At 33.8% G+C, this 72,089-nt stretch overlaps 3 protein-coding genes and 2 long non-coding RNA genes across 6 annotated transcripts; 1 reads left to right on the forward strand and 4 right to left on the reverse strand.

Moving 5' to 3' along the window:
- Nucleotides 1-6,529: 6,529 nt before the first annotated feature.
- On the reverse strand, nt 6,530-12,676 carry LOC133777869 (uncharacterized). Its single transcript, XR_009868894.1, has 3 exons — nt 12,326-12,676; nt 7,436-7,559; nt 6,530-6,606 (listed from the first exon to the last, which is right to left on the reverse strand). It is a non-coding gene; the product is annotated as an uncharacterized LOC133777869 (long non-coding RNA).
- A 7,632-nt stretch (nt 12,677-20,308) lies between these two features.
- On the reverse strand, nt 20,309-21,790 carry LOC133778392 (uncharacterized). The gene has a single exon (XM_062218296.1). It carries the CDS (start codon nt 21,788-21,790, stop codon nt 20,309-20,311), a length of 1,482 nt encoding a protein of 493 aa, XP_062074280.1.
- A 325-nt stretch (nt 21,791-22,115) lies between these two features.
- On the reverse strand, nt 22,116-23,645 carry LOC133778398 (uncharacterized). Its single transcript, XM_062218308.1, has 2 exons — nt 22,657-23,645; nt 22,116-22,467 (listed from the first exon to the last, which is right to left on the reverse strand). The coding sequence occupies exons 1-2, from the start codon at nt 23,643-23,645 to the stop codon at nt 22,116-22,118; spliced, it is 1,341 nt and encodes a 446-aa protein (XP_062074292.1).
- A 9,680-nt stretch (nt 23,646-33,325) lies between these two features.
- Nucleotides 33,326-38,538, reverse strand: LOC133807798 (BTB/POZ domain-containing protein At3g49900). Of its 2 annotated transcripts, XM_062245830.1 has the most exons (5): nt 38,178-38,538; nt 37,950-38,019; nt 36,709-37,057; nt 36,530-36,594; nt 33,326-34,323 (listed from the first exon to the last, which is right to left on the reverse strand). In XM_062245830.1, exons 1-5 carry the CDS (start codon nt 38,315-38,317, stop codon nt 33,511-33,513), a joined length of 1,437 nt encoding a protein of 478 aa, XP_062101814.1. In that variant the 5' UTR covers nt 38,318-38,538; the 3' UTR covers nt 33,326-33,510. The 2 variants fall into 2 exon arrangements, with proteins under 2 accessions (XP_062101814.1, XP_062101813.1); XM_062245829.1 differs by having other exon boundaries at nt 36,530-37,057; nt 38,178-38,532.
- Nucleotides 38,539-40,716: 2,178 nt separating this feature from the next.
- Nucleotides 40,717-41,829, forward strand: LOC133777873 (uncharacterized). Its single transcript, XR_009868896.1, has 3 exons — nt 40,717-40,782; nt 41,341-41,459; nt 41,550-41,829. It is a non-coding gene; the product is annotated as an uncharacterized LOC133777873 (long non-coding RNA).
- The last annotated feature ends 30,260 nt before the right edge of the window (nt 41,830-72,089 follow it).

Below are 72,089 nucleotides of genomic sequence, written 5' to 3' on the forward strand. Positions count from 1 at the left end.
CAAAATAGTCAAAACTCCCAGAATCTCCTCCTAATCTCAATAACTCTCAATATATCTTTAAATAAACACTCTCATTATCCAATATCCCAATAATTGACCCCGTTATGATAAAACCGCTAACTTGCAATCTAAGACCGTCTCATGTCGAATAGCTCGAATATATCCACATAATAATGGGATCTCATCCATAAATCACAACATGCACCAAAATATACAAATATGCCCTCAAACGAGCCAAATTACCAAAATGCCCTAATAATCAAATGTGGACCCACATGCATACATTTAACATCATATTATAATATAATTCACATTTACATGCATATAATCATTTAATGGCGCAATAAAACAATTATGGCCCTCCCAGCCTACTAATCCAGCCATTAAACTGCATTAGGGATTTTGGGGCATTACAACTATCCCCTCCTTACAGAAATTTCGTCCTCGAAATTTACCTGAACAACTCGAGATACTGACTCTGCATATCTAACTCTAGCTCCCAGGTCGCTTCCTCGACCTTGTTGTTCCTCCACAATACCTTAGCCAAAGGTATTGCCTTATTCCTAAGGACCTTGTCATTTCTGTCAAGTATCTGGACTGGATGCTCTTTAAAGGAGACATCTGCCTCAAGCTCCAAATCTTCATAGCTCAAAATATGAGCCACATCAGATACATACCTCTGAAGAGCTGAAACATGAAACACGTTATGCACGGCTAACAATGCCGAAGGTAAGGCCAACCTTTAAGCCACCTAACCAATCCTCTCCAGGATCTCAAATGGACCTACAAATCTAGGGCTTAGCTTGCCCTTCTTCCCAAATCCCCTCACCCCTTTCTATGGCGAGACTCTAATGAAGACATAGTCTCATACTTGGAACTCCATGTTCCTGCGCTTGGGATCTGCATAGCTCTTTTGTCTACTCTGAGAAGCAAGCATCCAAACTCTAATCTTTTCAATGGCGTCACTGGTCCTCTGAACTGCCTCAGGACCCAAGTATCTCCTTTCACTTGTCTCATCCCAATGAATGGGAGATCTGCACTTCCTACCATACAACATCTCATAAGGTGCAACTCCAATGGTAGACTGATAACTGTTGTTGTAGGAAAACTCTATCAAAGGTAGATATTTACTCCAAGATCCACCAATGTCCAACACACATGACCGCAACATGTCTTCCAATATCTGGATCATCCTCTCAGATTTCCCATCTGTCTGAGGATGATAAGCAGTACTGAACTTCAGTTATGTTCCCATGGCCTTCTGTAACCTCCCCTAGAACTTGGAAGTAAAAGTGGGGTCACGATATGACATGATCGACCTTGGTGCTCCATGGAGGTGCACGATCTCTTTCACATAGAGATTTGCATACTAATCTACTGTATATGTAGTCCTCACTAGCAAGAAGTGAGCTGACTTGGTGTAGCGATCCACTATCACTCAAATAGAATCATGATGACCAACAGTCCTGGGTAATCCCACCACGAAATCCATCGTGATATCCTCCCACTTCCACTCTGGGATATCCAGAAGCTGGAATAACCCTCTCGACCTCTAATGCTCAGCCTTGACCTGCTGACATGTCAAGCACTTAGCCACATACTCTACTACATCTCTCTTCATCCCCGGCCTCCAATACAACGATCTCACATCCTGATACATCTTCGTGGTGCCAAGATGCAAAGAGTAAGATGTAGTATGAGATTCATCCAGAATCTCTCGCCTCAAAGCAGTGTCTGACGGAACACATATCTGCCCTTTGTACCGCAGCAAGCCTAAATCAGACACTGTATAATCTCTGGATGCTCCAGCCAAAACATACTCTCTGATCTTGATCAGCTGTGGATCACCCAACTGACCTTCCTTAATTCTCTCCAACAATGTAGATTGTAGTGTAGTATTGGCCAACTGGCCCACCAGCAACTCTATCCCAGCTTTGGTCATATCATCTGCTAACTCTCTGGCTATCAGCCTCGCACCATAAATCTGCCCCGAACCCTTCCAGTTTAAAGCATCAGCTACCAAGTTGGCATTTCCTGGATGATACAAAATCTCACAGTCATAATCTTTAACTAACTCCAGCCAACGCCTTTGTCTCATATTCAAATCTTTTTGCGTGAAGAAGTATTTCAGGCTCTTGTGGTCCGTATAGATCTCACACTTCTCCCCATAAAGGTAATACCTCCACACCTTTAAAGCAAAGACCACAGCCGCCAACTCCAAATCATGAGTGGGATACCTCTTTTCATACCCCTTCAACTGACGTGAAGCATAAGCAATTACTCTCTTTGACTGCATCACAACACAGCCCAAACCTTGATGAGAAGCATCGCAATAAATCACAAACTTCTCCTGAGCTGTTGGAAGACTCAGTACTGGAGCTGTAATCAATCTCTGCTTCAGTTCCTGGAAGTTGTTCTCACATTTATCTGACCACACAAATTTTTTATTCTTGCATGTCAGCTCAGTCAATGAAGTAGCAATCTTTGAGAACCCTTCCACGAAACGCCTATAATAACCTGCCAATCCAAGGAAAATTCTAACCTCAGAAGCATTCTTTGGCCTTGGCCAATCTCTAACAGCCTCAATCTTCGCTGGATCTACTTTAATCCCCTCCTTACTGACAATGTGCCCAAGAAAAGATACCTGAGATAACCAGAATTCACATTTCTTGAACTTTGCAAAAAATCTGTGTTCCCTCAGTCTCTGTAGAACCAACCTTAGATGTTGCTTATGCTCTGACTCAGACTGAGAATATACCAGAATATCATCGATGAAGACGATCACAATCTGGTCCAGATAATCCTTGAACACTCTGTTCATCAGATCTATAAGAGCAGCTGGGGCATTAGTCAATCCAAAAGACATGACTAAAAACTCATAATGCCCATACCTGGTGCGAAAAGCAGTCTTTGGTATGTCTCCATTCTTGACCCTCAACTGATGATAACCAGAATGAAGGTCGATCTTTGATTATACCTTCTTACCTTGCAGCTGGTCAAACAGATCATCTATCCTTGGCAAAGGATACTTGTTCTTGATTTTTAACTTATTCAGTTCTCTGTAATCAATACACATCCTCAGAGAACCATCCTTCTTTTTCACAAACAGAACAAGCGCACCCCAAGGTGAGAAACTAGGTCTGATAAAACCCAAATAAAACAGTTCTTGCAACTGTACCTTTAATTCTTTCAACTCAGCTGGGCCCATTCTGTAAGGTGCTCTAGACACTGGCAAGTTCTATCATGAACTCTATTTCTATCATGAACTTAGTCCCTAGTGCAAGTTCTATCATGAACTCTATTTCTTTGTGTGGTGGAAACCCTAGAAAATCTTCAGGAAATACATCTAGGAATTCACAAACTAATCTAGTCTCTTCTGGTCTCACTGGCATGACCTGAGTGGTGTCAAACACACTGGCTAAGAATCCAATGCAAGCTTCTTGCAATAAATCTCCAGCCCTCAAAACAGAAATCAAAGGTATGCGAGGTCCATGCACGGTACCAACAAACACAAAGGGGTCCTCACCTTCAGGCTCAAAGGTGACCATCTTCCTTCTGCAATCAATGGTTGCCCCATACTTTACCAACCAATCCATACCCAGTATCATGTCAAAGTCAGTCATAACTAACTCTATCAAGTCCACTGACAACTCTCTGCCCTCCACTGTCACTGGGAAAGATCTGACCCATCTCCTGGATACCACTAATTCCCCAGTGGGTAACAAAGTTCCAAACCCCACAGCATAAAAATCACAGGGTCTACACAGTCTATCAATAATTCTACTAGCAACAAAAGAATGTGTAGCACCAGAATCAATCAAAACATTATAAGGGGTTCCAGCACTAAGAAGCTGACTTGTAACTACTGAGGGACAAGCCTCAGCTTCTGCTTGTGTCAACGTAAACACTCGAGCTGGGGTCTAGCTGTCCGCTTTCTTGGGTTCTTCTTTTCTTGCCTTAGGGAAATCCTTCTTGAGATGACCCACTGCTCCACATGAAAAGTAGGCCATTGCCCTACACTCTCCCAAATGATGCCTCTTGCACCTAGGGCATTCAGGATAAGACTTCTAGGCTTCACTACCACCTGGATGACCCATTGAAACACCACGGGGTTGCCTATCAGGACCTAGAACTGCGAAGGTGTCAGGAACCTTCCTCTTCTGATCACTGGGGCCTCCACCCCTACCAGAACCTACAAATGGAGGACTTGTCCTCCTGAACTCCTTTCTGGCTGCATTATCTCGCCAGATTATTCTCTGCACTCTCAGCTGTGAGTGCCTTCTCGACCACCTGTGCATAGGTAGTAACCCCTACCATAGTGGTAATGTGAACATCACAGGCTAATATGGGCTGTAGCCTCTGGAGAATCACTCCCTCTTGGTCCCATCAGTAGGCACCAGCTCCATGGAAAACTTTGCCAATCGATCAAACTTCAGGGCAAACTCACTCACTAACAAACCTCCCTGAAGTAACCTAATGAACTCCTCAGCCTTTGTCGCCCTGATGGCATCGTTCTAATACTTCTCGTTGAACAGAGTCTAAAACTCCTCCCAACTCAGGGCATTGATGTTTCTGGTGTGGGTTATAACCTCCCACCAAATTCGAGCATCCTCCCGAAACATAGACGTGGCACAAGCCACCCTCTCATTACCAGTCACCCTCATAAATTCCAGGATGGTGGTAATCATGCTCATCCACTACTCAGTTTTGGCAGGATCTGCACTGCCTTCAAAAACTAGAGGTTGCTGCTTTCCAAACCTTTCATAGAGAGGCTCCCATTTATTACCAACCTCGGGCAGCTGCTCAACTACTGGCACCGATACAGGAGGTACCTCAGATACACTAGCCACTACAGGAGTTTACTGTTGTCTTAGGAGGCGGAGTTCTTCTTCTTGCCTTAACACTGTTGCCTGCAGATCATTAAATAACTTCTGCCAGTTTGCAGGAGCTGGCTGTGGAATCTGACCCTGGTCATTCTCTTGACCCTGATTACTATTATTCTGGCCTTGATCACTCTAGCCAGCTGACGTATCTGTCTATCCTGGATTCATTCTTATCAACTTATACCTTGCTGAAACAATAGTCAATACGGCCAGTCAGGTAGTGATAACGAAACCTCTTGCCGCCTTACGGTCCAAGAACAAGCAAATAACTATCATATTCCACAGTCATACCAATATAAAAATAGATACATGATTATAGCATTTAACACTTAACATGTATCCAATAATAATTCACAATCAACAATACTAATAAGTATGTTCCAGCAATTTCAGTACTATTTAGCACATGGTTGCTGAAGATGTAGTATTCATGGCATAATCTTAACATGGTGTCTCATGTAAACAGGTAGAGAATTTATAATATATTTAAGCAGTTATACATATAACTACATAAATAGTTACCATACCATGAGTCGAGCTTGTCTTCAGTGGTGAGTGTACATGCCCAGCCAGTCTACAGGAACCCTAAACCTTGGCACGCTCTGATACCAAGTTGTAACGCCCTAATTACCCCAAGACCGTTATGGTGAACTTTGAATCGTGAATTGAACTCACTACCCAAGTTCTTTGGTTAAAAACGTGCTTCTAGGTGCTATTAACAGGTTAAGATGAAAAACCAATCAAAAGGGAAGGATGTATTTTATTAAAAACATAAAACTGTCCATGGGCCCATAAAAACGTTTACAAGTTATTTACAATGCAAAATGGTCACTACATTATAAAATTTACAACCCGCCAATCTAAGCGGCAAAAATAGGGTAAACCCCCTAGTTCCCCTGAGAACTCATTGGCCGTGGTGGTCAAGCGGTCGCATATGCACACATCACCACCTAAGCTTTCCACTCAAGGTTGGGTGAGCTTTTCTTTCCCTTTACCTGCACCACATAGCACCCATGAGCCAAAGCCCAGTAAGAAAACTCAATACTGCATGAATATAATATCAAACGATGATCATAATAACCATTCAAGACTTTTAGTCCATAATAAAGGAGTGATAGTTGTAAAAGTCACTAAGGTGGTTTCCGTTCCCATTAGCCACGTGATGATAGGGTCACCTGGGCTTTATAAATAAGTGATCCTTTCACTAGCTTACACGAGATAGGTATTTGGTGAAGTAGTCACTAGCATAAACCTACCGAGTCGATTATTTGGGTACCGCTCCCTTAGCCATGTAACAAAACAGTCACCTAGGCCTTTGGCCCTGGCTCTGAGTAACTAGTCATAGACTAGTCAAGCGCTTATAATTTTCATCAACCTTAGGGTCGGTCCAGCATTAATGCTCATTTGGGTCATTCAATGCTGATATTGATTAGATCTAATCTTTTATCGACTCTGCGTTCATGACGCTTATGCCATTTCTGACTCTTAGGTCAGTAACACGCGACCAGTGTCGATTCTAAATAGTTAGTGCCATACACAAGTAAGCAGGATTCGCTAAACATTTAATATGCAATCAATGTTCACATTTAACAATCAACATGCCTTTATAACAACCACGCATGTCATATACGTAGGGTGTAGTTTTCTTACCTCTGATTCGAGCGAGAATGAGTAAAAGAACGACCCTTGAGAATGATCTGACTTTTAGTTCCTTAGCGGCCACCTAGTCATAACCAAATATGGGATTCCATCAATAAAATGAATAACAAAGGTTCCCGAACCAAGACCTAGCCTCTGGACCCACATGCATACATTTAACATCTTATTATAATATAATTCACATATACATGCATAATCATTTAATGGCGTAATAAAACAATTATGGCCCTCCCGACCTACTTATCCAGCCATTAAACCGCATTAGGGATTTTGGGGCATTACAAAGAGTGCCCCTAAATCAATCCTTAGCCATTTAATGCCTCCAAGGGCAAACCCATCATTTGCCACATTCCAGCTAATTCCTCGAGTAGTCCTATAAATCCCCAATTAGTCTTGGTATACCCAAATAATCGCTAAATAACTACTTGTTACCCGATCAACCTTGAATACACAATACATTCCCAAAATACCCCTAGGCTCACCCCAAGCCAGGTATTTGACCCTGTTGTGACTATTCTGCTAATCCGCTCACTTGGACCGCCTTGAGCCCAATATCGCAAATTTACCCACATAATGATGTGGTCTGAGTCATAACACACACACATAATTACATTTATGGCATCAACATGCCAATATTATAAATACACCCTTATTAACAAGAACGAGCTCACATGCATATTTAATACACATAAACATGCATATATATATATATATTCATATTATAGTATAACTCAAGTAATCAACTAATGATACACATATATTATAATTAATTCACCTAATAATGAAATTAAATCATTTATTGCCCTCCCAGTACGCTAATCAAGACACTAAGCCTTATTAGGAAATTTGAAATGTTACATTGTCACGAGCAATATTTTCCTCCCCTCTGTTACCTTAATTCCGAGCCATTCTTTCTAACCGTTTCTGTTTCCGATTTCTTCTACAAGTTTTCTCAATTTCAGGATCAACAGACACCCTTGATTCTGATCCCTGTCGTCGCATAAACTACTTGAACACCTGAAATCACAAATTGCGAAAAACCAGGATTAGAACGGTATAAAAGAAAAACAACCAAATTAGAAAAAGAATTAATTTCCTTGTTAATAGTAAAAATAGTCCCCTGGCACGGCGCCAAAAACTTGTTACAAATTTTCTACACGCAAGTATACACGTTCGTTTAACAAGTAATATAATGTAAGAAAGGTCAAACCCACAAGGATTGTTACCAAGTACCAATCATTAATATTAGGGGTGTGCACGGTGTGGTTTGGGCGATTTGAACACTTTTTAATACACTACGCCACAAGTGTGGTGTAGTAACTAGAACACACCATGCGATGTGATTTGGTTGCACCAAACCAGACCATTTTTTGCAGTGTGGTTTGGGTGGTTTTCCACGGTGTAAGTGTGTTAAAAAATATGTCATAACAAAATTTAAAATTAAAAAATACTAAATCCTTAGTTTATAACAAATCCTTAATAAGTTCTAAACAACATCACAAGTTATCAATTAAGTTCAAAACAACACAAAAAAAAATACAAGTCTCCCATGAACTTCTTTTCAAAACCCTCGTGGAACTTAAGCTCAAAACATCACAAGTTATAATAAACTTCTTTTCACTCCACTAAACTACCATCATGGAAGAAACCCTCTTGCTTCACTTCACCTAATCAAGGGATACAACTTCACATATGGCTGAAATATCTGCAAAATCAAAAGACAAAACAAATGAGACAAATAAAATATAAATATTAAAAAAAAGGTTAAGAATACAAAATATAACCTGAATCAAAATCTTCATATGACATCATTTCTTCTAACATTGGAGTCATATCCAATGGCAATGAAGAACTTCTTAACCAATTTTGAGAGCATATCAAAGCTTCTACCATAGAAGGGCTCAAAGAAATCCGAAAACAATCAAGGACCCTCCCTCCAGTGCTAAAAGCAGATTCTGAGGCAACAGTTGAAACTTGGACAGCAAGAACATCACGTGCAATGGCAGAAAGAATATGGTACTTTGATGAATTGACTTTCCACTACTCCAAGATATCAAAGCTCTTATTCTTCCTATCCTCGTTACGTTCTGTTAGATACCTTTCAAGTTCATTTTTCATATCAAAAGCATCATCTTGATCATATTCTTTTTCAAACTCAGATTCAAACATGTCAATAGAATCTTCATCATCAGAATCCATCTTTCTCATTTTCTCTTGAGAAGATGTTCCTCCTTGACTAGTTACTTCTTGGGAATTCAATTTGAGGTCATTTGCATAATGAGAGATTAGCTTTGATAAACAAACCTTTACACAACTCATGATCGTCTTAACTTGTTCCTCACCATACAATTGTTTCAAGCAACATGTGGCATATTTCATTTTGTACCTAGGATCCATAACAACAGCCACATACAAAAGTACATTTTGTTTCTCTATACTACCCCAATACTTATCAAACTTAATCTTCATCTTAGAGGCCATATCCTTCAAAATTAATTTGTTACTAGAACTCCATTTAATCAGTCTCCCATGAACTAAGCACATCTCATGGAAATAGGTATTTGAAGTAATAAACAAAGAAGCACTAAACTTGAGTGCAGCATCATAAAATATTTCAAAAACTTGCAAAAAATGGCACAATTCTCCCAATCTTTAGACATTGGTGGACCCAAAGGTGTCCTGCCATTTTTGTCATTCTATAAGAAATAGCACATGTAAAACTCATCTTCTTCTCCCAACAATTTAAAAGCCTCTTCATAGTTCAATGCATAGTCCAACATCAAATAGGTAGAGCACCACCTAGTAGGTACATCTAAGCAGGCAAGAGCCTTGTCTACTTTACAAGTATTTTTCACACAAGTTTTAAATCTTGCTAGCCTAGAGGGAGAAGCTCTAACATATCTAACTGCATTACGCACCATTGCAATAGAATCATCCAAATCCCGTAAACCATCACCCACAATTAAGTTTAAAATATGAGTTGAACACCTCATATGTAAAAAATCTCCTTCACAAATGGCACTCTTCCAAATTTGCAATCTCTTCTTAATATGACTAATAGCCACATTGTTAGAAGATGCATTATCAACAGTTATAGCAAATACCATCTAAATACCCCATTGTTTTAAACATGCCTCAATTGCTTTTCCTAATGTCTCCCCTTTATGATTAGGAATTTGACAAAAATTTAAAATCCTCTTTTGCATTTTCCATTCAGGATCTATAAAGTGCGATGTCAACACCATGTAGCATACATTTTGAATGGAAGTCCATGTGTCAGCGGTGAGAGAGACTCTTTGTGAATTTTTAACAAAAAAATCATTCTATTTTTTTTTCTCATCATTATACACATTCATGATATCCCTAGCAATTGTCCACTGTGATGGGGAAACAAATTTGGGACATGCAACACTACAAAATAATTTGAAACCCTCTTGCCCCACAAATCTAAAAGACAATTCATCAATAACAATCATCTTTGCACATGCACGCCTACATTCCGACTGACTAAATTCTACAGCTATAAGATTACTTCCTCCCACACTACCATCATCACATTTCTTATGAAATGTCAAAATCTTTTGCTTCTTATCCTCCAATCTATATAGATATTTTTTACACTGATTGTTCAAATGGTTCCAAAGGGTACTAGTACCATTTTTCCTACTATGACCAGCATAATCCTTATCACAGTAGTTACAAACAACCCTAGGGTCACTTGGATCATCCTCATTTCTATGAAAATGTTCCCAAACTTCAGATAGTTGCCTAGGTTTCCTTTTAGACTTAGTAGACAATGGGGGTTTACAACTAGCAGTAGCACAATCTTGATCACTGTTACTTTTTTGGGTTGATGGAGTTTTCAATGATGATGTTGTCTTAGTGTTACTATCTTCCATTTCCATCTAATATCTATGTTCATATATAAAACAACAACAACAAAATTGTCTGAGATTATATAGCAACACGAAACATAATTACCATAAAAGTTTGAATCTCCACACAAATTATATAGAAAACAAATAGCAAAATGAAAAATTACCCAATCTTGCCAAAAATAATCACAAGCTTGTGCTGCAAAGAGATTTGACACTATATGTTAGTTATGAAGATTAACATTTAAGTGCTAACATGATAACATCTTTCAAAACTATTTTTTTTCTTTAATAAATAAAGCTAGTGCTAGAAATAGTAACTTTTGTATAATATATTTTTTTGGGCTCTGTTATGTAATTTTTTTAATGTAATAATTGTATAATAAGTGACTAGATTAGGAGTTATATGTATATATACACACACACACGATCTATACTCATCACTACTGGCTACTCTTTCTCTCTCCCTTTGATAATAAATACATAAATATCTTTAATTAGAGTATTTTTTTTTCAAACAAAATAATAGAGTGAAGTGGATATATGAATATTCAATTTTATATAAACAAACAATGACAGATCCCATAATATATTATTATGGTAGTTCTTGATCAGTTGATATATATATACTAGATACAAGTAACGTGCATATATACGTTTGGTTAGTTTTATTTATAGAATTTATTAATTATTTTTATTAAATTTATATTAATGTAATATAAATTTTGAAATAAATATCCTATTTTAATTAAATAATTTATTTATTTTTGTTTAAATTTATGTTTGTTCTAATTTTTGAATTTGGGAGTGACAATAAGAGATTAAATATTGTACGTTGATTTTAAATTTAAGTTTTTTGTTAGTTTTTTTTTTTAAATTGTTGCTAATTGATAGTCGATTATATTATATGTTTAATATGATATTATTCTAATAAGTGAGTTTAAGTTTAATTAAAATTTATTTAAGTTATAAAACGTATGATTTTTTTAAATAATTATCATTATAAACTATCTTAAAAATATTATATTTTAATTTGTTTAATTATTTATTATTTAAAAATAATTATCATTGTAAAATATCTTAAAAATATCATATTTTAATTTGTTTAATTATTTATTATTTTTAAATAATTATCATTATAAAATATCTCAAAAAAATATCATATTTTAATTTTTTTTAATTATTTATTTTATTTAAGTCACAAACTACCATTAAATATAAGAATATTCTGTTAAATATAAAAATATTCTATTAAAGTTAACATTAAAAAAATAAAAAAACCCTTAAAACCAAGAATTTATGTCATCTACAGAGTTATTATATAGAAGAGATATAGATATACACTAACTAAAATAAAATCATCGAGTCCATGATAAGAGACAAATAAAAAAAATAACAACAGCAAGAACAATAAAAATAGAGAGATAGAGATTGTGGGGTATCTTTATTTATTTAATTTCTTATAAATATATATCTGTGTTGTAATCAGAACCCATGAAAATGCACTACTTGTTTTGGCCATTAATTAAAAAAAAAAAAAAAAAGGAGAATCAGATCACTCTTTCAATCCAAAGAAGAAAATTATAGAACAGAACAGAGACTGAGTTACCAAGTTCATAATCAAGCACAACCATTATAAAGAAAGTAACATAGTTCAAATTGTTGACGATATAAAATTAAGAAAGGACAAGACCATGAAAAAGCTAGGAATACAAATTTTAAACCCATCAAACCAGAACCCACTAAAAACGCCATATGGGATAGAAAACAGAGAATGGAAAACAATAGCTTATGGAGATCATCTTCAGCTATATATTTTCTTTGGTAGTTTTTAATATGGCTCTGGCAGAAGAAGAGCCACCCAGGAACGTAACAGAGAATTTCTCAACCATATATTCAAACACTCACCTGAGTTGTTTGAAGGAGATCTTGAAGCGAATGTTCGGAGGTCTTGAGTTGTACGATTGCTGTGTGAGATAGAGATGGTGATAGGGAGGAGGAGGCACAGACGAGATGATAGAGGAAAGAGTTGTTGTGTGTATTATGTGTTAGAGAATAAGGCTATACCCTAATTTAAGTGGGCTTCTAATTTAAGTGGGCTCCTAGTTTCATATTGGGTTACTAAAAAAATGGTATATATGTAAAGTTTAATTTTTTTTAACATATTTGTAAGTATACGATGCGGTGCGGAGCAAACCAAAATTTTACACCGCCAAACCGCGCACTGCACCGCGCGGTTTAGCTAAGATACAAACTATACTGAACCATTACACTTTTGACACCGCGGTTTGCGGTGAAGTGCGATGTGGTGTGGTCGGTCACCACGGTTTGCCGGTTTAGATGCTCACTCCTAATTAATCCTAATATTCTATTTAGTTAACAATAATTTGATTGTAAGAATTAAGTAAAACTATTGGAATAAGAACGTAATTGCAAGAATAATAGATAGCAAATGAAATAGAATTCAACAATTAAATGAACTAAGGCAATAACTTCATCCACCATCCACTTTATATATCAATATCACAAATTATATTATTCAATTCTCTCTCGTGATAGCAAGTCAACAAAAGTAACTTATATTCGTACTAGGATTTACAAGTCACAACCTTATGTTAATTTTTTACATCTCTGTGATAAATGAACATAAGACAGGCATTAAGTAAGACAATTCTAAAGCTACACAGACCAAATAGGTACTCTCATCCTATAATAAAATCTATGTCTATTCAATTACAGCATAATCAATTCTCACATCTCAGATTTTGAATCAAAATCATATAAATCATGTAATAGATGGCCATTAAATCACAAGCATTAAGCATAAATTCGAATAGATCACAAGATAGAATAGAAATCATAAAACTTGCATTAATTCAAAATAAAGTTTCAAGAGAATCTATTAAAACCCTAGAAAAAGAGTTTAGTTAATGACAGAATTTATAATAACCATAGAAGAATTAAAAAAAATCCAAATTACAGAAATTAAAAGTAAACAAGAAGAAAAACTATGATGAGTTCTTTGAATCCACTTGCAATCCTCCACAATGTGCTTATCTTCGTCTGCTAGGGTTAATCCCTTTTAAAAACATCATTAAGAAAGCTTTTATATCCCTAATTAACTATGTGCGAAAAGACAAAATTGCCCTTGAAAAATACCCCAAATTTTGCTTCCGTACGGACTGGCGTCGCAGCTCCATCTGATAACACTGCAGCTCTAAGTTGCTTCGAGTTCTAGATTTCGTCTCTGGAGTATGTAGCGTCGCGACTCAATTTGGTAGCGCCGTAGCTCTAATTCTCATTTTAATAGAGCCTCAGCTCTGTCTCCCTGGAACCTAGGCGCTAATTCTGGCTACTTTTTCCCTTCTCTGTAACTCTTAGGATCGTGGCTCTACACATTAGAGCTGCAGCTCTAATTCCAATTTTTCACCAAATCACCAATTTGACCCTCGGTTTCGCCCAGTTTCCATTCCTTAGCCCGTTTAATACCGTTTCTTCAAGAATTAAGCACTTTTCCTCCAATTTCAAACTATTTCCTTAATAACCACACTTAATCCTGAAAACACAATAAACACCCACATAATATCGCACAAAGCCAAATAAAATACTAAAATTGCATCTTAAAACATGACATATAATATTATTTATTTATGTAAAATTTATATGACAATTATAAAAACTTAATAAAAATAATTATTAAATATTCTAAATAAAACTAAGCAAAGGTACATTGCACGTTGTTTGTACCTAATATATATATATATATATTAGCGTAGTGGAATGGATACACTATTGTGAAAATTATATTATTTCAGTGCAAAATTTACATTACTATTATTAACTTTTTTATAAAAAGTTTAACGTAAATTGTTGTTTTCATTAAATGTAACATTTTTTATTAATATATTTTAACATCGTTAGTTTTAAAATTATCTAAATAAGAAAAATATTTAAAAAATATATAAATTGAAAAATGCTGGAGAATATATATTGCAATGGAATAATAGAAACCAAATTTACAACTCAATACTAGAATACAATTGGGACAATAGGATTGATAAAATAAAGTTACAACTCTAATGCACAAAATACAAGTAAAATAGATATATGAAGAAGTAGAAGAGAATGAGATTACAAACTCAAGACAATAACAATACAAATAAAATAAGAACAAAGAAGAACAAGAGAATGAGATAAGAACAATAGAAAATAATGATGAACACTCTTAATACTCACACCATCTCAAGTGAAGAGTAGTGAGGAACACTAGACTTGAACAAGGTTCGAAACCTTTGTCCAAAACCTTATTACCCATATTCCCTTAGCACTAAGCGACTCTCAAGTTTGGAAATAGCTCTTTGGAATTATCAAATTTTTTGTTTTTCAGCCAAGTGCTAAAATGGATTAAAAACTCCTATTCACAAGTGACAAAATAGTCTTTGTTTATAGAGTTTTGAGACACCATTTGAATGTCAAATTACACAAACCACTTGGTTGTTACTAATGTTAAATTAGGTGTTTATGGAATTAAAGGGTATATTTGGGAGTTACTTAAAGTATTCCAAACGTTCACATTGATGAAAATGCAAAAATGAGATTTGGCTGCCAGCGCCCTAGGACGCGGGCTAAAGCTTTTAACCTCCCAATTTTTGCACTTTGCCACAAAAACGTCCAAATTCTTCCCCTTCGGATTTTGTAACTTCCATACACCTAATGAGAGTTAAAATCACACTCCAACAACCATATAACATAATGGCTCATGAAATTCAATTTAGAAATGTGTAACCCTCATTTTACACATTATTGGGTGATCTTTTGGAAGTTACAAATGGTTACTGATTTTGTAAGATATGTAACTCTCAAAAGAGTGTTACAAATTTGGACACACACATTTGTTCCACTTATTTGTAACTCTCAAATTATGTTACAAAATGTGACAAACTCATTTTTTCACATTCATTTAATCTAACATTGTATTATTATAAATAATATAACAAAAAAAATGAGTCATAATAATTTCTCATAACATATTTTAAAATTTCTTATTGAAGTATTTAAATTACTCTATCAATGATGTTTTCAAAATTATAACCGAAAAATATTATTGTGCTTAGATTTATTCTTTTCTTTCATTTATTAATTATTTATTTTGTCATTTAATGTATTTTGTTTATCCAAATATATATGTAATAATGAAATAAGACATATATATATATATACTTTTCTTATTTTGTCGTTTATTTTTTTGATGAGAAATTACTTATTTTAATTGCTCTAGCCATTAATTAAATAATATATATTTATATATAACTTTTTATTGGCCTTATTACTTTTTTAATTACATAATTAAAATTTGATCAAATAAACAATTTAAATTCATAGTTTTAATTTATAATTTTTTTTATTGAAATTCATACGCATTTTTTCTAAAAGAATATTAGAAAAATATTTAATTTTAAAACTAGAATGCAACATATCTTTTATATATAAAAAGTGTGTACTTAAATGATTTTTGGTTTAATAATTTTTTTTAAAAATAAATATTATGTTTTTTTTTTTTTTTAATTATAGACAATGTTTTGGTTTAATATTTTTTCTAAATGTATTTATGTTATTTTTTATAACATATGAAATTGTTTATTTATTTAAAATTAAGATGACAATTAAAAAAATATAATAAAAATAAATTAATAAATATTCTAAATTAAACTAAGTAAATATGCATTGTATATTGCTTTTACCTAGTATAAATATATATATATATATATGCAAGGTTAGCATTTACATAAAAAAAAAATCATTGTTATAGCGTATCATATAGTGCTCAATACCATTTGATTTGATATTAGACAATTGATATAATTTAATATTGAATCTCACATTTTTTATTTTAAATTATAATATGTAGAATTTGATATTAAATTGCACCAATTAACATATGCCGCATCAAGTGGTGTTAACATCATTGATGTCCCTTAATACAATATATATATATATATTGTGTATTTAACAATTTTTCTTATTTTAATAGATTTTTGTTGTTAACTTTAACAAAATATTACAAATATTTAACGGAATATACCTTTAAAACTAATTAAAAAATACGACAAAAATAAATATTTAGTAATTATATAAATATAATGTAACGACCCAACTATTCTAGACTTTGGACCATTAATAACTACTATACTAATGTTAAGAAAACGTACATATGCAATAACCATAACTTTATTTAAAAACTGTAAAGTAAATGTTAAATACATAAAAATTCATTTAGGATATGGTATCCCATTGTTTTGAAAATAAAACAAAACATAACTTAAATAAATTGGTTACAAAATTAAGTGTGGAAAAATAATACATAGAAATCATAACTAAAAGACTAAAAAAAAAACTTCATCCTCAAATCGTACGCGTAGTCCACCGATTCCATCATGCCTCAATACACATCCCCAAGCTGCTAAGAACCTTCCCGCCGCCAAAACTATTTTACTGCACATATAAAACATAAAGGAATGAGCCTAATGCCGAGCAAGGAAAATCTACTACAAGCATGAAACATATACATATACATACACATAAACTATAAACTATAAACTATAAACTATAAACTGTAAACTATAATCATATGACTATATAAATACAACATCTATTACAATGGTCATCATACTTTTTGGGACTTGCTAGCTAAGCAATCATATGCCCATAAATTTACGGGGCTAGTTATCTAAACATGTCACATAAATTCATGGGGCTCGTTATCTAAACAATCATATGCCCAAGAAATCTACTACTGGGACTTGTTATCTAAACAAGTTATTTATTTGTTATCTAAACAAATTATGTGATTGTTATCTAAACAATCCAACAACTAAAAACATATCATACTTACAACATAAACATATATCAACAACATAAAAGCATACAAATCTACCCTATTTTCCTTACCAAAAACCGAGATGTGGGAACAAGATCGGGACTTTGGAACACTCCTAAAAACCATAATAGAGAGGTGAGTGTACTAAGGAAAAGAGATGAAAAGAATGAACTACACCATCGAAAAGATACTTACCAACAATAACCTCAAGTTCAAGAACTTAGATGCCTAACCAAGAATAGAAAAGACTGAGTTAGGATTTGAGTAGAGAAGAACTATAAGAATCAATACAGAAAGGAACTAGAATTAGGAATACCTTGAATGCTTCTATGACCGAACTATACCTCGAAACCGAAATACACTATAACCTTACTTCCCAAGTGTTTATTAAGCTTATAATGATTAAGCTTATAACCCCAACACCAAGTGTTTACCGCTCTATAGTCTCACTAGCACCTGGAAGGCTCTGATCAATGCTTGAAGAATGAATGAAAAGCCCTGGTGCTAAGTCCTATTTATAGAGTTCTAGGTATAAAAATCTTCTTTTTGGCTTTGAATAAAAATAATTAATTTAATTGAAAATATTTGAATATTATTCAGCCAAAGGCTTAAGACTTGGTCAAATTTTTCAGAGAGAGGTTTAAGGAGTCAAAACTTGATTTTTAAAACAAAAATAATAAAAACAAATAGAATCCTAACTTCTAACTCCATAAATCTCGTAACTCTAAACTCATATGCAGTAAAATCAACATATCTAGAGCTGTAGGACTCCGATTTAGACTCTCTTTATACCATTAGAAAGCTAATTCAATTATCTACAACTTTCTAGAAATACTATTTTTTGAAATTCATAACATAACTTGGTCAAAAATATGTTAGAAGTTACAATACCCTAAAATTACGAAAAAATTATTTACAACCTAATCCACAAATAAATAAAATTGTGACAAATGTCATACTCCTAACAGATTCTGATGAAAACTAAGTCTTATATTTCGCTTATTTTATCATTAAAATAACAATTCCTTAATTATCATGCATATGACAAATGTCATAATCCTATTGGCTCTATCTAAACATTATGTTATAATAATTGTCATATTAATAACCAGTAATATTAAAATCAAACCTTATGTTATAATTAATATTCTTAAACTATAAGTTAAACTTATAAAATCTACAAGTGTTACTACGAGTGTCCAACTAAGTCCCGGCTTGAACCAAAATCCACAGTCATAAACATACTACAACTACTACTAGCTATTACTATTACTACTACTATCTAACTAGCTAAGTAAAGTTCTTGGACTCTACATATAAATTCAAATATTATGAAATATTGTCATTATTATAATATTTAATACAAAGCTAGATATTTGATAATTATATTAATATAAATTAAAATTTTATACAATATCATTACTATAATAATATGTAACACAAGACTAGATATTTAATAATAATACTACACATTCTTAATTTTTATAAAATTTTGGTGGAATAATTTTTTAGTAATTATATTAATATAAATTCAAATAGTATAAAATATCATTATTATAATAATTTTTTAATACAAGATTAGATATTTAATAGTTATATTAATATAAAATCAAATGTTATAAAAAATCATTATTGTAATAATATTTAATACATAATCCTAATTTTTTTTTTTAAATGATCATTTATATTTAAAAATAAAACATGTCACTTTTTTATTACTTAATCTAACTTATATAAATATATATTCATATTAAGTAACAAAAACATATTATAAATACACATAATAAATATTATATATTGGTTTATTTTTTAAAATATGTTTTTATGTCATTTTATATATATATAGTATGTTATTTTTAAAAAATTATATTGAAATCATAAAAAATATAATAAAAATAATTAATAAATTTTCTAAATAAAACTAAACAAACGTGCATTACACGTTGTTTGTACCTAGTATATAATTTAATCTTTGACAAGTTCTCAAATTGAGTGATACTGAAATCCTAATTCTTTTTACCTTGGTGTGTGTCGTTAGTCGTACCAAATTTAATTATATTTTATTTCTTAATTTTTTCAACTACTTTAGAATAGCGGCAAATAAAGATTGAACCACGATAACTATTATTCAATTAATTATTGGAAATTAGAAACAATAATGAAAAATGGGATTTTAAAGTTTCAAAATAAAAATAACATAAAACAATGAATGAAGCAATTGAACTAATAATAACAATTTTAAGAAACATTGATTACTATATTTCAAATTAAACTATTAACCCTGCAGATAACACATAAGCAGTCATTATCTCAAATCTCTCTAGTTTACTTTATTAAAGCGAAATGCTCTTAATAAATTCTTTTTACTAAACAACCTAATGACAATCACCTTACATTTAATCTAGCAAAAACATTAATTTCTATGGAGATGAGTTAATCTATACAAAAAATCCAACAAGCGTACAATTCATTTAACCTACTTTGTATTCTTTATCACAATTAAAAGCACCTTGACATTATCCTTAATTGCAAATTATCACAAAAACCTAAAGTTCTAAAGGAATATGTGAATGGATACCCTAAGATGATAGTAGACTAAAGCAAAATCTTATTTAGGGGCACTCTAAACAATATTAAAAAAATAATCATAAAATGAAGCATAGAAGAATATAAGCAATTCAATATCAAGGAATAAGTAAAATAATAATCATCATTGAAATCAAGAACTCATGTCTAGGGTTTTGATATAACCCTTAACCTATAGAGAAACTACTCTGTAATCTCAAACATAATCAAAATCATAATTTAAAATAATAGAGTTTAAGAAGAAGAAAAAAAAACTACAATGTTGATGTAGATGATGAACAATTCTCCTTCTCTCTGAGTTTTAGTCTCTCAAAAACATAATTAAAAGTTAATTTAGAATTTCCATTTTTTTTTATCAAGAAAGAAAAACTTTATTAATCACAGACAAATTACAAGCCAAAACCTTCACTGAGAAGGGAACAACAACATTACATAGAAGATAATTTCCTCACAAAAACCAACTCTTTGCCTGTCAACTTCCTTTGAGTAAAGCAATTACATCTGTAGCTAATGTCCTTTTTAATCATATCAACTATACAATTGACACTATAAGAAAAGTGATTAACATAACAAGAATTACGATTATACCAAATGTAATACACCATCGCTGAGAAGATAGCCGCCACAAGCGCAGCTATAACATCTCTCCTCATATTTTCAATCCACCGAGACCAATCACTGAAATTCAAAGGCCAAGTGCACCCCAGCCATCGTTGGACTTGCTGGACTATCTTCTGAGAAAAATTGCAGTCAAAGAAAAGATGCTCATGATTTTCTATCTCAAGCTCACATACTGGGCAGAGGAGGCTATGAAGCTGCATAAGCACTCTATGCAGATGGTCTCGAGTTAATAACTTCCCATTCACCGCTTGCCAAGTGATAAATCTATGCTTAGGCACACTAGTTCTGTTCCAGACAAAATGATGGTACCTAATCGGGTCTTGCTGGATGCAATTCATATACAACACACCAACTTTAAATCTCCCATGTCTAACAGCTGCATCAATATCTTTTTGAGTAAACACATCACGCAACATACAAATTTTGCGCCAATACCAGCTGGTATCCACCTTAAGATTGTACTGCCAGAAGCTTTGGCCTTTTAAATACACTGTGTTGATCCATTTCACCCAAAGAGTTTCAGGTTGATGATTAATAGCCCAGATATATTTGGCTAACATTGCTTTGTTCCACTTGGTTCCTTCACCGAAACCTAACCTGCTAAATCTTTTCGGCAAACAGACTGAGGACCAAGAAGTGAGATGAAAATTACTTCTTGTACCATTATTTCCCCAAAGAAACCACAAGCAAAGTTTATCTACTTCTTTGACAATGCTTTGAGGGAGCAAGAATATGTTCATCCAATAATTGCACAGCCCCAACAGAACAGAAGTGATCAATTGAGTCCGCCCTGCATATGATAAATGTCTACTAGCCCAGGTGTGAAGTCTAAGCTTGATTTTTTTAAGAATCTCACCACAGTCAGCCATTTTCCATTTAGTTGGCCGCATAGGGATCCCCAGATACTTAAGAGGGAAAGTTCCCTCATCAAGCTGAACTATCTGAAGAAGCTGGTTCTTAACAACAGTCGAAACCCCTCCAAAAAACACTTGAGATTTACTGATGTTAGCCTTCAGACTAGTGCTGTTACAAAACTCCTCAAACACCTGCTTAACCACCTGAACTGAGCCACTATTAGCTTTGCAAAATATCACTAAGTCATCAGCAAAGCAAAGATTTATGATCTTAAGGCCTTTACACAGAGGGTGATATCTAAACTCATGTTGTTGAGCACCTAGTTGAAGCAACCTCGTAAGATATTCCATAATCAAAACAAATAGCAAAGGAGATATAGGGTCCCCCTGGCGAAGACCCTTAACACCCCTAAACCCCCCCCTGCATTCTACCATTCAGCATAAGGACATAAGAGGTGCCACAAAGACAAACCATCACCCAATGAATGAATCGGTTAGGGAATCAAAAACCAATCAGTAATCTCTCTAGAAAGCACCAATCTACTGTGTCATAGGCCTTGCTCAAGTCAATCTTTAGAGAACATCTTGGGGAAGAATTCCTTCTATTGTAGTTCTTAATCAAGTCTTGAAATATAAGTATATTATGTGCTAACGATCTCCCTCTAACAAATGCACCTTGGTTTTGACTTATCAAATGAGGGAGAACCTCTGAAAGTCTACTGCAAATCATTTTTGAGATGCACTTATATAATGTGTTGCATCAAGCTATGGGCCTGTAGTTGACTACTCGGCTAGGTGAATCAGTTTTAGGAACCAAAGCAAGCGCTGTTTCATTGAGAGCCTCAGGAATTTTGCCATCTCGAAAGAATCCCAGAACCGCATCTGATATACTATCCCCAATATCCAGCCACATTGTTTTATAAAATTCAGACCCAATTCCATCCGGCCCTAGGCTTTTAACGCTTGGAATGCTTAGGAGAGCCTTCTTAATATCAAATTTCCCAAAGTCCCTAGTCAACCGCAGCTGCAACTCAATATCCAGACAAGTCCCAAACTCCATACACTGTACATTAAATGAACCATTAGCTGAACTAGAGCTGCCCATGTAGCCTCTGAAATGATTCAGAAAATGATGAACCACAGCCTCATAATCATCAATAATATCCCCTCACTCATTCAGAAAGGAGACAATACGATTCTCCTCTCTTCTTTTTTTGATGCAAGCATGAAAGTATGCATTATTATCATCTCCCTTCTGCAACCAAGTTATTTTGCTCCTTTGAATTAAAAAACTTCTGTACCTATCAGCATAATCTTGATATTGGATAGCTGCTGATTTTACAGCCTCCTGTGCAGCCAAATCAGATGGGGCAACTTGAGCTCTAGTGAGAGCCAGCTGATAGTCTCCTTTAGCTTGGTGATATCTCTGTTCAACATCTCCAATTTCCTCTCTACTAAAGGATTTCAAAACATGCTTTAATCTAAGAATTTTCGTAGTCACACCCAACAGACCCCTTGCTGCCAAAGGTTTATTCCAATTGTCTAGAACCACCTCCTTAAATCCTCTATGAGTTGTCCAGAAATTAAAGAACCGGAAAGGTTTAGTGACCAGCGATCCCATCTTGAGAGATTTTATGAGACAGTAACAGTGATCCGAAAAGGCCTCCCAATGAAATTCTGCAATAGAGTGAGGCAGAGCATCAATCCAATCTTCATTAATGAACACGTGATCTATCTTTGAATAAATCCTATCCTCTCCATCTTGTTTATTGGACCAAGTAAAATTTGAACCAATTCTCTTGATAGAAACCAGCTGGGAATGGGTAAGCCAGGCATTAGAATCAATTAATTCAGCAGCGCTAATAGTCCTCCCTCCCACTCTTTCATCAAAATTAAAAACAGCATTAAAGTCTCCCATAATCAACCAAGGTCTATTTATAACATGTATGCTAGACAATCCCCTCCACAACTCCAATCTCTCTTCTAAAGTGTTGAGACCATAGACAAATGTCACCAAATACTCCATCGGCATGCCTGTGATTTTTATTGAACATTGAACCAATTGGTGTTGATCAAAAAGAACCTGAACCTTTGTAAATGATTTCCACCAAAGAACTAAAATACGACCTTCAGAGTTACTACTGCTGTAGTAATCCCAACCACAAAACAGTTTAATCATCATGTCATCAATTTTTTCCTTCTTCAACTTATTCTCCAACAAAGCTCCAATTCCCACTTTATTTATCCTTAACACATTCAAAATAGCTAATTGCTTTTCTCTTTTATTCATACCCCTTACATTCCAACTAAGTATATTGGAGCAATCCATCTAATTTCAAGTCATTTAAATTCCCACTTGTTCCACCTTTCCCCTGTTCCTGAAGTACCTTAAAGGCATTATGTTTCTTGTCTAAAACAACTTTAATAAGCTTCCCTTTCCCTCGTGAAATCCCTGTTTTCTTAAGCACTTCCCAATTCTCCTTATTATTAGAGCCAGGAGTTAAAGCCAGATCCTGAGTACCACCAGCAGCATCTCTAATGATCTCAATCCCTGCCTTTTCAAGTCTCCCCTCCACATCCTTAACAGGGCCAGGAACTCCATTTTTATAGCCCTCTTAATTGCATTTAAAAATAAAATTTAAAATACAGAAATCGTCCCTGGGCTGCGGCTTAAAATTTCCCCGCCTCGGCCTAGAGTCGCTACCTTCTTCTCTTCAATTTCCTAAGCAACCGAGATTTTCTTCAGCTGCAGCCACTGACGGTAATTTAATCACAACTTCCTTGATATAACTCAAAATTCACTACAACAAAAAGGGTCTTTAGGGGCGACGAATGTCGCCCTTAATAAAGTGGCAACATGTCGCCGCTGAAGTGTCACTGCTAATATTTTGACACTAAAGTTGATTATTAGCGGCGACAAAATTGTTGCCCCTAATAAATAGTATTAGTAGCGATATTTTCGCCTCTATTAAATTGAATGTCGCCCCTAATAATATAATATTAGCGGCGACTTTGATATTATTAAGGGCGACTTTTGTCGCCCCTAATACTTTTATATAATAAAAAATTATTAAAATAATATATTTTAATTTATAATATCAAAATTAAATATGCATAAAAATAATAATACTAATATTAAATATGCATAAAAATAATAATACTAAAATTAAATATGCATAAAATTAATAATTTATTCAAAAAGCAATCCAATAATATAATATTATCCAAATTAAATATCCATACAATAATTTATTAATTAAAAGTTATTGTTAAATACAATAATATATAAAACATCTCAACTCTCGGCGCCCTCCATAAATACCTGACTCACAACTGGATGGGATCGTAGTAGGATCTGATGGATCTTGACCACCACCATCTCCACCATGGTATGAAGCTACATTTGCTAACATCTTTAAACTAAATATGACCAAATTTGTTTGTTATTATGAATATCAAATATATATTATTTATGAATATATAGTTGTAATCACCACAAAATTATTATTTAACATTTCTGATTACAAATTCACAACATAACAAATCCATAATTTTATAAATCATTCAACATTTATGATATATAATTATTTAAATATAAAGTTTTTCTTATGTAGATAGAAGAACTAAGTACAATAGTCAGTGTCATCACTTATCAAATTAACATCTATTGGTGAAACATGATTGGTATTATCATCATCACTAAGGTCAACAAGTAAATCATCCTCATCATCGGCTTCTTCTACGTCTTCGACTTCTTCATCATCATTAATACAATCATCGGTATCTTGAGCAGTCGAATAAGGTCGAGGGACGATGCCTATGAATGTTGCTAGTTGATTAGATTGTTGAACAACCAACTCCCCAAGCTCAACAGTCAATATGGAATTGGATGAGTTTGTGTCATGTACAACATCAATATTAGCAATCTAATCAAAACTGTTTGGAATATCCCAAACTTGCCTATGATTCACTTCTTCAACAACTTTCCAAGCTTGACCTCTAAGTAGATCATCGAGATAGAAAACTTGTTTAGCTTGGCTAGCAAGTATGTACGGCTCATCTTTATACCATTCACTGCTCACATTTATATTGGTGACATTTTCAATAATTGTTTTCTTTTTTTTTGGGTCCGTGTTGAACCATTTACATCGAAACAATACCACTGAATATACACCAATATAAGATACCTCCAATATCTCTTCAAGTTGTCCATAATAGTTAAAACATTTTATCCTAGCAACACACACTCCACTATTTTGTGTAATACGATTTTGATCTCGAATGTGTGTAACATATCGAACACCATTCACTATACATGCTTGAAAGGAGTACGCCAAAAGATCATACCCAGATGCCAAAGCGAGCAACTCATCCCCATTCTCTAATGGCCTGAGTTGCTGCAAGTCATTTATCTAAATATACTAAAGCATATTATAATAAGAAACTTATATTTCAATCTAACAACAAATAATGTCGTAGGTATAAATTACCTTCTCGTGAAACCAGGAACGAAACTCTTTTTTGTGCAAAAGGTTATGATCGCCCAATGGATCCCTCTATTTGATCTCACGAAGGTGTTCGCTTTTGATTAACATAGTGTTATAGTTCGAAGATGTTACATTAAAAACAACATAAAAAAAAGATAATTAAATTTACCTACTCCATATAGACTTCAATTTCATAAGAATTCTCTAGTATGAACCACTCAACTATATTCCAAGTTTTTTCGTCGAGAGGCACTTGAAATCCCTTACTCAATGGACAATATTGACATTAAAACACTGATAGGTGGCATGGAATATAAACTATATCTGCATTTCGATCCGGACGATTAAATTTGGTTTCCACGCCTTTGAAATACATGGAACAAAATGTTAAAGCCTCTTCTACCACATATCCTTCAGCTATGGACCCTTCAGGACGAGCTTTATTCCTGACGTAGTTTTTTAATTTCTTCATGTATCTTTCAAAAGGATACATCCATCTCATAAATATCGGCCCACCCAATAAAGCCTCTTTTGGAAAATGCAAGACCAAATGTATTATTATGTCAAAAAAAGCTGGAGGAAAAGCAACTCCATTTTGCATAAGATGTGAATGACCTCCCTTTGAGCTTTCTCCATATCATTTACATTCAAGGTCTGTGAACATAATTGTCTGAAGAAATTGCATAGTTCCATTATGGTGCCTGATATAGATTCTGGAATAAACTTGCAAGTACCCACTGGAAGTAATCGTTGCATTATCACATGACAATCGTGTGACTTCAACCCAATGATATTTGAATCATTATCAGTAACTTTCTACTTCAAGTTAAAAAAAATCATCTCGCAGTTTAACACCTTTTAGAAATTGAAGAAATTCTCGCCTATCTTCAGGAGTCAACACGTAAGGAGCATGTGGTTTCATTAACTTTTATTCTGATCTTCATATATCCACAATGCGTCCCTAACTCCCATATTCTTCAGATCATGTCTTGCATTTGTAGTGTGTTTGGACTTATCGTTATCCAGGATAGTACCAAGGACACTGTCACATACATTCTTCTCAACATGCATAACATCTAAGTTGTGTTTAACCTCGTTTGTACTCCAGTAGTCAAGTTCATAAACGATGTTTTTCCCCTCCAATTACTATCCTTCGCACCTCTTTTTCGTTTCAAACCTCTCATGTTTCCCCGGGACTTGAGGTGGTAGAGCATTAACTTGATCTAAGATATCCTGACAAGTAAACTTTCTTGGAGGATGTCTTCTCTCAACTCTTTCGTTGAATTGAGTGTCCTTTCTCCACCGATGATTACTGGTCAAGAATCGTCTATGACCAATGTCTTACCAATCACTCGAATAGAGGATGTGTCTTCGTTGCATGTAGGACAAGCCTTGTAACCCTAACCACTCCACCAGACAAACTACTTCGAGCAGGAAAATCGTTCACCATCCACAAAAGGGTCGCACGCATCTTGAACATGTTGTTGTTTCTACCATCCCTAGTTTCCACCCCGTTAATCCAAAACTCTTTCAACTCATCCACCAATGGCCTAAAATATACATCCATGTCCTTACCTAGTGATTTTGGCCCAGGAATAAGAAGAGTCAGTATAAAATAATGGTCCTTCATACAAAGCCAGGGTGGCAGATTATAGTTCGTCAGACAATAGGCCACATGATGTATGATAAACTCATGTCGCCAAATGGATTAAGCCCATTGGCAGCCAAGCCCAGATGAACATTTCTAGGATCTCTTGCAAAATCAGGATGTTTGGCATCAAAATTCTTCCATGTTAACCCATCAACCGGATGACGCATCATCCCCTCTTCTTTCGATATCCCAGTATGATGTCATAGCATCTCTTCCACTGTATGCCTTGAACTGTACAATCTTTTTAATCAGGGAATCAACGGAAAATAACGCATCACCTTATGCGGAACCTTTTTCCCTTTATTCTTCTCATTTATCCACCTGCTACTCCCGCACAACAGACATGAATCTTTAGATGCATGCTCATCAAAAAATGAACAACAACCATATCTACACATGTATTGATTGGTATCCTAACCCTAATTTACTCAGTTTTTTTTAGCCTCGTAGTAGAATGTTGGAATTTTGTTTTCCTTAGGAAATGCAAACTTTAATTACTTCAACAATTCATCAAATGTGTTGTTCGGTATCTTCCCCCTCACTTTCAAGTGCATCAACTTAGCTAAAAAGTTCAGCGATGATATCCAATCACAGCCCGGATACAACTTAGCTTCAATCTCGTTGAATAACTCGTCATAGTACTGACCAATTCCACTGTTAGCTTCTTCAGCATTGTTCGGTAAAAGGAAATCTTCAATGATATCTCGCATCTCATCTACGGGCTCATTCTCACCCACCCCTTCATCATCAACATCTTCCTCGACTTCCCCATGGTAAATACACTGTTCATAACTCTGTTGGAAACCCCGATCGAATATATGTGCTTGGACGACATCCAAAGTTTGAAGTCTAAGATTCATTCATCTGATGCATTGACATCTTATTCTCCCGTCACAATCTTTGTGTTGTGATGCCATATTCATGAAATTTTGGAGATCAATCCAATAAGCATCACATGCACGATTTCTCAATTTCGTCCAACTCTTATCAATCGCCATATACGATACATATAAGAACATACAATTTTAAAATATTAATTAAGTCAATTAGTTGAGTTGGTTGGTGAGCATGTTTACCAATTTTATTTTCTTTTATCAAAAAAGTTAAAATGAAATAAAATAAGACATCTAGTACTCCCCACTTTTTCAAATTATTTGAAGAAATATCTTGAAAAAAATGAGGAATACTAGATGAATACATTAACTAGAATTACTATCCCAAAGGAATCCACTAGGTCTATGACTTTTCATTATTAGAAATAATAACAATTTTTTTGTTATTAGAAATAATAACAATAATAACCATCATACCCTATCCCGACCCCCGACATTATCCCGACCCTGTGAACCCTATCCGGACCCTAAAAGACCTTATCCTGACCCTATTAAGACCTATCCCCACCCTATCTCGACCCCCGACATGATAAAGATCCTATCCCGACCACCGACATTATCCTGACCCTATGAACCATATCCCGACCCTATAAATACTATATCTCGACCCTCGACATTATCTCGACCCTATGAACCATATCCCAACCTTATAAAGACCATATCCCTACCCTATAAAGACCTATCCCGACCCCCAACCCTATAAAGATCATATCTCGACCCAATCTCGACCCCGACCCTATCCTGACCTTATAAAGACCCTATCTCGACCCCCGACCTTATCCCGACCCTATAAGGACCATATCTCGACCCCCGACCTTATCCCGTCCCTATAAAGACCTTATCTCGACCCCTGATCTCGCTTATCCCGACCCTATAAAGACCATATTCTAACCATAGAAAGACCTTATCCCGATCCCCAACCCTGTAAAGACCCTACATCCCTATCCTGACCCTATAAATCTACAAAAAAATGGGCCGCATCTCCCCTATAAACAGTTAAAAAAATAATTCAAACAGCACACAATAAGTTTCTTACTTATATCTCCGCAGCATACAAAAATTTCACAGAACCTACTTCACTAATACATACAAGTTCATAACATTTCGTTATCACCGCAACACACAATATGTATCTCAGAACCTACTTCGCTATGGATGAATATTTAAGATATTCAAACTCCTCTAACAATAGTACAATATGGACAACAACAACAACAACAAGAACAATAATAATAATAATAATAATAATAAGACAAACAATAAGGTACACATACCAATTAATAAAAGACTCCAAAAGAAAAGACTGCAAAAATTACACCAATTTATTTTCTCCTAAAAAGAAAACAAAGTTAGTAAAACAAAATTAAATTATAATACATAAAACATATATTATATATACTCCTCACATATATATATATATATATAAACACACATAGTGTCAAACATACACAAATATATATATGACAATTTTCATGTAGGGGCTTCACTTTAAGTCCTACCGGTGGGGCTCTTCAGTATTCTCGATCCGTGAACAGTTTTCGACACGATTTTTTTTAATGATCGTGTTGTTTAGAGCATCGTGCAAATTTTTAGAAAATTCTGAATATTTTATAGTACCGAAAACTAGGTTCAAACATGTTGATTTCCACGTGCATAAAAAAAATTAGTCACGCGTGTAACAACATGTTTGAACTTAGCTTTCGGTACTGTAAACTATTCAGAATTTTCTAAAAAATTTTAGGATGCTCCAAATAGCTACAATATACATGGTCATAAAAAAAAATTGCTCCAAAAATTTTTCACGGGTCGAGAACACTGAGAGCCTCACTAGTAGAGCTTAAAGTGAAACCCCTATAGAAAAATTGTCATATATATAAACATATATATATATAAGGGTGCACTCTTAATGGTTACTGCCTATGGATGGTTACTTTAATATTAATCATTGGATTAAGATCAATAGTCCATATTTATAGTTGTTAATTAAGATTTCTAAAAATAAATTTTGATTTTTTCAAAATTTTTAAAGGGTTACTTGATGAAAAACGTGTATTTCTTATGAAAATATAATATTGTAAAATTTTCATTTTTCAAATGCATGTCAATTTCTAAATATAGTTAATATCTCTCATTGGTTGGAAACAACATAAATTATGGCAAAAGTAAAATAAATAAATTCAAAATTAATGTAGAAAAAAATTATTTACTTGTTGGTGACTTGCTATATCAAGTCACTATGTTGCCACATCATCATAATTATTAGTACTCATCTGTGGGTAGTAACCATTGAGAAGTCTTCCATATATATAAATACGTACACATAAACACACACATATATCAATACACATACGTGTGTATATATATATACATAAACATGCAATGATATATAATCAAATACATACACAAACACACACGGTCACACACATACGTATACATATAAATATATATATATATAAACAAATACACATATATATAAATACACACATAAGAAAATAAAAAATAACCAGAAATATTATATATATATTTACACATACAAATAAATAAATACAAACATATATACATATATACAGCCACACATACATATATATATTTATACACACACATATATACACACAGCCACATATTTATATATACACATATATTTAAAACTAAATAAACAAAACAATATATATAAAATAAAAACATATATAATTTCAAATATATATAGACATACCGAGTGGGAGAGGGATAGGGGCAGCGCGGGGTGGGGCAGCAACAGGGATGGGCGGCGCGGGCTGGGCGAGGTGAGAGAGAGAGAGCTCGAGAGAAATAGGGAGGGAGAGGGAGAGGGAGGGCGAGAGGGTGGGCTAGGGTGGCAGAGAATGAGGAGAGGGGGAGAGATGTGAGTTTATGGCAAAAACTCATGGGGCTTTGCTGTATATCGTGTAATATTAGGGGCGACACGTGTCGCCCATAATAGTCACCCTAATAAAATTTTTAACATGTGGCGACTATTAGGGGCCTAATATTCCATATGTCACCGCTAATAATATTTTAAATTAAAAAATATATCCGATGATACATCAGGGACGACCATGCTTTGTCGCCACTAATATGAGAATTATTAAGGGCGACTTATTGTCGCCGCTAAAAAGTATATTTCTTGTAGTGATTATACTATTTAAAAAGCTATGGAAAACGATCTAAAACTTATATTTCTAGAAAAATTCCAAAAAGATTATTAGAACATTGTCAAAATGAAGTGTGAAGTTTCAGGCTTGTAATGCCAAGCTTAATCATTGCTTGTAAAACATCTCAAATTCATTATTTTTCACCTAAATGTCTTGAAAATCCTAAAAACACAAAATAAATGAATTAAACATATAAATAAATGATCAAGTACATATTCATAGAAGAATAATTAATTAAAAATATACAAATTTGATACTTATCAGACATTCTTAAGAATGTGTAAGCCACTATGATTGTCAAGAAACAAAATATTCTTTTCTTATCTATGCCTAAACTCTTCCAATAATCTTGAACTCAAGCTTACAAGTTGTGAGTCCATCGTGCATTTGGCTTTGGCGTTTAGGAATGCCATGTTGAAGTGCACTTGATAAGAGTTTCTTCAAAAAAAAAAAATTAAATCTTGTTTTAATGGTACGAAGTCCTTCACTGCGTATCAACCTTTCTAATCATTTGCGCCTTTAATTTTTGTACTCAAGATCAACATGATAATAAATCATTATATTGTTCAAACTTTTTGTAATATGTATTGAGGGCCGGTCCTGGCACAAGCAGGCTAGAGCTTTGTCTAAGGCCTCTAATTAAAAAGACTCCATTTTTTAAAATGTCATTATTTTTTTTATACAAAAGGTCCCTAATTTTGAAAAATACCAATATACATGTAATTTTTTTTACAAAAATATCATATTTTTTGGAGAAATTATAAGAAATAGCCCAAAATAAAGTCATCAAGAAGCTAATGTCCTCATTTTTTAAATTGTAGATAAATGACATTTTTACATTGTTGATTACCTAAATTACCCTTTTTTATAATTTATTTATTTATTTAGGACTGTATGACTTTAATATAATGGTATATGTATATTAGTTTTGTTTAATTAGTTTTTATTTAAAAGTTATATTGATTTTTTAAGTTTTTTATAGGTTGTTAGTATATTATTTTTCAATTAGTGTATATGTTTTTTGTGGTATGGTATATAATTTTTTTTTTGTGATATTTAATTTCTATTTTATTATACATAGTGGTAGTATATAATTTTGTATCATGGTATATATATTAATGGTAGTATATAACTTTGTTAGCATAGTATATACATTTTTGAGTAATAATTTTGTAAGTTTTGATGGTATATTATTTTTCAACTCAGTATATATATTTTGTGGTATGGTATATCATTCAACAACCCATAAAAAACGAAAAAAAATCAAAATAACTTTAAAATAAAAACTAATTAAACAAAACTAATATACATATACCATAATATTAAAATATTTAGAATAAAATAGTAATTTGTTAAAGGGTGTATTTGATAATATGTGATATTAAATAGATGATTAGGCTATTTTACTACAAAATTAAAAACATGGACATTTACTTACTTTCACACAACATTAAGGGTCATTTTGCACCATGCCCCTATTGTATGCCCCTAAAGTTCAGCGCTGGGCTGCATGTACTATGATGAACTAACTATAAGACTATTGTACATATGACTTATGATATAGGAATCAAATAATATTTTGTACCAATACCAAGGCGTCTATTTCAGATTGTACAGAATTCTTTAACTTGTAGTTGCCAAAACACGTACACTTTCAAATGGTGAATTTTATTTTAAAAAAAAACAAAGAAGTTCATTACATGTGCTGTATTATAATATTTATATGTATATATATTCCCAACAATAATTAGTGTGTACTCGATTTAAAATTTTAATTAACATCATCACACATTCCCTATTCACCCCAATAATATATAAGTGGACCAAGTAATTATCCTATTATATGAAGAAAAAAAATTGAAGTAGACATGAACAAACAAATTTGTTATAGGGTCGATATATAATCTCTGTTGTTAGACCTAATAATATTTAAGGTATTTAATTAACAAAATAATCACAATAAGGCGATCTCATTGCTATATTTATTCCATCCATCTTCATCTCGATCTTCCATGTCTAAATCCACCTTATTCGTTGTATTAATGCTCGAAACATCATTCTTGGTCTCCTTAATATCACTTGAACGTACCCAAAAAGCCTTCTTTAGTCCACTCATCAACCTTTCACTAATCTTTTTGCTCCTCGGAGTACTACTACTATTACTCCCTTTACAAGAGCTTGACATAGATGTCGACGTAGCCCTAGCTTTCTCGCCACCACTAAATAATCGAAAACTAGCCGACGAAGCAGCCGGCTTATCGCCCTTAGCCACCTTATTTTCGGCGCCAAAATGGAAGCTAGCCGACCGAGCCGACTCCTGACCATGATCGGTTATCCTTCTCGTGCCGCCGCCGGCAGCCAAGTCACGATCAAGATGAGAATCCCTTAAGAGCTTCTTCATGCCGCTGAGCTCTTCCTCTAGGGATTGGATACGCAAGGTGGTGGCGTCCAGAGAGGCCTTGAGCTGCGAGTTTTGGCGTAGCGCCGCGTCGCGCTGGAGGAGGGCGCCGAGTGTGGTGACCGGAGGAGTGTCACTGTGGCGGCGACGGTGGTTGTTGGAGAAGGGTTTGGTGGTGGTGGTCGTGGCGGTGGAGATTATGCGATGGCGTGTGTTGAGCTGCTCGACTAACATGGCTCGGACCAAGAATCTGAGGGGCATTATGGGGTTTTGGACGGCCTCTACGAGAAGAGTAGGGGAGAGTTTGTCGCAGTCTATGCAGCTGCATATCTGGGATTTTTGGTCCTCAGTCATCTTCCCATTATGTCCCTGTCATTATTACATTTATAATAATTAGTAATCAAAAGGAGAATTAATATTGTCTTAATTGCAGTTTTCAAGTTTGAAATCCGAATACTACTACTATAATACTCACTATATCAATTTTTGATTCAACTAAAAATGTAATATTAAATTTCAAGATGTTACCATATTCTTCTAGCGCTCAGTTTTTATGCCCACGACTCATTTCAAGTGCATCACTACTGTATGTATTACACTTATCATTGAAAATGAGTTTACTTAAGTATATTGATTATAATTGATATACTATATAATGATATTAGTCTTTTTGTAAAAAAAAAAATTATAATTAAGGCAAGACGTATTTTTATAATTAAGGCAAGACGTGGTTTATGTTTTGTTTTTGGTTCTGTTTCGAATTTTATAGTATATTCTGCATTTGATATAATTGCTTAAAGAAGTGAAGAAAGATTATTTAATTAAGGGTTAACATCTCCCACCGAAATGTAAAAAAAAAATATTCTATTTATATGGTATGTTGAATAAATTACAGTTTTCCCCAACCCCAACTGTATATATACGTTGATCCTTTGTTTTAATTTTTTTTGTCTTTTTTTATCTCAATTTTTAATGAGAATTTTAGCATATCAAATAATATAATAATAAAAGTAATAATAATTATAATTACTACCTTCAATAAAATAAAATAAAGTAGATTAATTTATTTTTATTTTAAATGAATCTATTTATTAATATTAAAATTAATATTTAGACAATTACTCAAAAAATAAATAAATATTTATACAAGTTACAATATGCTATTAATTAAAATTAATATTAATAACTATATGTTACAATATCCAGTTAAAGAAAATCACAATATTATTATTCTTTATAAAAATACTATATATATTTTTTAAATTATAGTTAGTCAAATCTCAACAGTCAATGTTAAACTAAAATCATAATCTAATCCAAATTTCGAGTTTTGCTAAAAAAATATATTTAAGGTTATAAAAATTAGTTTTGTAAATCTTTGTAATAATCATGTTAAATAAATTTATAAATATTTATGTAAATGTGAGTTACAAAAATAAACTTATTAGTTGTGAAATTAGTTTTGTAAATTGTTGTTAGAAAAATGTAAAACTTGTTTAAAAAAATATTGTATTTCACCACTATATTCAATAAAGTGTTTTATAAATAATGAATATCTTAAATTTATATTTTAAAGTTGTATAGCATAAATATGATGGTTCATATAATTTTTTGGTACAATATTGTAACAATATGAAAAAATATAATATTTTTATGTATATTTTGTTTATGATTTCTTAACTATAAGATATTTTCGTAAATATTAGTTACAAAAATATCTTTCTTAGTTGTAAAACTAGATTTGTAAACTATTATTACAAAAATAAAAAAAATTAGTTACGAATTTGTTTGTAAGTTTTATCTAAAAAAAAATCTACAATTCTTTAACTGATTTTGTAAATATTATTTACAAGCATGTAATAGATATTTACAAGTTTGCAACGGATATTTACTAGTTTGTAAACGTTGATTACAAAAAATTGTATTTTACAACTTTTATTTATGATTTTGCCACTCCGTATTTATACTTTTGTTATTTTGTGTTTTTATCCAAAAATTCCATATTTTTTGTAATGCGCCGTACTTTTCAGATTTTTTTTAAAGATATCCGTTTAATTAAAGGATCGGACATCGGCCCATTTTTAAAAGCGACACCATATCAGGCCCATCCTACAATACTGCTCTGTGCTTTGAGTCATTTCACAAATACTATTTAATCTTCTTTACCTAATTAAACTTAGTCATTTATCCCTCCATTCAGACATTAAAAGATGGCATAAGTCGGAAAGTAAGTAGACTTTAAACAAAAAGTTGATCTAATATCTGATTAATATGAGTACTGGACCGACAAAATTGTTCTAGTCTTAGTCCATGTAAAATGTACTTAATAAACAATGGGACACGGCAAATGTTGGAAGAAAAAAACGCAAAACTAAAAGAAATTTAAAAAAAATGTCTAAAAAAATATTTAAATGTTGTAGTTTTTCTTTTTCTATGTTTTTATTGAGAAAATTTTATTTACTCTATGTTATTTTAAACGTATTCACACATACCAAAAATCATAAAAATTTAAAAAAAAAACAGTGAAAAACGTAATTTAAATTTCTCAAAATATTGTTTCAGCGGAATGACTTACCCGGATATATTGCTCCACAATCTTATAAACGACATCGTGGCTATTAAAACGACGTTGCATGGCCTCTGCGACCATATGAAAGTCGTCAGGGTGAACCGTTAGTATAACGTCTTCAAACAAGTCGAAACCATCGTCACACCCGTCATCATCCGTTACGTTTAACACATCAACGCACTTACTCATGAGAAACGCCGCCGTTTCGGATTCGGGAAGTAGAGACAAGGATGAACGGAAAACTATCGACGCGTACTCCTTATTAACGGCGACAACTCGACGAAAATACGAGTCCGTAAACTGCACCAAGTTATCTTCGCCGTCACCGTTATCATCCGTCATCTCTAATAGCTCAGCAGCAGTTCTAAGAGCCGCGAAATTGAACGGCGTTACCACGAGATGGGCTCCGTAACAGAAGTCCGCTACCAGGGTGAACGTTTCGGCGGAAATGTTTAACGGCGGAGAGAGAGTGAATTCCGAAACGGAATCCGTTAGTTGCCGTTTTAAATACGTACTTTTCGATCTCAGTGGATCCTAAGAAAAACAGTAAAAGAGCAATTAATATTTAACAGAAGAAAAGACCTATGTTAGTTATTATTATCCAGTACTTTAAATTCGAACCCATTTATTTCACATAATATGACTTTCAAAAAATAACCATGAACACAATAATAATTCAATGAAACAGTGGATAATACTAATTAAGATTAACTATAATAAAATAAAAAAGCGAAATTTGATTTTTTTTAATTTGAATGCTAAATGGTGTTTTTTGTAAAAAAAATTTATATAATTCTTGTTATTATTTTCTATTACATATTTTTTAAAAGTGATGGGCGAAGTTTTCTAAGGGAAAAAATTAAATTAAACTTTATTACCGAAAGAGGAAAATTAAAGAAAAATAAAAAAATAAAACAAAAGAAGCACATTTACATGTGGTGTAAATGGTGCCAGAAAGTTAGATGTGGTAGGTTATGTTCCATAATTGCTTTCTTCTTCTTGTGATCTCAGAGAATTTGAAGTGTAGATCTCTCTCAAATTAAAAAAACTCAAATCCTAAGCTAATAAGAAAACCATTATTATTATATTGACTCTTTTTATGTGCCCTACAACATTTAATATATATTTGCGTATACCATGTTATTCGTACTTATAATCATGGCCCGAAATTTCTTAATTAAATCTGAGTTTTTGGAATCCATTTAGCCAAATCCAACTTCACTATTACCTAAAAGAATTAAGTAAAACTGCTAGCAAATCTCACTAAGAAGGGACTCTATTTTTTTTGGACTACTGATACGAATTATTTGAAGACAAAACCAGAAGACACATGGATCATATAATAATATGATCCAGAAAACTCAACGAGATTAGTAGATCAAATGTTGAGCAACCCAAGATCCATATATATAATCAATTAACTAACCTTGTGAAGAAGAAAGCATTTTCCACGAACTCTTATCACCACTTCTGTTTTTCTTCCAGCTGCCTGCGACCTATACAAAAATATTATTAACAATTCAGCTGAAAAAGAACACCAAAATGTGTATAAATATATATATGTATAGTGTTCATACATATATATATATTTATCAAATAATGTGTTTAAAAAACAACAACCCTTTTCAAAGGAGAAGAGAAAAAAGTTAATTACCATTTCCGGACTCTGGAGTGTAGAGGTGTAGGAGGAGAAGAAAGAGTAGGTGAAAGAGAAGAAGAAGAAGAAGAGGAGGAAAACTCATATTCTTCTTCATAAATTGTATCAACAGATCCTAAATTTTTCCAGGCTTTCATATTTCTCTCTCACCAGCTTTCTCTTCCTTTAGAATACACTCTTTTCTATGATTTTTTTTTAATTTTTAAAAATTTGTACTCTCTTTTATAATTGTTTTTTTTCCTTATTGATTTTCTCTACTCATCTAATTATCTCATTAGGGTTTTTGTGGATTGGAGAGAATTTTCCTGGTCCTAAGAGGTTTTGAATAATTTGGTACCAGAGCGAGGTATATTTATGGCAGGCATGTGATGGCTCATAAATGCTGGCCCTAACTCCCTTATCAAAGGGTTTTGCGTCTCTATACATATGTAAGGTTATTTTAGATTCATAAATAGCAAATTATTTATATTTATTCATATACAAGGATTTCGGAAAATCTTATTTGGATTATCAAAAATTGTTTTATGAATTAACAATTCCAGTCTTGGTTTACTCTTACACAAGTTGACCTTGCTTCAGAAACTTCTGTATTTTGTTTCCCCTAAAAATTGAGTATGGAAAACACTAATATTAAAAAAACTGATCCCCCGAGTGATATATATTTGAATGAAAATGAAAATGAAAATTATTAGGCAGATGATTGTTTACTTTTACCAAAAACTATAATATAATATACATATAATTTATTCTAAATGATGTTTTTTATTTTTTCTTGAGATATATGGAACTAAAACCGTTATGACATTATGACATTTCTTTTCAAGGGATGGAATTAATATTATTAATACCAGGAATAAGATCTTTACCTAATAAAACATTAATAATAATTGACAATTTCAAAGAGAAAGAAAAAAAATAAGTAAAACTGATTAGTGCCAAAATCCAAATTGATGTAAACTTCGAAGACATAACAATTACTGACTCAGCTCTTTGATAACTATAATTTACATGTTTTGAAAAAAAAATGATAATTCCATAATAATAAAAAAAACTAAACCCATTAATCATTATAATCGTTGAAAACTTTCATAAAATTTAGGGATTTATGTCATAAAATTAAAGATAATATACACTAATTATACATGATATGATAATTACAAAATAATATGCAATGTATTTATTAAAATGAAAGATAAATGTGATGATATTTAATGCCACAAATCAAGCAATTTTCTCTCTATATATATAATGATATCTAATAATAATAGAAACCAATATCACCAATATTAATTATATAATATTCATACAATAATTCATAAAAAAAAATGTTTTGGAAGTGTTACAATAAATCAACCACCGTCGTGTGAGATTAGCATATTTTCTGAAAAAAAAAAAGTTATGAAGGTTGACCGATGACTGTAATTTGTAGCCAAGTAATTTTTATTTTATTTTATTAGTTTATTGATTATTGTCTAGATATTATATAAATACTTTTGTAAATATTTTTTCTTTAAAAAAATGTTTACATTTTAACAGATATAATATAAACACAAACTAATTTGTTTATTAAGACTATGTCCAAGTATATAATTTATGCCAAATTTAGCTAAAAATATGAGTCAATGATATATTTGCCCAACCACTACAACAAATTTGACATACAATGACTCCCTACAATGTCTTACACCATTGGTGTAAGACATTAAAACTTATCAGGGGTTTTAAATGTCTAATGGTGTAAGACATTGAAAGTTTTTATTAATGACTACAATTGGAAGACATTAAAAATTGTGGAAGACGTTGGAAATAGGTTGAGAAGTGGCCAGGGGGACATCTAATGTCTCCCACTGGGAGACGTGGGACACGTGGCACGTCTCCCACTGGGAGACATTGAATGTATAGAGGGGTACATCCAACGTCTCCCACTGGGAGACGTGGGACACGTGGCACGTCTCCCACTGGGAGACATTGAATGTATAGAGGGGTACATCCAACGTCTCCCACTGGGAGACGTGGGACACGTGGCACGTCTCCCAGTGGGAGACGTTGGATGTACCCCTCTATACATTCAATGTCTCCCAGTGGGAGACGTGCCACGTGTCCCACGTCTCCCAGTGGGAGACGTTGGATGTCCCCCTGGCCATTTAATGAATTTTGGGTCTTCTTCTTCCTCATAACACCAAACAGAGAGAGCACACCAAACAGAGAGCACGAAAGGGGTTGCGATTTTAGGGTTTTCAAGGTTAGTTTTTTTTAATTTTTATGAATTTTAGTTAATTATTTTGATAAAAAAATCATAGGTTTAGCATTAGGATGAGTAATATACATGATTTTGTGTTAATTTTACATTTTTATGCATTTTTTTCTATACATTGTTAGATTTATTTGTTTTTCCATGGAGGTTTTTTTATAGATTTAAGATTTCATAGTTTTTTTTTAAATTAACCTATCACATTGTATATATTTCATTATAATATATATGTTCATGATTTTTTTTAATTTTTATCATTATTTATTTCGAAATTTAGATATATTTTTGGTGGTGAGATTTTAGAGAGTACTTTGCATCAAAACTTCTATATCTATCAATCACACATTTGAGGTAATTAAGTTTCTAAAATTATAATAATAAGTTATATATTGCTAGATATTTAGTGATATTTTATTTATTATTTATTAATTTATTTATATTGGTTTGTGAATTTAATAGCGAATTCGATTACTACTTGAAGTAATTTTGCTAGCTTTTGAATTATTAATTGCAAGAGGTAAATATATATTCTCTTACTTCTACTTTTAATATTATTAAACAAATGTTAGAAGAGTTTGAATATCTTAAATATTCATCCATAGTGAAGTAGGTTCTGAGATTAAAATTGTGTGCTGCGGTGATAACGGAAGGTTGAGAACTTGTGTGTATTAGTGAAGTAGGTTCTGAGAAATTTGACTGTGTGCTGCGGAGCTATAAGGAAGAAACTTATTGTATGTTGTTTGAATTGTTTGTTTTGCTATTCACATGTAGATGGTTAGGTCACTATTATAGGGGAAATGCTGCCCGATTTTATCTAGGATAATAAACAATTAATTTTATATATGCATTCTATAAGGAAGAAACTTATTGTATGTTGTTTGAATTGTTTGTTTTGTTATTCACATGCAGATGGTTAGGTCACTATTATAGGGGAAATGCTGCCCGATATTATTTAGGATAATAAACGATTAGTTGAGAACGGGCATTACTTGATTGAACATGCAAGTCCCAGGCATTACTTGAGAACGGTATTATTAATTAAAATTTACAAATTATTTTTGAAACTATAAATGTAATCAAATAATTAATTAATATATTTTACTTTATATTTCTTGCAGCTAACAAGCACATCATATACAGAGGCACAAATTAATGAGTTGCGACAAGAATGGGCGACATATGTGTTGCCGATAATCCAAAGTTACCGACCTCGTTGATAGGTTTTTTTTTTAATTTTTTAACTCTTTCTTCATACACAATGCAATATTTGTTCATTTTGAATATTTCTAACAAATATTGTATTTCTTGTATATATCTAACAAATATATTTTTTTATTTCAATTTAAATTAATATTATTTCAATTTAATTAATTTAAATTTAGATTAAAATAATTTCAATTTAAATTAATATTATTTCAATTTAATTAATTATTAAATTAATTTCAATTTAGATTAAAATAATTTCAATTTAAATTAAAATAATTTCAATTTAAATTAACATTATTTCAATTTAAATTAATATTATTTCAATTTAATTAATTATTAAATCAAATTAAAATAATATTAATTATAAATTTATTTAATTTATTTTTTTTAAATGTGGGAGACTTTCAATGTCTCCCATTGGGAGAGGTGGGAGACTTCCCACGTCTCCCAATGGGAGAGGTGGAAAGTCAAATGTTGACTTTCCACCTCTCCCATTGGGAGACGTGGGAAATGACTCACCTCTTCCAATGGGAGACGTGGGATGTCTCCTAGGGACTTCCCACGTCTCCCATTGGGAGAGGTGAGTCACTTCCCACGTCTCCCAATGGGAGAGGTGGAAAGTCAACGTTTGACTTTCCACCTCTCCCAGTGGGAGACGTGGGAAGTGAGGCACGTCTCCCAATGGGAGACGTGGGATATATACCTACAATGACCCTAGCAACAACGTCTCACTAAGTGGGAGACATTGTAGACTTCCAATGTCTCCCAATTAAAGTCATAAAACCTCTATTTTGTTGTAGTGAACTTTTTACATTTGTACTCCAATGCACAGGTGCAAACTAGCTAAAACAAAAGTCTATTAATGTTTATTAAAAATATATAAAAACAATTATTTTTTTTATTAAAAGATAAATTAACAATTAAAAAATTAATAATTTGTATTAATGAGTGGCAAATAAGTAATTAAAAATGTGATATTTATTGGGTGTGAAATTTGACTCGTGCTATATTTTGTGCCAAATTTGGCCAACTTTTAGCATGTGCCATATTTGACACATATTTTAGACCACCATTGGAGTTTAATTTTATGAAGATGGGCTAAAAAAATAGCTATACACCACTTTTATAGCACTTTATTGAAGATGCTCTTATACAACATCCTAAATAAATGTAATATTTTTTTGAATATTTAATCAATAAAATTTACAAATTTGTTTAGTGTATTATTGCACTTAAGAAAAATATTTATGTTAATTATCAAACTAAAACAATGACAACAGCCTACGTCTATGTATATTACTTGATCACATCATACTCACATATATAAGCTAGTCCCCCTCGATCAAATTTCGGGTTTGAAGTATAAATCCTATATCTGTTTAAAAATAAAAACATCAAAAAACTTCTATAACTCAACAGCTAAATAAAATAAACAAACAAATTGTATAAAAAAAAGTTACAATTTGTAAATCCTACAATAACTTAAAACAATATATTAAACATTTTAAATCATAAAAAATATATATGTAAATACAAAAAAACCATAATCTCAATAAACATAAATGTGTGATTTTTTATACACTCGTAACAGTAAACAAACTATTAAAAATTAATTCTTGATAAAAAAAAATGTTGATGTAAAAAGAAAAACCAAAATACATACCAATAATTAGTAAAAAAAAAAAATACAAAATGTATACATAAAAAAAATCCAAACCATATGCAATTCAAGATGAACGTGGATGCTACGATGTGTACTCAACGGGGTCTGATTGGTTTTGGGGCGGTGATACATAATGATAGAGGTGTGGTCATCACTCATCAAGTACGATCCAATAAGTCCCCTTTTATGGTAGAGTTGCTGGCATCTTGAAGCGTTGAAATGGTGCTATCGGGAGAGTTTCATTGTCCACTTTTTCGAAAGTAACTATCTTAACGTTGTCTGGGCTATTCAGAGAGATGATGGCTATTCTATAAATGATATCATTGTTGGAGATATCCAACATTTTATGTATCTTTGCCAAGTTGGTTTTGTCACTTTGTTCCTCGCGAGGTGAACAAAGTGGCCCTTTCTTTGGCAAAACTTACTCTACAAGATGATTATGATTTTGATAGATTTTACAATATCATTGCGAGAGTAAACTCAACACTAATGTTTATATTCACATTAAATTTAGGGATTTTTTCATAAATATATATTTTTTGTTTTTTTAGTTTTTTATGATCCACGATTTTTTTCTTTAGAAAATACTACCTTAAGTTTTTTAAAATACGATTTTCAAATTTTTTTATTTACAAAAATACAGTGTCAAAAAAGCAATTAAAAAACAATAATTGGACAACAACTAGACATCAACCCACAATATATTAACATATTCAAAAACAAATAAAAAACAACAATTGGACAAGAACTATCAATAGTCATTGCATACTAACACGTTTTACAAAAAATCAAATATATCTTAAAACAATTAAATACTAATTAGATATCAACACAATAGCAGAACAACTATACATAAACTTAAACAACTAAAAAATAACATGAAAACAATTATACATAAACCTAAACAACTAAAAAACAACACAAAAGAAGAAAACATGCAAAACCGTAAAAATGTAAAAATTTCATTAAAATCGTAAAATTGAAGAAAAAAAAACTTTGTCAGTCCATAAAAATGTAATTTTTTAACGAAATTAAGTGTAATATGTAAATTTCCCTTAAATTTAAATGATATAGAAATTAAGGGCGTGTTTGGAAACAACTCTATAATTATTAGGTCGTGTAATTACTAGGGTAGTTACATATGAGTAATTACATTATATTTTAAAATGTAAGGTGTATTTGGATGTTAAGTGGTAATTGCTTAGGAATTCCTATTGTCATGTTTGAGAAAACAGTTATTAATTATACAGAAAAATAATATTATGTAATAAATATTATTTAAAAATTGATAGTAATTACACATTGTAATTACACCCAATTCTTATGGGGGCTATGAGAATTGAAGAGTGTAATTGAGACCCCTCAATTATCTCCAATTACAGAGTTGCATGGTCAGACAAACATGCCAAATTGAGTAATTACTCTGAACTATATTTAATTTCAATTACAAGATAGTTTTCCAAATGCACGCTAAAGGAATGAGACTTTTTGTTTACACGATATTGAGTAGCTAAAAAATAGGAGTCTAATATTGAATGGGTTTAAAAATTTTAACTTTTTTAAATATGTAATATTATAACCAACTAACTAATATCAAATGAAATAAATTAATTAAAAACTCAAATCTATATCTATATATTTATATATTTATACTTAATTGAATTTAAATTTAAATGATTATTATATTATTACAAATTGAATATCATAATCATGTGCTTAAACAATTGTCAACAAAATGTTTTTTTTGTTTGTTTTTTTTATTCTTATTTTTCTAATTTATGGTCGATAATAATAATAATAATAATAAATATAATAAACGTTTATTCAAATTATTTATGTTTTTTATTTAAATGTAAATAGTTTGACGAAAATATATCTTAGTAACATATATAATTTAAATTGGAATTCTAATTTGATTTATTTAAACTTTTTATTTAAACGATGTATAATTTGAATTCAAATTTTATTGGATATTTACTTAGCATAATTGTTTAATTAAATTATAAATATTATAATAAACGTTATTTTTTTCTCATTTTTTATTCTACTTTTCTAATTTATGGTTATTAAATAATTAAGGGAAAAGCTCAATCTATTTTCTCTTTTATCTCATTTTTATTTTACTAATAATTATAATAGATATCAATTAAAAATAACTATACAATAATAATAAATAATCTATCTATTTATATTTTTAACATTTTGACAAATTACAGTGTCCAAATATTAGTTTTTAATAATAAAGGATCCAAACAAATAAACAACCAAAATACACGTGTTTCAAATAATCTATCTATGTACTCATACTTTTAACATTTTGACAAACACACAAGGTACACAAGTTAAATTTAAAAAATAAAGGGTCCAAATGGGTAATCGGCTAAAATACTAGGTTCAATGTTGCGCACCAAATTTTTATTTATTTATTATGTGATTAGTTATTTTATTTTATTTATTTAAGTGTTAAGTGGTAATTATTTGAATTAATTTAATTTAATTTATTTATTTATTTATTTATTTTGTGCTTGCTTGTACATGTGTTTTGATTGTGTGTGTGTGAGAGAGAGAGCGCATGGTAAGTAGAGAAGAGCATGTATAGTTGTGTGTTTGCAAGTGCATGGCATGCATGGTGAGCATGCAAGCGGAATGTCATAAACTTCGACTAAATTTGGGAATGTGAGTGATTTCCCTAATTTTAGAAAACTACAAATTAGAGAGGATTCTAGAAGAACTAGTATTCACACACAGAAAATGATACAAATGGGAGAGAAGAGAGAGAGAGGGGGCAGGTGTGTGGGCGATTGGAAGAGCAAGGAGCAAAGTTTCCTTATTTAGCTTGTTGACATCTTTTTTCATTGATTTATTTTCTTTATTTTAATTGATTTTAGGCAAGATTAAAGGAAATAAGTTTGGGAAGGTTTCTCATTCCCATTGGAGAGGTAGGGTTCAACCACTAGGGGTTTTAAAAAGAAAAATGTGAGTCTTGAAGGCTCTAAGTGTGTCTGCCGAAATTAGAGAGAGGAAGTGAGAGAGAGTGCTCGTGAGAAATATAGAGAGAATGAGAGAAAGCACTACTACAAAAATTACATGATAAGTCGGTTAAAACCCGACTTCTGAACGTTCATAAGTTGGTTGGGAACCGACTTCCCATGCAGGTACTTATGATGTAAAAACATGGTAGGTCAGTTGGCGCCAAACCGACCTCTGGTGTAACACATAATAGGTCAATTTTGTGTAAACTGACTTATGAACATGTGTTAAGTCGATTTAAGCAGAACCAACCTCTCATGGCCGATGACTGATGTCCAAATTGTAGTAGTGAAGGGGAGAAAGAAGGAAATCTTGAATCCTAGGGTAAGTGTTCTAGATTTGGTGTTATTGAATCCTCTAAGTATATTTTCTCCTCTTCTTAACTCTAAGAGTTTCTCTTTTGTGTTTGGTATTGGTTGAACCTAGGTATCAAGGGCTTGACCATATTTAGTGTCTTTTTGAACACTACTAAGGAGGTAATAGAGATTCTAGTGTCTTTATATTTTATTGATGTTGTTGTGTTTTTTTATCTTTGTTTTGGATTGTGTTCATGAAAGAGTATGTTAGATGATGATGGTTATGTTATGGTATTTTCAGAATTCTTGAAAGATTGAATCTATTATTTGAAATCTTAATAATGATAGATGATTGATAAGAAGCATATAATAGATCATTAAAATTCACCTTTTATTTAATCTATGATTTATGCATGATTTTATGTAAATATCATATTTTAAGTTGTTTTTGCGTTATTTGGATTTTGATGTTTTGATTAAGCTTGATATTAAAAACATGCTAGGTTTAATTTTAGTTTTGGAGAAAATCAATGAATAATAATATGCTATAGATTTTGGCAAAAAGGGAAAACAAAGTGTTCTATAGTTGTTTCATTTGTATTTAGTTCTATTCTTTGTTTTGATAAAAGGACTTAATAAATTTTGGAAATTATTTTTGATAAATAAAGGTGCATGTTTCGGCCAAGGAAATTGTTTTGATATTGTCTATTTGTTTAAAAAAAAATATTATCTTGTAATTAAATTGTCTTAAAACATTGAGTGAAAAGCATGTTGATAATTGTGGTATTTTCTTGTTAAATGTGCTATAGATTTCGACCATGAGTGTATATTATGGTTTTTGGTTGTTGTAATGACCCACTACTCTAGACTTTTGGACCATTAACGAAACTATACATACAAATTCTTACTAAAACTTACATTTGCGAAAATACCATAATTTTATTAGAAAACTTATAGAAATAAGAGTTACTTACATAAATACCAAGAAGGATATGGGATCTCATTGTCTTTAAAAACAAAACATGATTTAAAATAAAAAGACATTACATAAATAGTGCGGAAAATACATGTAAAAGACATAAAACGAAACTACATCCTCGAATCGAATAACGCTCGGCTCCTTGACTCTATTCACCATCGATACACAATCTCCAAGCATCCACGAACCTTACCGCCACTAATAGCTATTTTTCTGCACATTTAAACAAAAAGGAATGAGCCTAATGCCCAGCAAGGAAAAATCTAACACATACTTCACATACATAAATTTCATAATAAACATAAAGACATATCATAACACTTATTACATACACATATTATAATGCCCATTATTACATGGGGTCCCATAGACTAAACAAATCATATGCCCATTAGATTAGTGGGGTCCTACTAGCTAAGTAGGTCATATGCCCATAATCTGTTTGGGGTCTTGTTAGTCATATGGGTCATATGCCCAAGCCTACATAAATACATACATATCATAACATATTTAATAACATAAAACATAAGATAACATATGCATATAACATATAGATTCTACCCTATTTTCCTTACCAAAGTTACCGGGATAAGAGGACAGCGTTGGGACTTTGGAACACTCCTAATAACCATTAAGAAAAAGGTGAGTCTATAGAAAAAGAGAAATGAAAGGAAGGGAAGGACTAAACCTTGGAGAAACATACTTACCAAAACCTTTTTGCTCAAGAACTTAGATTTCCTAACCAAAATAAAGATTAAGGTTAGAGGCTGAGTAGAAGACTATGAGAACTTAAAAGAACAAGTACAGAAATGAACTAGAGTTTTGGGTTACCTTGAAGACTTGTAAGACCAATCTACACCTCAAACCGAAATACCATAAAACCTTACTTCCCAAAGTGTTTGATAAGCTTATGATGATCAAGCTTATGATTCCCCAACCCAGGTGTTTAACTCTCACACTCTCCTAGCAATCTTGCAGCCTCTGAACTTAGAGTAAAAGGTGAATAATGGCTGGGTACTAGGTCCTATTTATAGAGTTCTAGGAATAAAAATCTTCTTTTTAGCTTTGAATAAAAATAATAAATTTAATTGAAAATATTTGAATATCCTTCAGCCAAAGGCTTAGGAATTTTTCAAATTTTTCAGAGAGATTTAAGGATTCAAAGCTTGATTTTTAAAATAATAAAAACAAATAGAATCCTAACTTCTAACTCCCTAAATCTCGTAACTCTAAACTCCCCTTCAGTAAAATCAACATATCTGAAGATGTAGAACTCCCATTTGGACTCTCTTTATACCGTTAGAAAGCTCATTAAATTATCTACAACTTTTAAGAAATAATATTTTTCGAAATTCCTAATATAACTGGGTCAAAAACAGGTCGGAAGTTACAGTACCCTAAATTTACGAAAAATCTATTTACAACCTAATTCATAAATAAATAAAATTGTGACAATTATCATGCTCCTATCAGATTTTGGTGAATACTAAGTCTTATATTTCTCTTATTTTATCATTAAAATAATAATTCCTTAATAATCATACATAAGACAAGTGCTACTATCTTATTGGGTTTATCTAAACCTTATAATATAATAAATATTATTCTTAATATCAGCTATATAATCAAACCTTAGGTTAAAATTAATATTCTTAAACTATAGGTTAAACTTAGAAAGTCTATAAGTACTACTATGAGTGTCCAAATAATTCCCGGTCTGAACCAAAAATCCACAGTAGCAAAGATAATACTATACATACTATAATACTACTAAATAATTAGCTAAGTAAAGTTCTTGGACTCTACAATTCTCCCTTACTAAAAAGAATTTCGTCCTCGAAATTTACTTACCAAATAATTCCAGATACCGGCCTTGCATGTCCTCCTCCAATTCCCACGTTGCCTCTCGTTCAGAACTATTACTCCATAGGACTTTGACTATAGGAAAGCTCTTGGACCGTAACTGCTTCATCCCTCTATCTAGGATGCTAATCGGTCGTTCCTCGTAACTTAAGTCTTTCTGGAGCGCTATCGTATCGTACTTGAGGATGTGAGATGGGTCTGACACATATTTGCGTAGCATCGAAATGTGGAAGACGTTGTGACTATCGGCTAGTGTTGGCGGTAGGGCTAGTCTATACGCAACTGGTCCCACTTTGTCCAATATCTCAAAAGGACCTATGAATCGGGGACTAAGCTTGCCTTTCTTCCCGAACCGCTTGACACCTTTCATAGGAGATATCTTCAGGAAGACTTGATCTCCGACTTGGAACTCCACATCGCGTCGCTTGGCATCCGCATAGCCTTTCTGACGGCTTTGAGCAGCAAGCATACGCTGTCTAATAAGCGCTAGTGCTTCTTGGGCTTGTCTAACAGCTTCGGGCCCTAGAAGCTGCCTTTCTCCTACCTCGTCCCAGTGCAACGGTGATCAGCACCTTCTTCCATATAACAACTCATAAGGTGCCATCTCGATTGTTGACTGGTAGCTGTTGTTGTACGAGAACTCGATCAGTGGTAAGTACTTGTTCCACGATCCTCCGAAATCAAGTATACACGCGCGTAACATATCCTCTAAGATCTGAATCGTACGCTCGGACTGCCCATCTGTTTGAGGATGGAAAGCTGTACTAAGACTTAACTTAGTACCCATGGCTTGCTGTAAGCTTCTCCAAAATCTTGACGTAAACACTGATCCTCTATCTGACACTATCGTCTTGGGAATTCCATGCAATCGTACAATCTCTTTGATGTAGATGTCTGCATATTGGTCTGCCGTGTATGAAGTCTTAACAGGCAGGAAATGAGCCGACTTGGTTAGTCTATCTATTACTATCCAAGCGGAATCATGCTGCTTATTCGTCTTTGGCAGACCCGTCACGAAATCCATGGCTATATCATCCCACTTCCATTCTGGCACGCTAAGTGGTTGTAATAAACCTGCAGGCCGCTGATGCTCTGCTTTCACTTGCTGGCATACCAGACACTTAGATACAAACTCCGCTATGTCCTTCTTCATCCCTGGCCACCAATAGATTGCCTTGATGTCATGAGTCATCTTGGTAGACCCTGAATGAATTGAGTACGGGGTACTGTGCGCTTCTTCTAAAATCGTCTTCTTAATACTTTGATCATTTGGCACACATACCCGATCCTTATATCTCAATAAGCCTTGGCTAGACATTGAGAAATCGGTATTCTTGCCTTCTATGACTGCTTCCATATGTGTTGCTAGCGATTCATCATGTCTTTGACCAATCCGTATGTCCTCTAGCAGATTCGATTGGATAGACAAGTTAGCCAGCTTGCCTACAACCACTTCTATTCCAGCACTAATAAGCTCCTGCTGTAGCGGCTTTTCTATTCTGGATAAGGCTGCTAAGTTCCCATAGCTTTTCCTACTAAGCGCATCGGCAACTACGTTCGCCTTTCCTGGGTGGTATAGGATTTCGCAGTCGTAATCCTTAACTAACTCTAACCACCTGCACTGCCTCATGTTGAGCTCCTTCTGCGTAAAGAAGTATTTTAAACTCTTGTGGTCCGTATAAATCTTGCACCGTTCTCCGTAAAGATAATGGCGCCAGATTTTTAACGCAAAGACCACCGCTGCCAACTCCATATCGTGAGTTGGATAGCGTTGCTCATACTCCTTCAACTGTCATGAGGCGTAGGCTATCACCTTGTCATTTTGCATCAGCACGCATCCTAATCCTAGCTTTGATGCATCGTAGAAGACAACGAACTTATCGTTGGGTGTCGGTACACTAAGTACTGGTGTTGAGCAAAGCTTATCTTTAAGCAACTGGAAGCTTTCCTCACACTTACCATTCCAGTTAAACTTTTGTTGCTTCTGGGTCAGGTTGGTAAGCGGAGTGGCTATCTTAGAAAAGCCCTCTACAAACTTCCTATAATAACATGCTAGCCCTAAGAAGCTTCTTACTTCTGATGCGTTCTTTGGTCTAGGCCAATCCTTCACGGCCTCTACCTTTGATGGATCTACTGCAACTCCGTCTTTCGATATGATGTGCCCGAGGAACGCCACTTGCGAAAGCCAAAACTTGCATTTCTTGAACTTTGCGTAGAGTTGATGCTCCTTCAATCGCGTCAAAATCAACCTCAAGTGTTCCTCGTGCTCTACTTCATCCTTGGAGTAAATTAAAATGTCGTCGATGAACACAACGACGAATTTATCCAAGTAGTCTTTGAAGACCCTATTCATTAAGTCCATAAACGCGGCTGGTGCGTTAGTAAGACCAAAAGACATAACCAAGAACTCGTAATGTCCATAACGAGTCCTAAAGGCTGTCTTAGGAATATATTCTCCCTTTACCTTGAGCTGATGATACCCGGACCGTAAATCGATCTTAGAAAATATAGTCGCACCTCGAAGTTGATCAAACAAATCGTCTATCCGAGGTAGCGGGTACTTGTTCTTGATTGTTACTTTGTTCAGCTCACGATAGTCTATGCACATTCGCATACTCCCATCCTTCTTCTTCACGAATAGTACTGGAGCTCCCCATGGTGAATGGCTTGGCCTAATAAAACCCAAGTCTAGGAGTTCTTGTAGCTGCGTCTTTAACTCCTTGAGTTCCGTAGGTGCCATCCGGTATGGTGCCTTAGAGATAGGCTCGGTGCCTGGTACTAACTCTATCGTGAAGTCTATTTCTCGAGTTGGCGGCAATCCTGGCAAGTCATCGGGAAAAACTTCTGGAAATTCTTGTATTACTCGGACATCTCCAACCTTAAGCGGCGTCTCCCTTTCCACGTTTGTGATGCTGGCTAAGAACGCTTGGCATCCTTTCTCCATCATTCTCTGAGCTTTGAGAGATGACACTAACGGGGTGCGCAATCCTGAAGCTTGTCCCATAAAGCATCGTCTCTGGCCGTCAGGAGTCTCGAACATCATCTTCTTGCGTCTGCAGTCGATCGTTGCGCCATGCCGTGCTAGCCAATCCATGCCTAATATTACGTCGAAGTCCTTGATCACTAGCTCTATCAGGTCTCCTTCTAGTTCTATGTCCTCAATCTTGATCGGTACGCCTCGTACTATTCGTGATGATAGAACTACTTTGCCCGAAGGCAACTCGGTTACAAACCTAGTTCTAAATCTTTCACTAGGTTTGTCTAGTTTTTCTATCATTCCTAACGAGATATACGAGTGAGTGGCTCCCGAATCAAATAATACATGACATAAGTTATTGAGGATAGAAACCTGACCTGTGACCACCTTGTTGCTAGCATCGGCCTCTCCTTGGGTTAAAGCAAAAACCCTAGCAGGAACCATCTTTTCATCCTTCTTCCCTTCTGGCTTTTGCTGAGGGCAGTCTCTTTTACGATGCCCTTCTTGACCACAGTTGAAACACTCCTTGGTGTTGGCGCGGCATTCTCCAGGATGCTTCTTCTGACACTTAGAACATGGCGGGTATTCCACGTAGCCCGGCCTATTTCCCCCATTATTCGCACGTGCCCTTTTATCGCTGTCGAACTTCTTGTTATCACGATGCCATCTTTTCTGGCCGTTACCGTTGTTGCTGGACTGATTGTTGCCGCTATTGCTAGACTGATTGCTGTCGTTATGGTTGTTGCTCCGACTGGCCTGAGATTGGCTCTGCTGTCTAGGTTCCGGCTTGCTAGCTTCTTCTTTGCATACATTGGCCTGCAACCTTTCTACTTCGATTGCCGTCTCAAGAACGTCGGCATATGTAGTGTTTCCCGGGTTTGCTAGCTTAACCCCCATCTCGATCTTCGGGCGAAGTCCTCTAATAAACTTGTTCACCCTCAAATAATCGGTTGAAACCATCTCTGCTGCGAACTTTGCTAAGCGGTCGAATTGACGAGCATATTCCGCCACTGTTAAAGTACCCTGCTTCAAGTTGGTGAACTCATCAACCCTCGTAGCAAGCACAACCGAATTGTAGTACTTTTTGTGGAACAGCTCCACAAATCGGGTCCACGTCATGGTGGCAGCATCATGGGATTGCTGGACCAAGTCCCACCATATCTTGGCATCTTTCTTGAGCAAAGATGAGACGCAGGGATGCGGTCTGCATTACTAAGGTTCATGTGGGCCAGAATCGGCTCCACATTCCTTAGCCACTCTTCTGCCTCAAAGGGGTCTGTAGTCCCTTCGAAGTTTGGAGCGTGCTGCTTGCGGAACCTCTCATACACTGGCTCCATGTGTTGTACTGGATATGGAGCGTAGTTCGTCATAGGCCATCCCCCATATGGACCAACTCGTTGGGGTGCTGGGGCCATTTGCTGTGGCTGCGGCTGTGGCGGAGGCTGAGGCTGAGATTGAGCCTGTTGGCGTTGTTGATGCAGAAGTTCCTCGACTTGCTGTCGCATTCTGGCAATCTCCGCAGTGTTATCAGCTGGCGGTGCCGGCGCGTTGCGGCGAGCAGTAGCACGCACTGCCCTTCGGCGAACTGGAGGGACTTCATTGGTTGCTGGAACGTCGTTGGTGGCGTTTCCGTTGGTGCGTGCAGATCTTCTGAGCGACATCTTCAACAAAGTTCTAACAGTCGAGAACATGTTAGAACTTATCCTAATAGTCTCTAAGGCAAAACTTAATCTAAGCAAACATAACTCGGACCTATTAATTATGATTTCTTATGAAAAAAAAATTATGTAAGCCTTCTTTATGATTAGGGTCTGTTTCTAAACTTAGAAAAATAAGCCATCTTTATAATTTACTAAGTCTGTTTCTAATCATCCTATATGACTAAATTCTCAGGCTCGAAACTCGTCGTTGTTCCAAAGTTAATCATATTGAGGGAGGGTTGGGATCAGTAAAATCGTTCCCACTACTATGGCCCCCTAAACTCTCAATATAGAACCCGGTCCATTGATTTGTATCCACCCTCACCGAACTTGGTCATTATTTTATTAAATTTATTATTTATTATAATTGAAAAAATCAAACTCATACATGTCATTCAAAAATAACAATTGTATTTATTTGGAAAAAAAAGTTTTCACTAAAAACAATCATATATGCAAAGATAATAAATAAAATAAATAACGAAAAAATAAACTAATTTACAAATATTATAAACTGAAAACATAAGGGCTAAAACGTACACATAATCAAAACAACTAAAACATAAACACTTACATTGGCAGTCAGATTCGGAGCTTTGAGCGTGTGTATCGAGGAGAACTTCATGCAAAGGAACCGTTTCTCTGATACCAACTATAATGACCCACTACTCTAGACTTTTGGACCATTAACGAAAATATACATACAAATTCTTACTAAAACTTACATTTGCGAAAATACCATAATTTTATTAGAAAACTTATAGAAATAAGAGTTACTTACATAAATACCAAGAAGGATATGGGATCCCATTGTCTTTAAAAACAAAACATGATTTAAAATAAAAAGACATTACATAAATAGTGCGGAAAATACATGTAAAAGACATAAAACGAAACTACATCCTCGAATCGAATAACGCTCGGCTCCTTGACTCCATTCACCATCGATACACAATCTCCAAGCATCCACGAACCTTACCGCCACTAATAGCTATTTTTCTGCACATTTAAACAAAAAGGAATGAGCCTAATGCCCAGCAAGGAAAAATCTAACACATACTTCACATACATAAATTTCATAATAAACATAAAGACATATCATAACACTTATTACATACACATATTATAATGCCCATTATTACTTGGGGTCCCATAGACTAAACAAGTCATATGCCCATTAGATTAGTGGGGTCCTACTAGCTAAGTAGGTCATATGCCCATAATCTGTTTGGGGTCTTGTTAGTCATATGGGTCATATGCCCAAGCCTACATAAATACATACATATCATAACACATTTAATAACATAAAACATAAGATAACATATGCATATAACATATAGATTCTACCCTATTTTCCTTACCAAAGTTACCGGGATAAGAGGACAGCGTTGGGACTTTGGAACACTCCTAATAACCATTAAGAAAAAGGTGAGTCTATAGAAAAAGAGAAATGAAAGGAAGGGAAGGACTAAACCTTGGAGAAACATACTTACCAAAACCTTTTTGCTCAAGAACTTAGATTTCCTAACCAAAATAAAGATTAAGGTTAGAGGCTGAGTAGAAGACTATGAGAACTTAAAAGAACAAGTACAGAAATGAACTAGAGTTTTGGGTTACCTTGAAGACTTGTAAGACCAATCTACACCTCAAACCGAAATACCATAAAACTTTACTTCCCAAAGTGTTTGATAAGCTTATGATGATCAAGCTTATGATTCCCCAACCCAGGTGTTTAACTCTCACACTCTCCTAGCAATCTTGCAGCCTCTGAACTTAGAGTAAAAGGTGAATAATGGCTGGGTACTAGGTCCTATTTATAGAGTTCTAGGAATAAAAATCTTCTTTTTAGCTTTGAATAAAAATAATAAATTTAATTGAAAATATTTGAATATCCTTCAGCCAAAGGCTTAGGAATTTTTCAAATTTTTCAGAGAGATTTAAGGAATCAAAGCTTGATTTTTAAAATAATAAAAACAAATAGAATCCTAACTTCTAACTCCCTAAATCTCGTAACTCTAAACTCCCCTTCAGTAAAATCAACATATCTGAAGATGTAGAACTCCCATTTGGACTCTCTTTATACCGTTAGAAAGCTCATTAAATTATCTACAACTTTTAAAAAATAATATTTTTCGAAATTCCTAATATAACTGGGTCAAAAACAGGTCGGAAGTTACAGTACCCTAAATTTACGAAAAATCTATTTACAACCTAATTCATAAATAAATAAAATTGTGACAATTATCATGCTCCTATCAGATTTTGGTGAATACTAAGTCTTATATTTCTCTTATTTTATCATTAAAATAATAATTCCTTAATAATCATACATAAGACAAGTGCTACTATCTTATTGGGTTTATCTAAACCTTATAATATAATAAATATTATTCTTAATATCAGCTATATAATCAAACCTTAGGTTAAAATTAATATTCTTAAACTATAGGTTAAACTTAGAAAGTCTATAAGTACTACTATGAGTGTCCAAATAATTCCCGGTCTGAACCAAAAATCCACAGTAACAAAGATAATACTATACATACTATAATACTACTAAATAATTAGCTAAGTAAAGTTCTTGGACTCTACAGTTGTTTTGATTTTGGTTGTTATTTTTGCATATTTAAATGTGATATTGAAGTGTTCAAAGTGTAGAAACATGTTAGGACAAATTGTTGAATTTTTTAAAGATTAATAAACATTGTTTAATAAGCACTTTTATGATTTTATGTGCTTGCTAATTTTTATTTGGTTAAAATGTTATTTGGCAAGTATGATTAAAATAGAGTAATTTTATGCCATGATATACATGCTAAAGATGAAAAATGGATAAATTTTGTATATGTTATTCTTGCATATGTTTAGAGACTTTATGATTTTATGTGAAAATATATATTTAAAAGATGAGGCAATTAAATAAAACATGTGATGAATGCTATTTTTTAAGGTTGTGAGATTTGAGGTCATGAATGCCTAAGGTGATTTGTGGTACGATTGATATTGTATATTTTATGACGTTTTTACCAAGTTTAATTTACGATAAATAACATGGTTTTATGTAGTTATGAGTTCTAGAAAAGAATATAAACATGTCACATTTTCTTTTATTTAATTTAAAGAAAAATTTTGTTTTCTTATTTTTTTTTTTAATTTGAAAAGCATGAATAGCAGATGAATATTTATTTTGAAATATGGGTTTCCAAAAATAAATTATTGGTTAGTAAACAAGATTATGCCTTTGTCTATTTGAGCCATGAATTGTTGTGAGTTGCACAAGATCTTTGAAATTAATTTATGCTTATTGTTGGATGATTTTAAGATGACAAATAATAGCAAGCATGATAGGAAATAATTAGTAATTAATTTTTAAGTGTAAAAATGCTTGCTGAATTTTTGTAAAATTATCAAGAAATAAAGAGCATGATAATTCCAACCTTGATTGAGTTTTTTAAGAATGGTCTCACGTATGCATGTTACATGCAAGTGTATTTTTATGCATAATTATATGTTAATTGATTAAGTATAAGATTCTTGTTTGAAGATCATTGAGGATTGATGAGTAAAATGACATTATATATATATTTTTTTTTGTGATTTTATGTGAGACTTGCGAGTATGATTTGTTGTATGGATTATTGATAGAATTAAGATTGTGGTGCAACTTGTGTGAGATATGTGCCACGTGTGCATGACCCATGCATACGTGGGATGTACTTGATGTGTTCATGTGTGTTTTACATGATATTAAGATGAATGTTTGATTGTTATTCTAGGTTCGTTGTGAAGTTGTCCCGCTCTTTAAATTTGTTTGGGCTTGAGGTAGGGAAGTTAGTTAGTTTTCCAATGAGATATGTTTTGAACGTTTGAGAATTAAACTGTCATCATGAGATAAGTTGTTATGGTATTTTGTTGATTTGTTCTATGCTTTGTATCCAAAAGAATAGAGTGTTAGCGTTTATGAACACGACACAACAAAGAGAAAAGAGTATTGTTAGCGTGCTAAACACAAAACAATAGATGAGTTACTACGGTATGACGTAACTCAGAAGACGGACGCGTCAAGAAGCCCCAAGTGGGCAGAGGAGGTTACAATGGGATATGTTTTCCTGGTTTTCCTCACAAAATTGTTAATTTATTTGCTTGTGATTGTTTTCAAATAAAGTATTTGTGTTATTTCATTTTAATGCTAAAGATATTGATAATAGATTTGTATTATATTTCATTAATACTTGTTCTTGTTTGTACTTCTTTACTGAGATTTTAGCTCACCCCCTTATTTTCGCCCTTCACGTAGACGTTAGGATATGTTTGGCATGCATGGTGGGCTGGGAGTTTCCAAAGTCAAGTACGTATTCCGCGAGGAGCTTGTGGACGAAAACGATCCAAGAACGCCAAAGAGACATATTTGAGATTCATCATGTTTACTTTAACTTCAGTGGGATTTTATTATTTTCTTATGAACTGCATAAAGACACTTTATTTTATTTTTAAACTAATGGGCTCATATTGCATATTTTTAATAAGGACCCACCGAACTTTTAGATAATTTTTGGCATTTTCTAAATAAGCATAAAAATGACATTTTTGCAAAGATAAACAGACAAGGTGTTTTACATTCAAAATAGTGTGAATCCTTATAGAAAACATAAATATATATAATTTTTCTTTTTATAAAGAAATTTAACATTTTGAATAAATACATGGTCCAATGGTTATTTTTTAAGAATAAAGGATCATAATGGGTAATCGGCCAAAATATAATGCTCAAATAATCGATCTTTTTTTTTAACCTTTTGACAAAATTTGATGTCCGCAAGTTAATTTTTAAACATAAAGAGTTCCAACGAGTAATCATCTAAAATACAAGGTTCAAAATATTGTGAACCTTTAGAGAAAAATAAATATATATTTACTTTTTATAAAGAATTTTTAATCTTTTGAATAAATACATGGTCCAAAAGTTAATTTTTAAAAATAAAGGGTCAAAACGGGTAATCGGCCAAAATATAGTGTTAAAATAATTGATCTATCTATTCATATTTTTAACATTTTGATAAACACACGAGGTATAAAAGTTAATTTTAAAAAATCAAGGATTCAAACGAGTAATCGATTAAAATAAGTCTTACACAAAACATAAATTTTCTTATACATAATTTGACTTTTTATAAAACATATATATATCACGCAAAGCGTATAAAAATAATATTAAATAAAAACACATGTACAACAAGTAGTTTGATATTTGTTTTTAGCACTTTAATTATTCAGAATTTCTCGAAAACCTACAGGAGGTTCGATAAACAATGAACACCATCATGAAAAAAATTATGGTCAATGCACTCTCACGTATCTATATAAGGAGCATGTTCTACGGGTAGAGTGAAAAGGGATCCCTACCACACAATCTCCCAAAAAATATTTTAAAATATACATTTTTTAATCATTGCAAAAGACTGGGCGAAGAGCAGTTATGTTTTGTAGTTATAAATATGTAACATAATATTTCTTTAAAACCAATTAAATAAAATAAATATTTAGTAATTATATTAACATAAATTTAAATATTATAAAATATTGTAATTATAATAATATTAAATAAAAAAACTAAATATTTAATAATTATATTAATATAAATTAAAATGTTATAAAATAATATTTTTATAATAATATATGTTGACGACGTTTTTCGCCAACTAAAAACAAGAGCAATTAAGCAAATGTACAATTAAGAATGAAAAGAAGAACAAAGATTTTTACGTGGTTCGATAATTAAAATCTATCTAGTTCACAAGTAACTTTTATTTATCTTTCTGTGTCAAAGCTTTCAAAGCAATTTCACTTAGTTTTTGCATCAAAGAATTGAGAGTGTTCCTCAAGGACCATTGTCCAGGCTATTTATAGGCCTGGTACCTCAAATTGTTCTCCCTTAATCTTAGGGATATTACAATGAAACATGTTTAAATTTGAAATATAAATATGTACATTAAAATATAATCAATTGCATTAATTACAAATAAATATCCCTAAACAATAGGGTTCATTACACGATTTAAATCAAATCCCCGTGATTGTAGGGATTTTGCAGTTGCATACGTATAACTTCCCAAATTTCCTAATAAGGCTTAGTGCCTTGATTAGGGGGCCAGGAGGGCAATAACTAATAAATTGCATTATTATGTGATTTGATGCATGAATAAATGAATTATGTGGGTTATATTATAATATGATTGTATTTGCATGCATGTGGGTACGTTTCTTATTATAAGGGAAATTTTGTGATTTTGGCCCGTTAAGACCATATTTGAATATATGTGTAACGCCCTAATTTCTTATAAATTATCGAGAACACAGCGTTGGATCATAAACATAAACGTTGCTATTTTATTGAATGAAAATTAAAATAAGTAAATGGATCCATGGTTTTACAAACATAAAATAATTGTCTTTAACATACTAAAATGAGCAACATTAAATAAAACTTTAAAAGAAACATGCTTTAATAAAAATAGGCCCGCTTGATCTTCCTCGACTATATGATCCCCACAAGTACATCACGAAGCTCCCAGGTCCCACTCGCCACCGACATTTCTATCTTTAATTGCTTAAATCAAAAAAATCATGAGGGGTGAGCTTCTAATCCCAGTAAGGAAAATACAAACAAGAGTCATAACATAACTTATTTATACTAATCATACAACATCATAAAACCCTAGGTCATAACATAGCCTAAGTCATAATAATAGGTCATAGGTCATAATAACAAGACATATATAATAAAAGGATAAGTGCTTATACAGGGGTGGCAATTAAGCCTCGAACATAAGTTTGTCATACAAGTTTGGCAATCGAGCCTACCGGACATCAACTTAGGTCTGTCATACAAGTTTGGCAACTGAGCCTATCGGACATAAGTCTGTCATACATCATTGGACACCTTAGGTCTAGCCACACTTACCCATTTATTGTACCTGAAATGTTAGGTCATACAAAATATAAACTAGGTCATAAACTAAACTACCTAATTTTTCTTACCTTGAGTGTGGAGAGAAAAAAAAAGAGAGAAGAGATTGCTTTCTATGGAAAACGTCCAATCAACCTTAAACATAACATAAGATATTTATATTAGAGTCTTATAAAAAAAACTACACTTTCAAGAATTTTCTAAACCTCGTAAAGTCATACCTTCAACCTAGAACAAAAATGATGAAATCCCGAGACTTCTCTCTAATGTCTATCTCCAACAACAACACCAAGAGTTTGGATACTTGGATAGATTTTGGCTATATATTGGCTTGATGGGGTTCAATATTAAACAAATTAATACGAGATAGCCTAAAACATGTTTCTAAAATTGAATTCAAAGAGAAACAAAGAATAGAATACTTACAGTATACGCAGCGGAATTAAAGAGTCCTTCCTTCAGTTTCTCTAACTCTTGTATCCTCTCTGTCGCAGAGTATTATCAAGAAACTGAACCGATCTTCTATTTTCTTCACAATATTCCAATGTATCCTTAGAACCACCTAGACTAGTGTGGGCAATTCTCAACACATGAGATAGATATAGAGAGAAGAAGAGAAAATAACAAAGAGCCTTAGAAAATGACTTGTGTTTAGAGAGAATCTAAAACTATCAGAAAATCTGACTTGTGACTTATGTTTTGACTTCTCTCTAAGCACTCCTTTTATAGACTCAATTAGGTCATTTAATTTAATTAAAACAACAATAAAATAACAGCCATTTTGAAGCCCTAGGTCGAAATTATCATGGGCTATAGGCCCGTGAAATTTCCCATTTGATTATAAGCCATTGGGCTTACAATCAAGGCATATATTATTTTCTATTGATTTAATTAATTAAATAATTATTTAAATCCTTTATCAAATTAATTATTTATAATTTGAACCTTAATTTAAACTTATTTAATAATTTAGATACAAATTTATCTTAATTAATACATCTGCCATAATTTCTCTTTTCTTCTCAAAATTACACAACTCTGTGAAACTATCCAAAATTAACCTGGTCAACTTTGATAATTCTAATTGATAATTAAATCAATTAATTGAGACTATCTAGATGATTTTATCCAAGGTACAATGGGGACCATGGGCCTATGAAATCAAGCTCCAATAAGTTATTATAAATCTAACAAATAAATTTACTAACTTATTAATTTCTCGTGACTCCACTATAGACTCGGAATTGCACTCTTGAATTCATAGAACGCTCTATAACAAATATAGATACGCTATTTATCCATTGTTACAACCATAATTGTCACTCAATCCTCTATAGACGGTCTACAATGAGATAGGACTAAAATACGGTTTTACCCCTCATTGTATTTTATCCTTAAAACACTTAGTTCCTTGTAAATGATATTTCAGTAAACTAATTTAATTACTGAAATGAGATTTCTATCATTTAACACCTTGAACCAAACTAAAAGGAAACCATCGTTTCACTTCTTCATCAGAAGCTATAGATGTACATATCTATGATTAACACTCCCACTCAATTATACTACCGAGTTCCCACGATGTAAGTATGGGCTAGTCTGTAGGGTAAGCTGGTAACGAACAAGTCAAAGAACTCAAATAATACAATCATTTAGAATACTAACCACTCAGAATTGAGATTGAATTGACCTATGGTCAACTATATGATATGACTAGAATAGATAATAACGACATGTTTACTTATCTTATCAACTGTCAATATCGGTCATGTCCGATGTAACAAATACATTCGATCTTATCTACTTTGCTAATGTTCTGGAAAGAACATAACACTGTAATGTGTAAGTAGATCATATCATAGATTGGCAAGTCAGTGTAAATCCTGTGCACTGACTAATCTTAGGACTAACTTATTTTGAACATATAATCATATTTATATTCCACTGTGATTACGTCACTATAAATAAGATTAGCTATATGCTCGGGATTTAATAGAAGTTTATATTAAACAAATAATCATGAAAATAAAACATGTGAGCAAAGTGATTAACCAAGTCAAAAAATGATTTCTATTCTTTTATTGATAATAAAATGAGATTACAAAGAATTTAGGTTTTAATTAGGGCATAAAACCCCAACAATAAAGGCTATAGTCTTTAAGGCAAAATAAAGAAAATAGAATAAAAAGATCTCGAGCACTATAAGGACTAGTGTTTCGGCTGTGGCTATATTGAGTGTTTATGGAAAAATGGAGAGAGCTTTTAGGACTATGGATTTCAAAATTATGAGATGTTTTTTAGAGCTTTTGAGTGTGAGAAAAATAGTGAAGGACAAGTCTCTATTTATAGGCTTCAAACCCCAACTCCCTTCCTTGATTTTCTCCACACTATTCAACTTAAATTTTAAAAATCAAACCTTCCCTCCACTATATGGTTTTGGCCAGCCTAGTCTTACTCCCTTCTTGCTGCTACATCATCTCCAAGTATGCCACATAGTCTCCCTTTGGTTCAAACTTTAGTCAAAGTCCAAACTACTATTCTATATCTCGTAACTTTGGACCAACCTGTAGTAAAATTAACTTAACTAGAGATGTAGGAGTCCGATTTAGGCCACTTTTATACCGTTGGAAAGCTAATTAAATTATCTACATTTTTGTAAAACAATATTTTTCCAAAATCATAATATAACTGGGTCAAAAATAGGTCCGAAGTTACAGCACCCTAAAGTTATGAAAACTTAATTTACTTATCTAACTCTTAGTTCAACCATCACACTACTATCTCTACTTAGTTATTTGACTAATTAAATTAAATCTTTTAAATCCCAATTTATCTAACTCTTTCTTGACACATAGTCACTTAATTCAAATAGATCTAATCTTGCCTATCTTTAAAATTTAAAAAGAGTCAAATCATTCCTATTTTTGTGCCAAACCTATGAATAAGCTATTTTAGTTTTCATTTTAATTCTAATGCTTGGACTTAGTTTAATGCCACATGTTCACTTCTTAATTCATCAAATACCATGTGCATTTAATACTTAATAAAACTATACACTGATTTAATCATAAGCTAAAATAATTATAATTACTCAAACTATAATTATTTCTAAGTCATAAAATCATAACTTAAATAATTTAAACTTAAAGCAATTTATTCCACAACTCAAGTCATAACTAAATCTAACATAAGATCATATTTAAGGAGCTTATAAGAAAATAATAACCTTGGTTATTACAATCTTCCCCCCTTAAAGAAATTTCGTCATCGAAATTTTACTTACCAAATACCTCGGGATACCGCTCCCTTATATCTTCTTCCAATTCCCACGTGGCTTCTCTTTTAGTTCTATTGCTCCACAAGATTTTAACTATAAGGATACTTTTGGACATTAACTCCCTAGTTCCCCGTTCTAGAACGCATACTGGTCGTTCTTCATAACTGAAATCTTACTTCAACTCTAGAGCCTTGTAATCGAGCACATGGAATGGAACTGATATGTACTTTCTCAACATCGATACATGAAATACGTTATGCATTTCTGCTAGTGATGACGGTAAGGCCAACTGATATGCCACTTTCCCTACTTTGTCAAATATCTCAAACGGACCTATAAACGTTGGGCTTAACTTTCCTTTCTTTCCCAAACGCATAATTCCCTTCATTGGAGAAACTTTAAGAAGACTTATCACCTACTGAAAACGCAACATTTTTCCTTTTAGCATCTTCATATCTCTTCTGGCGACTTTGAGTGGCAATCATTCTTTGTATTATCTTTTCTACCTCCTCGGTTGCTTCTCTTATAGCCTCGGGTCCTAAATATCGTCTTTCACCAACCTCGTCCCAATGAAGTGGTGATCGGCACTTCCATCCATATAACATCTCATAAGGTGTCATGCCTATTGTAGCATGATAACTGTTGTTGTAAAAGAACTCTATTAATGGTAGATACTTGCTCCATGATCCTGAGAAGTCTAATGCACACGTCTTCAGCATATCTTCTAAAATTTGAATGGTACACTGACCATCGGTTTGAGGGTGAAATGTCGTACTTATATTTAACTTAGTGCCCATGGCATGCTGTAGGCTTTCCCAGAACTTCGAGGTAAAAACCAATACTCTATCAGAGACTATTGTCTTTGGGACTCCATGTAATCTTACTATCTCCGCCACATAAAGCTCGGCATACGGCTCAGCGTTATAAACTGTTCTTACTGGCAAAAAGTGAGCAGATTTTATGAGTCTATCTACTATCACCCAAACAGAGTCATGCTACTTGGTGGTCCTTGGTGATCCCGTCACAAAGTCCATCACTATATCTTCCCATTTCCATTTGGGAATCTCTAACGGTTGTAAGGTTCCAGCGGGTCTCTGATGTCCGGCCTTAACTTGTTGGCATGTAAGACATTTTGCTACAAACTCTGCTATGTCTTTCTTCATTCCTGACCACTAGTACATTGTCTTGACATTGTACTACATCTTGGTCGATCCCGGATGAAGTGAATGCAGATTAGTGTGCGCTTCTCGCATGATACTTTCTCTTAATCCGTCTTGATTTGGCACACACACTTGGTTTCTATATCGTAGCATACCTTCCTTTGTTATTGAAAAATCAACATTTTCTGTGCTTTTTAGTTCTGCCTTTTTCTTAAGAAGAATTTTGTCCTCTTGTTGTTTCTCCTTAATTTCCTCCATAAGTGTTGACTTGATTGTGAGATCAGCTAATTGTCCCATTATTAGTTCAATTTCGGATTTCTTAATATCATCTTGTAAGGGTTGTGCAATACCCTTAAGCGTCGATATGCTACCATAACTCTGTCTACTAAGCGCATCTGCCATGACATTAGTCTTTCCTGGATGATACAAAATCTCACAATCGTAGTCCTTAACTAGCCCCAGCCACCTTCGTTGTCTCATGTTGAGCTCCTTTTGTGTAAACAAGTACTTTAAACTCTTGTGGTCTGTATAGATCTCGCACTTCTCTCCGTACAGATAATGCCTCCAAATCTTTAAAGCGAAGACCACTACTTCCAACTCCAAGTCATGGGTCGGGTACCTTTTGTCATACTTCTTTAGTTGTCTCGAGGCGTATGCGGCCACCTTTCTATCTTGCATCAAAACGCATCCAAGTCCTTGTTTTGACGCATCGCAATATACTGCATACTTGCCCTTGTCATTTGGGATGCATAGAACTACGGTTGGTATGAGCTTTTTCTTTAGCGTTTGGAAGCTTTCTTCGCACGTCTCCATCCATACAAATTTATGTTGCTTCCTTGTCAAATTTTTTAAGGGCGTAGCTATTTTGGAGAACCCTTCAAAAAATCGTCTGTAGTATCCCGCTAAGCCCAGAAAACTTCTTACTTCGGTGACGCTCTTAGGCTTGGGCCAGTCTTTCACAACTTCTGTCTTGGTTGGGCTTACTTCTACACCATTTTTGGATATGATGTGTCCTAAAAATGCCACCTTCTATAACGCCCTAATTTCTCATCAATTATCGAGAGCACAACGTTGGGTTATAATCGTAAATATTGCTCTTTTATTAAATAAAAAATTGAAAATAATGACATGGATCCATGGTTTTACAAAAATAGAATAATTTTCTTTAACATAAAAATATGAGCAACATTTAAATAAATTTTTTAAATAATCATTCTTTAATAAAAATAGGCCCGATTGATCTTCCTCGACTATATGGTCCCCATGAGTACATTACAAAGCTCTTAGGTCCCCACTCGCCATCGGCCTTTCTATCCTTAATTTCCTTAAATAATAACATCATAAGGGGTGAGCTTCTAAGCCCAGTAAGGAAAATACAAACAAGAGTTAGTCATATAATCAAACATAACATAAATTCACAAGAGTCATACAAACACAAACCTCTAGGTCATATCATAGCTTAAGTCATAAATCATAAATCATAAATCATAAGTCATAGATCATAACTATAGGTCATAAATCATAATCATAATCATAACTATGGGTCGTAATAACAAGTCAGATATAATAAAAAGATAAGTGTTTATACAGGGGGTGGCAATTAAGCCCCGGACATAAGCCTATCATACACCGGACATCACTTAGGTCTGTCATAAAGTTTTGGCAACCGAGCCTACCGAACATAGTCCGTCATACATCATTGGACACCTTAGGTCCAGACACACCCATTTATTGTACCTGAAATGTTAGGCCATACAAACATAAACTATATCATAAACTACATAACTAGGTCATAATACTAAACTACCTAATTTTCCTTACCAAAAACCAGAATATTGGAGACAAGAGCGGGATTGAAACTCCTAAAATCAAATATAATGAAACCATAATTTTCCTAAAGAAAAATAAGTTAAAGAGAAGATCTAAACCATCAGGATAGAAACTTACCGAAAACCTTATGTTTCAAAGGAATTGAACACCTAACCAAAAGTAACTATCACAAGTTAGAATTTGAAGAAAAATGAAAGAATAATAGAAACTATAGTGAACTAAACCTGAAGACAATGGATACCTTGGATAGCTTAGAACCTCGATCTATACCTCGAACACCAAAATCACACAAAACTTACTTCCCAAGTGTTTATAAAAGTTTTAGATTTGAAAGCTTTAACCCCCAAAACCCTAGTGTTTCTCTCTTGAACGAACTTAACAGCTTGGAGGCTCTGAACTGTGCTTGAATGATGAATAGAATGGCTAAGTGAAGGGTCCTATTTATAGAGTTCAAAGAGTGAAACTAACTCCTTTAAAAATAAATAAATGATTAAAAATGAATAAATTTGAATTATCTGTTCAACAGATGCCCAAAACTTGGTCAAAAACGTTCAGGAACGAGTCAAAGTTGTTGAGGGCTGTTTCTAGTTCAGAATTCTACGAAAATTCAAAAATTGGCCACTGGAGCTGATTTATTGCCTAGGGTCGGCGATATATCTCCCCAACCATGATCCCGAGGGTCCGTGGTTCCGTTCGTGTGAAGTCTACGTGTTTTCCGTATCAATCATAAGCGATATATCAGCCCATATAGCTGCGATATATCGGCATACGCTGATATTTCAAATACGTTTTTGCACATTTTAGGATAATTTGAAATTGATTAAAACTTACTTTAACTGAGTAAAACGTGATCCTAACAGATAAAGGAAGGTTCTAGAGCTTCTAGATCTTTCTTTTAATAAAACTATTCATCAACAATACTTAAATCCTTAATAAACATACATGTGACAAGTGTCACGCTCTTAATTATTCTATCTAAACCTTAGGTTAAAATAAATAATATTCTTAGGACTATATTCATTAATCAAACCTTATGATAAAATTAATATTTCTAAACCATAGGTTAACTTACAAAATTCATAACTATTTGTACGAGTTTCTAACTAAATCCCGACTTTGACCAATATCCATGAACTACTACTACTACTGTTACTACTACTGCTGCTGCTGCTGCTGTCGCCGCCGCCGCCACCGCCACTGCCGCCGATGCCACTGCCGCTGCTGCTGCTGCCAGTGGATTACTGTGTTGCTACGAGTGTCCAACTAAGCCCGGCTTAAACCAAAATCCACAGTAATAAACATACTACTACTATTACTACTACTACTACTAACTCATAAGTCCCCGCCGGCCTAAGCGGCAAAAATAGGATAAACCCCTAGTCCCTCTGAGAACTCCTTGACCGTGGCGGTCAAGCGGCCCTGTATGTACACAACATCGCCCAAGCTCTCCACTCAGGGTTGGGTGAGCTTCTCTTTCCCTTTACCTGCACCACAAGCACCCATGAGCCAAGGCCCAGCAAGAAAACACAATAAAGCAGGATATAATATCAACAACGGTCATAATAACCATTCGGGACTATCAGTCCAAGCAAATAGGTGACAATAACCAAAAGTCACAATAATGAGCATAGCTCCCTCTAGCCATGTGATGATAGGGTCACCAGGGCTTAACTGATAAGTGATTCTTTCATAAGTTTGATCAGGACAGGTGCATGGTGAGTGGTCACCAACATAACCTACCTCCTGACTCTAGAGTCGTGCTATGGACAACGTCCCCTAGCCATGTGACAAACAGTCACCGGGGTCATATACCTTGGCTATAAACATCTGGTCATAGACCAGGCAAGCGCTTATAAGTTCTTCGACCTTAGGGTCGGTCCCGCACTAGTGCCATAGAGCTATTCAATGCGTGATCATCGACTTTAGAGTCGGTCCCTGACTAGTCAGTGTCTCAAACAGGTAATCAGCGTTCACTAGTATTTAATATGAAATCCATGTCCACATATATCAACCAACATGCCCCAATATCAAACCATGCATGTCATATACCTATACAGGGTGCAACTGTATTCATACACTGTTTTCTTACCTCTGGTTCGAGTGAGAATTATTATATGAACGACCCCTGAGAACGATCAACCTTTAAATTCCTTGACGGTCACCTGGTCCTAACCAAAATATAGGATTCATCAATAAAAATGATAACTGAGGGTTCCCAAACCAAGATCTAGCCTTCGGGACATCAAACATAACTCAACTAGGTACTAAGTTCAACCCCGAGGCCTAAGGTTTGAATCCCCAAGCTAAAAACATGTTTTTGGCTAAATTTGCCCTTATGGGCCACGGCTCACCAGAGCCATGCCGCGACTCACCCTCCTGACAGAGCCATTTTCACCTTTAAAGCCAACACAGGCCGCGACACACCATAGCCAGGCCGCGGCTCATTTCGCAAAACAACCAAGAAACCAGCACGCACCAGCCAACTCTCCCCTGCATTTTCCCTTGGTACCAACCCTTCAAACCAACTCCAAACCTCCTCCAAACACTCAATTTAACCTCTAAACACCACCCATAACTCACCCTCATCAAAACCCAATCAAACATACACAAAAACTCCTCTTGATCCCCACTTTCTACAACAAAAACCATAAGCTGAAAACCAAAAGGAAAACAGAGTAACACCTGAAACCAATGACTAAAACTCACCTCAAATTCAGATTTGAACCTCCTTCAATGGTTGAACCAAGTCCACCAACCCAGCCTTTGAGTTTCCTAGCTTAAAACCCCACCTTGAGCTCAAGAACACCAAAGAGAAATATAGAGAAGGATGATGTACGGGAAGGGAGAAGACAACCCCTGTTTTTGTTCTGTTTAATCTTTATCCTTCTACAGCCAACTAAAGGGTAATATTAATCCCCTCAAATGACCAAAATACCCTTAAGCCACCTAAAGCCTCTAAAACCATTTCAAGGGTAAAATTGGTACTTTCCGCTTATCCCGTTAATCATAATTAATGCTTCCCAATTCCCGCTAATCTCAATATCCTCAAACACCAATAATTCATATCTCGTTACCCTAAAATCCCCGGTAATGCTATAATCATTAATATCACCCCGAGACTCACCCCGAGCCCCGAGCTCAAACCTGTTATGACCAAACCGATAAATCATGTTTAAAGATCGTCTCATGTCGAAATACTCGAACCAATCAACATTATAATGTGGTCTCACAATATATGTCATTAACACGCAAACAAATATTCAATTATACCCTCATCGGGCCAAATTACCAAAATACCCCTGTAAACAAATGCGGACTCACATGCATGCATTTAACATCATATTATAATATAATTCTCATAGACATGCATAAATACATTTAATGACATAATTAAACAGTTATGGCCCTCCCGGCCTACTAATCCAGCCATTAAACCATAATATGGAATTCGGGGCATTACAACCACCACCACCACCACCACCACCCCCACCACCACCACTACCACTACCACTATTGTGAGATCCTATACCACCCTGAAAAGGCCAACGTGGTAGCAGATGCCTTGAGCCGGAAGGGGGTCGACACAGTTATATAGTGCCAGACAGGTATCAAAGAAGTTGGCTGATGAGATGACTTGAGTGGGGATAGAGTTAGTGGTGGGTCGGTTGGCCAATATCACTTTATAGTCGTCTCTCTTGGAGAGAATCAAGCAGAGATAGTTGGATGATCCACAGTTGGGGCAGGTTAGGGAGGACATCCTAGCTGGAATAACTAAGGACTATTCGGTGTCGAGTATGGGTTTACTAAGGTATAAGGGTCAGATTTGTGTTCCGATGGACACCGAGATTAGACAAGAGATTTTGGATGAATCTCACACCACCCTTTATTCTCTTCATCCAGGCACCACAAAGATGTACCAGGACTTAAGATTTTTATATTGGTGGCCTGGGAAGTAGAGGGATGTGACAGAGTATGTAGCGAGGTGCCTGACCTGTCAGTAGGTCAAGGCTGAGCATCAGAGGCCGACAGGATTATTACAGCCTCTGGATATCCCAGAGTGGAAGTGGGAAGACATCACGATAGATTTCGTGGTAGGCTTGCCTAGGACAGTGGGCCAGCACGATTCTATTTGGGTCATTGTGGATCGATACACAAAGTCATCTCATTTTCTACCAGTGAGTACGAATTACACAGTTGACCTGTATGCAGATCTCTATGTGAGAGAGATAGTTCGCCTTCATGGGACGTTGAGGTCTATCGTGTCTAATAGGGACCCTATCTTTACTTCCAAGTTTTGGGGAATTTTGCAGAGGGTGATGGGTACACAGTTGAAGTTTAGCACTGCTTATCATCCTTAGACCAATGGTCAGTCTGAGAGGACTATCCAGATATTGGAGGACATGATGAGAGCGTGTGTGTTGGACTTTGAAGGGTCCTAGAGTAAATATTTGCCTCAGATAGAATTTTCTTATAACAACAGTTATTAGTCTACCATCGAAGTGGCACCTTATGAGATGTTATATGGTAGGAAGTGCAAATTTCCCATTCACTGGGATAAGATGGGTGAGAGGAAATATCTAGGTCTGGATGCAGTCCAGAGGACCACTGAGGCTATCGAGAAGATTAGAGCTCGGATGCTCGCTTCTCAGAGTAGGCAGAAGAGTTACTCTGACCTAAGGCGGAGGAACGTAGAGTTCTAGGTGGGAGACT

The sequence above is a fragment of the Humulus lupulus genome, chromosome 1 (genome assembly GCF_963169125.1).
Source record: "Humulus lupulus chromosome 1, drHumLupu1.1, whole genome shotgun sequence".
NCBI classification, from domain to species: Eukaryota; Viridiplantae; Streptophyta; class Magnoliopsida; order Rosales; family Cannabaceae; genus Humulus; species Humulus lupulus.

Bases quoted from the DNA above. Each gene is read 5' to 3' on its own strand.
- LOC133778392 (XM_062218296.1), bottom strand. From the start codon at position 21,790: ATGGTAGAATGCAGGGGGGGGTTTAGGGGTGTTAAGGGTCTTCGCCAG.
- LOC133778398 (XM_062218308.1), bottom strand. From the start codon at position 23,645: ATGAATAAAAGAGAAAAGCAATTAGCTATTTTGAATGTGTTAAGGATA. The intron at 22,468-22,656 runs GTACAGAAGTTT...GAATCATTTCAG, and splicing joins TATCAAGATTATGCTGATAG to AGGCTACATGGGCAGCTCTA.
- LOC133807798 (XM_062245829.1), bottom strand. From the start codon at position 38,317: ATGAAAGCCTGGAAAAATTTAGGATCTGTTGATACAATTTATGAAGAA. The intron at 38,020-38,177 runs GTAATTAACTTT...ATTTTTGTATAG, and splicing joins CACTCCAGAGTCCGGAAATG to GTCGCAGGCAGCTGGAAGAA. The intron at 34,324-36,529 runs GTAAGTCATTCC...TAATAATGACAG, and splicing joins TTGTGGAGCAATATATCCGG to GGACATAATGGGAAGATGAC.